Below are 72,089 nucleotides of genomic sequence, written 5' to 3'. Positions count from 1 at the left end.
CTGGGTATTTATACGTGAAGGCAGTCTGCTAGATATTCTGGTACCAAGTTGTTTTGGGCTTTGATTGTAAAGAATTTAAGATTGAACATGGGTTGGGAGCTGATAGGCAGCCAGTGGAGATAGAACATATAGATGGTACCAGACTGGGGAAGGCTGAACTGACCATATCTATTAATCCATGAATAGGTGCTCATAGTTAACACAACCTCAACAGTTCAATGTTCGGAATGGCACTGCCTCTGGAAAGTCCAGCAAATCTCATAAAGTCTTTGGAGACTGGAACATCTCACATAAGTACATGGGAAATGATGCATAAACATATTCAGCCTGATTTCATGCTAACAGCCTTGCACTCCTGGGCAAGCTTCTTGGATCTCCCAGCTAAAGTAAATTGTCTTCTTTCCACCCCACAAAACCACATTCTTGGGCCCTAGTCTGCATTGATAACCTATATTTAAGTCAGACTTTCCTGGCTTTAAACTGACTCACAGACTGTTTTCTTATATGGCTCGGTATTATTTTTCAGTTAACGCAGAGAACAATGGATAGCGATAAAAGTAAAGATCCCAATGGGAAGGTCTTGTCCTTAAGATGTGTATCATCAGCTATGCCACCAGGTGGCAGTATTTCCACATCTCACCATGGAGCTAACATTTCACATGGATTTGATTTCTAAATATTCCTTTTCATCCTAATCTTCTTCCCCCAGTTCAACAAAATACTTGCAATTACATCATACAATAGCACTTTCTGCTTATGTTGCATACCTAGATGATCCACAGCATCATTATACTTCTTTGAGAGAGAGCAGGGCTGGTGCCAAGAAGGACAGCTGCCAAGGTCCTGATGGCCTTGCTTCTCTTCTGTACATTACAACCAGATTGTTCACCTGCCTCTTGCTCTCATCCAGACAACGACCATGGTGAGAAGGAACAGTAATAGATGCCTCTTTGCTCACCAGCTCTCTGTGTGTCAAGCAAGCAAGTACAGCAAGGAGAAGAAAGGGCAGCTGGTGCAGATGGTGGTGAGAAGATTGGCTCACTGAGGGAAAGCACCAGGGAGGAAATCTTGCCAAATGTCCCACAAAACCAAGAGTCAGCGCCGAGAAATATTCAGAAACTGACATTGCATTTCCACCACCCACCCAACCTTCCACAGCAGTAATCACCTTTTCCTCACCCTGGCCAAATCACACCGTTCCACCAGCTCCATGATGCCCCTAACCTCTAACATCATGTACCATCTGGAGTTACCCAGCCTTTCTGTTTCCACACAACTTCCATTCCTGCTGATACTGGGCAGATCCTGTGAGGCTTCCTCTAGGGAGGAGACCATCATGCTCCTCCAACTCCGCAAATCAAGTGGATGACACATGTCACCCATCTAACTGCAGCTCTGTGAAGGGGAGGAGGCTGAGGTGCCCCCAGGTGGCACTGCTCTCCTCTCTTCCACTCACTGCCTGCTTGCTGGAACACCCACTAAGCACCTTCTCCGAGGACACTCTTACAACCTCAGAGAAGAAGCCAGCATGACTCTTTCTGTGTTGGCTGTTGGCTGATCCCCAGCTAAGGCTGACACCTATGGGCTAGAGCATTGCTCCAGAGTTTGATAGCAATGCAATGCAATATAGTTGCAACATAATAATAAATTGACTGATAGAATAATTTATGGGGATGCAAAGGATGTCTCTGAAGAACTGGCTGTTTTTATTGCCTGCACAGGAGAGACGTTTATATCTGTAAATAAAGCAAGCATTACGATGACATGAATTACCTCCAGTGTTCTGTTGTCATTTTTTATCACCATCACCAGTCCAAATAAATAATTTTGCTGCTTTGACTGTTCAGGGAAAGGGTGTGCATAGTATGATATGACTGGATTGTACTTGAACAGTCTGTGCTATGCCAGCAGGTGGCATAAAACATTCTCATTGCATTTCATATGTACACAGATGTGTCAGACACAGGAAAAATAATCTTTTGAACTTGAAAGCACCAGACAAATTATTTATAAGTAATGTTTCTCATAGTAATCTATCATTGGGTTATATATTAGTACAGTTACTTGTGATGTTGGGTTTTCTTTGTTTTTTGTTCTAGTTAAGGGAGTCTTTTATGATACGATAATAAAAGAGAATGTGCATCTGTCCACTATAGTGCTAAGTTCATGAGACCTAGCCACCTGAAACTTGGCATGCCAAGTTAAGGGGATGTGCCCCTCAAGGTACCCATCTCAGGGTTATTTTATTTTTAAAGACAGAGCTGTCAAAAGGCAAGCTGTGAAGGGAAACCAACAGGCAGGAGTGATCTTTGCTCAGAAAAAAAGGGGGTGGTGGTGTGTTTTATTCTCTATTTGCAGCAAGATCCTCCACTCTGGTTTGACCCCAGCAGCCCTCGTAGCTGCTGCGCATTCTGTGCTTTCTCCTGGGCCTCTGAGTGCTCAGCTCTGGCAGATGCAAAAGCGAACTTGCCCACTGTTCAAAGCCAGCTGTCAAAACTTTGGGGCCTTTTAAAGGGGCAAATAGGACAGGTCAGTAGGTGGTTATTCACTGGGCTATATGGCCATGGAAAAAGCCAGGAATGTCTCACGATCCTGGCAGGTGTGGGGGAAGTCAACTCAGTGTCCCCTGGGATACTGCCGGAGGACTGCAAGGGAGGGAAGGGGCCAGCAGCCCACGTGAGCCCAATCCCCTGGTCCATCCCACTATGATTTACTGGTGAGGTGGGTGCTTGCCCTGCGCAAATACATCCATCAGTTAACTGCACATTAAATGTGGCCATGTGGTTGTTGCAACTGGGGCAGATTTTCCCGGTCAATACGTAGTTTTACTGTGAAAAGATAGAGGCCGGTAGGCTGAGGGGAAGCTTTTTATGCCTGTCCCTCCTCTGGGCTGTTGGGCAGCCCCCTTCAGGGAAAAGGAGTGGGGTGTCCCATCCCCCAGGGGCTTATGACACCCCCCACAGAAGCAGCCAATCCTGAGGGTGCCTACAGGCACGGTGACCCTCAGCCAGGGCATTCTCAGCATGACCAACTCTGACAACTGGCCAAGTTTGCTTGCAGCTTTCCCTACATAAACAAGAGTTATTTACACCCAGGCGTAAAGGAAACTCCAAAGGAAAACTGGAATGCTACCCACACCTGCATGCATGATTTATTCAGAATGGCATCCAGTGGTGTTTACCAGGGCTTATTCCACAGTGATTGTACAGAATATTGCAGGCTTCTTGGGAACCGGAGCGCCATGGAATGAGGCTGCCTGGAATTTGAGGGTTTGGGGCATTGAGTGCATGGAGCAGGAACCACTGAGGCAACGGTTGCCTTTGTGTTAGTTCTGCGGTGCAAAACACTTAGGCTCCAGTTTTGGCTAAGTGTTGGGCCTTCAAAGGAGTGCAGAGGGCTGCCAGGTGGAGCCTGTATCCTCCCCTCCCACCTTGTTCCCACCCCCAGAAGCCCATCTCCAAGGTCCTTCTTGTCACCTCTGCCCCACAGCCATGTGCAAGGGTGGGGTGGGGTTGTTCTGAGTGTGGAGTCCAAGCCCTGATCTCAGAGCAAGTTTCTGAAAAATTGAATCATTCCCCAGTGTGTCTGGCAGCTGAAAGATGACACTGCTGGTCATTTTGAAGCAAGTGCAATTTTGCTTCTGAGATGCAAATGGGCTGAAAAAGCATTAAGGCAGCAAGCTCTTGAAACATAGGGTCCAGCTTGGATTAAGAAATAGGAGAAAGAAAGAAGGAGCCTGTCCTTTAGAGATATAGCTGCCAAAGGTCAGGGAGTAGTTTAGACAAAACATGTTTTTATACATCTTAATCCTCACATTCCAATTGAGGAACTTCACAAAATATTATTTCACACCCTTGCTTCAATTTTGCTTTGTTTTTGCTTGCAGCTGCGGTAGACCTTTGTTTATTTTGCTCCCCAGCATCACAACCCCCATCATCAAACCCTCCAAATGTTCTTCAGTTTTCAATATCATACAACACATTTATCAAAGAACTTGCACCTGTAAAACACTTTTTAATTTGGAATATCATACTCTTGCCTCCACACCCAGCAATTTCGGCAGACAGCACGTGTCTCCCCAAACAAACAACTCTAAGCTCTCCATCGGCATCAGACAAAATATAGCAAAACTCTTCGTTCGATCTCTGTTTCAATTTTGCTCAACATGAGAGGCAAAACCACCTCTTCCAAATCACACTCCAAACAAGGGGGGGCATGTGAAAGTGGGAGGACCTTTGCTGGCAGAATTGCCTCCGCCATTGCAGCGCTGGATTTGCAGCATTAGGTAGCATTTGCATGGTTTGCATTCCTCCCAGTGAACTTGCATCACCCTCCTTCTTGTCACCCCACCCTGCCAATTAGGCCAGGGATGATCAAGTCTTAGGTGTTTTTCTCAGGGCAAACAATGAACAGGTTGGAATTTTCGCTCTGAGCTTTAGGTGCTGATAAGAATGCCCGGGGCAGGAACGAAGGGGTCAGGGCACAGAGCTATTGCTTCCAGCCTCAGTGCATGTGAGCTTCTGAGGTCAGGGGCTTATCTATATCCTCTGTATCTATATCCTATGCACCAAAAATGTGTAGCCCTGCTCTCCACTGAGGTTGCACCTCACCTCTGATTTTCCTGTGGGTGGATGTTTTGACCATCCAGAGCAACCTTCCCCAGCCTTGTGCCTTCCAGACAAGTTTGAACTGCAACACCCAGAATTCCCAATAATGGCCCTGCTGGATGGGAATTCTGGGAACTGCGGTCCAAATGCCTCTGAAGGCCACCAGGTTGAGGACGGCTGATCTAGATGAAGCACTGAGGAAGTGGACGTAAGGAGGCCGGGACGTCCACAGGGATTGGCGAAAATCCTTGGCTGAGCTTCCTTTCCACCCTGCCCTGAGACTTACCCCCCTTTCTCCCCTCTGAGGCGCATTTGCAGCCTCAGGGAAGGCAGCTGGGGCACCCAGCTGTGAGGATCAGGGCAGGGGCTCATCCTCCAGAGTCCCAGCTCTGTGAGTGCAGGCGCTTGGCACTCCTGTGGCCCTCCCAAGCAGTGCCAATTGCACCTCATTCAGTGACGGATGGTTGGTTGGTTGGTTGGTTTAAAGCAGAATTGGCATGAAAATATCAGAATAGCGTATAAACGGAATGTTAAATACATGTTATGACCAACTAGGAAACAATGTCACAATGTAAATATAGAAACAAGAATAAATTGATCTAAGGGACAAGAAGGGGCAGTGGGAATATATAAAGGCAGCAGCAACTCACACATTAGTTCATCAGATAAACAGGAATTTATTTCCAATTGATATAAGAAAAGGAATTCATTCTTCTAATAGAAATACTTGATGATTTAAATGATTCAAGATGCTCAACTGTTATCTCCTTCAGTCTCCCAGAGGCACAGAATGTGCTCCAAAGGTCTAGCTTGATCAAATAAGACCAGTAGCCCAAGGCTCCTTCATTGCCACAATGCACTTGGACATCTGCAGTTTTTAATGAGCAAGATGACAGTCTCCCAGCCAGTTCTCTGCAAAAATAAGTTTGAGGAAAGTATTTCTCCTACTTTCTCCAGAGCGAGGAGGCAAAGCTGACCTTCCCACTCTGGTAGATCAAGGAAAGCTCACTGTTTCTTGGAGAATCAATGGCAGTGACTGACTTGCCACCACTGGCTTCATCTCCCACTGTCCCACTGCCTCCTCTGTGTTCTTAGCTATGGGTCGCTACGTGATGAAAACCATCCAGGAGAAAATTGATGCCTTTGAAACATGGTGCTGGAGGAAAGCTTTGAATATATCCTGGACCAACTGAACGATGAACAAGTGGCTCCTACAACAAATCAAGCCAGAACTCTCCCTGGAAGCAAAAGTGATGAAACTGAAGCTGTCATACTCTGGGAACATCATGAGAAGGCAAGACTCACTGGGGAAGACAATCTTACTAAGGCAAGTTGAGGGCAGAAGACAAAAGGGAAGACCAAATACAATATGATCAACTCCATAAAGAAGACAACGGCCTTAAGTATAAAAGGGCTGAGCAGGGCTGTCAAGGACAAGACATTTGGGGGGGGGGGGCTTCATTCATAGGGTCACCATAAACTGGCGACAACTTGATGGTATGTAATAACAGTCCCCAAACAGGCCTAGCTGGAGTGAGAGTCTAGCTCTGGGATCCTTACTAAGTGCAACCTTCTCACGGGTGCTCCCTATGCAATACCACAGCATGTTTTTCAGATATATCCGATAGTGAAGAAGATGTTTGCAAACTCAGCAGCAGCAACTGTTGTTGCTTAAGGAGGTTACTGTGACCTTTTGACAGAGCTGTAATTTGCCTTCATTTTTCTGAAAACCAGTTTCTCTAAAGGGAATTGGGCCCAGTTGCCATTTAAAAGAGCCAGTTGTTGTTGTTGTTAGTCGTGAAGTCGTGTCTGACCCATTGCGACCCCATGGACAACATTCCTCCAGGCCTTCCTGTCCTCCACCATCCCCCAGAGTCCACTCAAGCTCACACCAACTGCTTCAGTGACTCCATCTAGCCACCTCATTCTCTGCCGTCCCCTTCTTCTTTTGCCATCTATTGTTCCCAGCATTAGGCTCTTCTCCAGGGAGTCCTCCCTTCTCATTAGGTGGCCAAACTATTTGAGTTTCATCTTCACTATCTGGCCTTCTAAAGAGCAGTCAGGGTTGATCTCCTCTAGGACTGACCGGTTTGATCGCCTTGCGGTCCAAGGGACTCGCAGGAGTCTCCTCCAGCACCACAACTCAAAGGCCTCAATCCTTCGGCGCTCAGCCTTCCTTAAGGTCCAACTTTCACAGCCATACATTGCAACTGGGAAAACCATAGACTTGACTATATACACTTTTGTTGGCAGGGTGATGTCTCTGCTTTTTAGTATGCTGTCTAGATTTGCCATAGCTCTCCTCCCCAGGAGCAAGCGTCTTTTAATTTCTTGGCTGCAGTCCCCATCTGTGGTGATCTTGGAGCCCAGGAAAATAAAATCTGTCACTGCCTCGATTTCTTCCCCATCTATTTGCCAGGAAGTGAGAAGACTGGATGCCATGATCTTAGTTTTCTTAATGTTGTGTTTCAGGCCAACTTTTGCCCTTTCCTCCTTCACCCACATCAAGTGACTTTTTAGTTCCTCTTCACTTTCTGCCATGAGAGTGGTATCATCTGCATATCTGAGGTTGTTGATATTTCTCCCAGCAATCTTAATTCCAACTGGTGATTCATCTAGCTCCGCCTTTCTCATGATGTGCTCTGCATATAAGTTAAATAGGCAGGGCAACAGTATACAGCCTTGCTGAACTCCTTTCTCAATTTTGAACCAATCAGTGGTTCCGTGTCCAGTTCTCACTGTTGCTTCTTGACCCGCATATAGGTTTCTCAAGAGAGAAATAAGATGGTCTGGTACTCCCATCTCTTTAAGAATTTGCCACAATTTGTTGTGATCCACACAATCAAAGGCTTTAGTGTAGTCAATGAAGCAGAAGTTGATGTTTTTCTGGAACTCCCTAGCTTTCTCCATGATCCAGCATATGTTGGCAATTTGATCTCTAGTTCCTCTCCCTCTTCAAAATCCTGCCTGTACTTCTCGTAGTTCTCGGTCCACATATTGCTGGAACCTAGCTTGTAGGATTTTGAGCATCACTTTGCTAGCATGTGAAATGAGTGCAATGGTGCGGTAGTTTGAACATTCTTTGGCATTGCCCTTCTTTGGGATCAGAATGTAAAGTGACCTTTTCCAGTCCTGTGGCCACTGTTGAGTTTTCCAAATTTGCTGGCATATTGAGTGTAGCACTTTTACTGCATCATCTTTTAAGATTTTGAATAGCTCAGCTGGAATACTGTCGCCTCCACTAGCTTTGTTGTTGCTCAGACTTCCTAAGGCCCATTTGACTTCACATTCCAGGATGTCTGGCTCGAGGTCAGTGACCACCCCATCATGGTTATCAGGGACGTTAAGCTCTTTCTTGTATAGTTCTTCTGTGTAATCTGTGTAATCTTCTTCATCTCTTCTGCCTCTGTTAGGTCCCTGCCATTTTGGTCCTTTATCATGCCCATCTTTGCATGAAACGTTCCCTTCATATCTCCAATTTTCTTGAAGAGATCTCTGGTCCTCCCTATTGTTTTCTTCTATTTCTTTGCACTGTTCATTTAAGAAGGCATTCTTATCTCTTCTAGCTATTCTTTGGAATGCTGCATTCAATTGGGTGTATCTTTCTCTTTCTCCCTTGCCTTTTGCTTCCCTTCTTTCCTGAGCTATTTGTAAAGCTTCCTCAGTCAGCCATTTTGCTTTCTTGCATTTCTTTTTCTTTGGGATGGTTTTAGTTGCTACCTCTTGTGCAATGTTGCAAACCTCCATCCATAGTTCTTCCGGCACTCTGTCTATCAGATCTAATTCCTTAAATCTATTTGTCACCTCCACTGTATATTCATCAGGAATATGATTTAGGTCATACCTGAGTGGCCTAGTGCTTTTCCCTACTTTCTTCAATTTAAGCCTAAATTTTGCAATGAGAAGCTCATGATCAGAGTCACAGTCAGCTCCTGGTCTAGTTTTTACTGACTGTATAGAGCTTCTCCATCTTTGGTTGCAGAGCACATAGTCAGTCTGATTTCTGTGTTGACTGTCTGGTGATGTCCATGTGTAGAGTCATCCGGAGATGGCCAGCAGTACAGGTGAGCACCAGGGGACCTCTTCTCTCACCCTGCCTGGCTCTGAAGGAGGTCTACATCCAAGCCAGGTATTTGGGCATGGTGGGCTCTCTGAAGACAGAGGGGCAGGCCAGCCACACAGGCAGGGATGTGGGGACTCATGGTGGGTTAGAGAGGAGACAGGCACAGCAGGAAAACTCCTGCACTCCTGAAACATCTTTAAAAGTCATTTTAATATTTATTAGTGGTCACCTGACCCCCCACTTGTATTGTTTTGATTGTATTTTTATCCAGTTTTGTATTAATTTTTGCTATTGTTTTATAGAGTATTTTAATTATCTGTTGTGAACCGTCTAGAGATGCCATGGTGAAATGGGCAGCATATAAATGTTTAAATAAATACGTAAATAAATGAATCCCACTGGAGGGGTCCCGGTGCCTCATTGCCTTCAGTGCATCTCCCAGCCACACCTCTCCAGCCATAACTGCATTTCTGGAGCCCATGGAAAGGCGTTGTTGTCACAGGGCCCTTCCACAAAAGGGGAATCCCAGACCAAGCAGGATCTCCACCCCCCACCCCCCGTGGGGAGGAGCCGTGTGCGCGCCTGCTAGTAGGCGCATGCGTGTGATACCTGTGGAGGACAAATGATGGCGCATGACAGCTTCTTGCCTGGTGGGGTGTGTGGGTCCAGCAGTGCCATTCTGTGACCCTCTCATGTGTTCTTCACATGCAAGGGAGCTTGTCTGGAACCCCCCCCCCCATGAAAACAAGACAAGCATAGGATACAAATGAGCTTCAGATGCCAATGTTCCAAACAATGAACCAGAAGAACAACCTCCACCCAGTGCCTGCGTTATAGAAGGAGGGGAAATCCAGGGTCTCATCTTGCCTGACAGCCCTCTTAACTATTCAGGAAGCAACGAGTGGTCTGGAATTGTCAGTGGGAGAAAATGGCTTTCTCCAGGGGGATCCACCTTTCACCCCCATGACCTGAGAACTGGCCCATCTACCTCATGGATTCCCCATGCAAGCATCCTTCCCTTCCATCTTTGTGCATGACCTATCTGCTTTTATCTCCTAAATGCAGAGTCAATAGAGTCTATCAAGCCTTAATTAGGAACCACTCTTGTTTGTAAGCTGTTCTCACTATTTCCAAGGAAATATTACCTCTCTCAGGCTTTGAATGACGAGAGAGAGAGAGAGAGAGAGAGAGAGAGAGAGAGAGAGAGAGAGAGATATCTCCCAAGATAGTTATCAAAATGACCTGGTGATCATCTCCCTTTTCTTTCATTGGTTGTATGGAAGTATTTAGGACACAACTGCTGGGAGAGGCTTGTTTGAGGGGAAGATTTGAATGGAATGAAAACAGCTGTTTTAGGGAGTTCCGTGCATCAAAGCCTAGAAGCCAGAGCATGAGAAGAGTGGGTGGCAGCAGCCAAGAAGGACAGGATTTCAGAAACAACGAAGGTATAAAGGGAGTGAGAAGAAGGGGAGGAAGAAATGTGACAATCAGGCAAGGAAGCAAAGACAAAGTTGCTTCTTGCCACACTTCTCATGCAAATCCCCGACTCTTGTGGAGCATTAGCACTGCGGTGGCGTTTCAAATCCCTGGTTCTAATTTAGGAGATTAGCTGTACTGTACACATTTCATGGGCAAGGTGCAGTCCTGCCTCTTACTTCATGGTCTTTGCAGCTGGCAACAGGCATTCTGGGAAGGGCGAAAGCCACCAAGTCTGGGTAGCGTGCATCTGGAGCTGACAGTGGAGGCAGGGTCAGTCTTTGAAGCACTGTTTCAAAGACTTGTGCGATCTTTTAATTCTTGAATAAATTAAAATGTGTTGCATTTGTTCTTTTACCTTGACCCTTCTCAAAGGAGCTCAGGGTGGTGTGTATAGTGCATCTTCCCCTTCATTTTATCCTCACAACAACCCTGTGAGGTAGAGCAGATGGAAAGCTAATGGACAGCCAGTACGGGAGGCATGTTGTACTTTCTAAAGGCTTCACTAAGCAGCAAGTGATCTACTTGAAACTGGGGAAGGATGCATTCCCTGGCTGGGTCCCTTTTGCATGTGTTCCTGTGTGAGCCTGTCCCATCTCATCCCTACATGAATTGGAATTGGCACAAATATTTACACCGAAATGTATATTTTTAAATCATTGCCACCAATATTGCAAAGGTATTATCTCTATTTAGCTCCCTGCAGAAATCACCTGCCATCCAGGAACAGCATCACAAAATATGGGGCTGTGCTTTCAAATAGCATGCACACACCCAAGCCTCAGCATCTTTTTCAGTTTGTTTGTTTAGTTGCCAAGTTGTGCCCGACCCATCATAACCCCATGGACAACATTCCTCCAGGCCTTCCTGTCCTCCACCATCCCTCGGAGTCCACTTAAGCTCACACCAACTGCTTCAGTGACTCCATCCAGCCACCTCATTCTCTGCCGTCCCCTTCTTCTTTTGCCGTCAATTGTTCCCAGCATTAGACTCTTCTCCAAGGAGTCCTTCCTTCTCATTAGGTGGCCAAAGTATTTGAGTTTCATCTTCAGTATCTGGCCTTCTAAAGAGCAGTCAGGGTTGATCTCCTCTAGGACTGACCAGTTTGATCTCCTTGCATCAGCATCTTTACTCAGCAGCAAGCATGGATTGCATTCAAACATCAAAAAGTCAAAATACTACCTACCACCTCCAAATCAAACAGATTCACAGAATTTGTTCTTTAAGGGTAGAACCCTATACATGTACAGACAAAAGTCCCAGCATGCCCCAGCCAGCATGGCATGCTGGGAGTGACAGGCCTTTTTCCTGTCTAACCCTGCATAGAACTGTGCCTTAATTGATATAGGGGGCAATTCTACGCCTGTTTAAACAGAAATGGACCAGCACAAAACAGCATGAAACCCAAGAAACTACCAACCATTTGGTGGTCTGGGGAAAGGGCATTGGGCTAGGAGCAGCACGTATATCTGGGAAATCCTGGACACCTGCATGGGATCCCAGGTAGACTGGATCCCATCCCGGGATCCCTGGTCCTACTCCTGCTTCCTACACTCAGTCACTCATACTCTGCTTGCATGCAATTATCCTCCAGGTTACCTACCGCTTCCGTTGTCTTTTAACCTCTTTCTCTATATATGATATTAAGCACACATAGGTCTGCCTACCAGCGCCTTTAAGTATGTATGGAAAAACAAGGGTGTTCTTGCTTGATCTTGCAGATCTATTTTTGTCTGCAAATTGCTGTGAGCTCCTGAGACAAAAAGGGTTTATACAGAAGAGTGTACAGACATGTCTGGTTTTATAGGTCATGGCTAATTACACTATGTAATTCATTTCAAACTGAATTATGAATTGAGTGTTTGGATTCATTAATAAAGATGGGGGGCATAAATCAAACAAAGGTGCTGCCTATAAATTTAAGTAATTTACTTGGAAGCCACCTGAAACATTTTGGGTAGGGCGGAGTGCAAAGCTAAGCACCTTTATATGGCAGAGCATTGCCAAGTAAGTGGAAGCAGACATAGCTTGACCTGCATTCCTATGTCGTGCAACGAGCTCTCAGATTTTATTTGCTTCCTGTTGAATGGCCAGGTTTGGATGCACTTACGGAGACATGTTTATTGTACGTTCAGTTCATATGTCAGATACTGAGATGCATGTTCGGCATGTGGCATGTGGATGGTTCAGGTCCTACTACTTTCAGTTAAAAGAAGAAGAAGAAAAAACATTGTTGTGAACTGCCCAGAAGGCATCAGTTATTCAGCAGTAAAGAAATGAAAATAATCATTATCGTCTTGAGTTGGATGGCTGGGAAATTGCCCCGGTGAGTTGAAGCTTGTCCTTCATTTGAGGCTGTACTGGGCTTCACGGAGCAGTGGAGGCATCACCTGATCCCACTTAGTTCATGGTGTTATTTTGACCTAGAAAAGTCCTAATCAGACAGGGACCAGACTCCAGGATATGTCAGAGACTGCTTACTCCCACGTCCTGTGCAAATGAGGCCTGAACAAATTAGCCTCCAGACACCCTCCTTCCATAATTTGTGAGCCAAGAACCATCCCATGAAACTGAACAGTGGGTGATCCAGGACAGGCAAGAGGAAGACCTTCTTCACACAGCACATAGTTAATCTGTGGGATTGGCTTAGTGGGATTTAAAACCCTAAAACAGAATTAGAGAAAAATATTGGGGTTAGCCCCTTCATGGATCACTGCCTTGCCATGGCAAAGGGGCTTGTGTAGTGCAATGAAACTATGAGCTATGCTGTGCAGGGCCACCCAAGACGGACAGGTCATAGCAGAGAGCTCTGACAAAAGGTGATCCACTGGAGAAGGAAATGGCAACCCACTCCAGTATCCTTGCCATGAAAACCCCATGGACAGTACCAAAAGGCAAAAAGATATGAGGACAGGAGAACCTGGAGGAATGTTGTCCATGGGGTCATGATGGGTTGGGCATGACTTTCGACTAACAACAATTGGGGTTAGACTAGACTAATAGGAATGGAAGGGGGATCACATTGCAGTGATGCAGCTGAACATCACAGGAGTGGGTGAAGCTTTTGTTTTAGGGGGCAGTGTAGGAACGTGTTCTTTGCACCACCTCTCTTCTAGCACTGTGGGTTCTGCTGGGGAGCAGGGAGTGCAAAACAGGCCTGTCCTGCTTCTGAGAAGAACTGGGGTTCAAGACCCATGGGGATGCCTCTCTTCATGCACTCTGTATTGTAGAAGCGGGGAGGAAATGGTATGTGTGGGGGCGAGAGTGCCAGGACGTCCACAGCAGGCCACTCAGGCAGCCTCCAAGGGCTGCATGTGGCCCACAGACATGTGTTCCTCACCCACAGTTTAATCTCTCAGATCAGTTCCGTGCTTCCACAAATGCAAAAGCCATGCATTTCCTGTTCCGGAGACATTTCTTGCAGGAAATGCTGGCCTTGTAATGTTTCACTTGGGGAGCTGTGTAACACTGTGCTGCAATGATATAGCAAATATTTCTTTATCTGAGTTTTGTGAAACTGTGCAGAGGTCTAGCAGGCAAAATCCCCACCATCGATGGCATTGCTAAAGGTTTCTTGAAGACGTTTACCAACAGCATAACTAAGCTTTAAAATATTTTTAAATGATATCATGTAAGGAAGTGTACAGTGGTTGAGGGATTTTTGAGCTGTCACTTATGTGTGTAGATCTATCATGTGTTCATAAGCACATGCATGCATGCGTTATGCACACACACATTTTGATGCAACCCGTAAGGGAGTATTAAGAACTGATTGATAGGAGTAAAAAGGAGATGGAAAGGATAAAGAAAGCAGATTGCCTCCTTGCTTAGTATGATCAGTAAGAGTAAAAGGAGCCATCCCCACATTTGGGGACGTAGATAAGATAGTATAGGATGCAATTCTTAACAAATGTAGGATCAGTAGTCAATAACAGTGTAATGGGATCTTCCACTGTGAAGGGGTAGATTCTTAGATTCTTCCATAGAGGCTAGGGTCCACAACACGTTTTGAATGTTCTGTTCTTTGCTTCTGCCTCTGTCTCCAGTGAAAAGCTTGCTCCAAAGTTTGTCCTCTGGCTGAAGGCATTGGAGAAAGGTCCAATGATCTGGAAAACATTCCAGCCATTCTCTTGTTAAAGGCTCTTTGTGATCCACAATGAAAAAGGTGGCCAAACATACACACACTGTGGCCAGGTTTGCACAATCACCACAGCCTGCCTCAGCTTAAATAAACCATGGTGGTTTGTGACATATGCCAGCAACCATTTCAAATATTTAAGGTATGACATCTAGTTGCTGTGTCTTCTTGTGACATCTGGATCCAGCAAGGGTGGGCTGTTGTAAAGAGACCATGCACAACTCTAGAAACAGTTCATGGATTGTGGCTAGTTTATTAACCATGCCAACAACCATGGTTGTTGAATCCAGATGTCATGACAAGCCATGGGACCCAGCTACTGCAACTTGAATATTCAAAATGTCTGCATGATGGCAAAAGTAGATGTTATGTTCCTCATATGATTAACATGAAACTTTAAGCTTAAGCCTTTCCCCACATGCCTACACACCAATGAGCCTGACTTCATTTTATATTCTATGACATGGTTGGAGGAGGAATGGCATAAATTTGAAGCAAGCCATGGAAAGAGATGATATGGGTGAAGTCTACATCCATCTGTGACCACACACATAATCACAGAAGCCAATGCCTGAGCACAGCCCAAGCCCCCTGCTCCCCTTGCGATAGCTATCGCCACCACAGCCATCCCAATGATGAAAGAGGAGTTACTGGCACTCCAGAGGTGACTACCGAGAAGCAAAAAAGCACAGGGAAAGGGGCCAGATTCCTTGGCGTTCCCTGTAGGAGATACTCATGAAACTCTTGGGAATATGAAGGGGTCACCAAGTTCCTTTGAAGTCACCGTGCCCTCTTTCCCACAGCAGCTGCTCTGGATCAAAGTTGCAGCATATGATGTGGGATGGCTTCCACCCACCCAAATCAATCGCAGAAGTGAGTGGCTGGCTTTTCTTCCAGCAATCAGCAAGCCATGTGGGAGACGTGCCAAACTCAGCATGGGTGTGAAGTCTTCGCAGTGGAAGAACAGTGGAGGAGCTCTGCAAAACAAGGTTTCTTTGTGTCTCCTGTTTGTTTCGCTCTGCTATCATCAAGTATCCAGTAAGGCTGGATGAACTATCCCAAAATCAAGCACGGCATAGCTGGTAGCCGTCATCTTTGTGTCTTGTTTGTATTCAGTGCTTCTGTGGCAATGTCTTTTGCATCCATGACCCATCAGTGTGCATGCACAGACTCCCACTGTGCAAAGCACTCCCTATTTGCCTTTTGCAGGGAGTCGCATTTGTCTGTTGCAGCAAAACCCGGAAAGAGTCTGATAGAACCTAGAAAACTAGCACATTGATGATGACATAAGCTTTCACAGACTAGAGTCCACTTCATTAAATGCATGGAGTATTATTCTAAATGGGCAACTCTGAGCACGCAAATGTTCTCATTGAAATGGTTGGACTAATCCTCTTCAAGTCCAAAGAATTCAAACTCCTGGCAGAAAAAAAACTTATGACAGGTAGTGAGCAATTCAGGGCTGTCGTTTATTTCTATGTGTCCACATACCAGCTGTTGGCCAAGGAAAGCTGGGGCCAGCCATGGATTCTGCACTCCAGGGCAGTGGCGCTCCACTTCTGGCTGCTGCCGTTGATTCACAGTGCATCATTTGCCCTGGCAGGGAAGGTCATTTGCCCTTGAACCTCCAAGCCCCTCCTTGGTCACCAGTCAAGGGAATGGTGGTGGTGAGCGCTGCTCCACTGCTGAGCACAAAGAGGCAGAAAAAGCCCAGGCATATCTGAATGACCAACCCCGGAGCTCATGCTTCCTCTGCAGGGCTGTCCCTACATTACACAGACTGAGGGGCGTACCTCAGGTGGCAGGTGCAGGTGCTGCAGAGAAGGCAGCAGGCCCAGATCATCCCCCCCCCCGTTGGAAGACAGCACTCTTTGCTGCAGGCAGGTTGTACTACAACCCTTGAGTTGTCCGGCTGTAAGGTGGAGAACTCCGTTTCATTACCAATACTGAGGCAAGCTTTAGTCCAGTTGGATTCTGCAGACGGAAGGAGAGGTGCCACCTTGTTCTTTACTCAACAAAAAGTCTCCAGGTCCATCCTGCTGTTCTGCATTGAGTCCTGATACCCTCAACAGAGGAAGCTCTTTCCGCGCTTCCAGAAAAGGTAGTGATGGTCATCAGTGCAGACGGCATCAAAAGGGGACTGGGAAAATTCATGGAGGAGAAGGCTATGAGTGCCTACTGGTCCTAATACTTCTGTTACCTCTAGCAAGGGGCACATGGGGAGCTTGACTTGGAGGTTTCTGTGGTCCCCATGTCCTACATGTGGGTTTCTGTGGGCAGCTACCTGGCTGCTGTGTGAACAGAATGCTGGGCTCAATGGAGTATGGTCTGATCCAGTATGACGCGTCTTATGTTCTTCTACTGGGTGTACCCATACATCCACCTAGTTTGATATAACCTTCTGCATTTGGTAGCATCTTTCCAGGTCGTAGGCCAAGGTCTTTCTCATACACTCATCTCATGCTTTGTGTTATGAAGTTATGAAGGGCTGAGACTTGGATCTTTTGGATGCCAAATCTGTGCTCTAGTCCCAAGCTCTAGTCCCATCCCCCATGAGAAAATTGGGCCCTGCACTTATGTTCTGTGCTAGATTATATAAATGGTCATCTTGCCTGCAGGGCTTACAAACTCTGAACATCTTGCAGACTCCCAACCTGCCACCATTAAGTTGTATGTATTTATGAATATCTATACAATGCATTATCTAGTAAAAGCCATCAAAGCAGTGTAGAACAATATAAAACAATAAAAATAATGGTAAAAGGAATGCAGATGTTAAAAAGATGCATCTGTAAAGGCTGCATCGAAGGCCAAGCGAGCGGGGGCTATCTGTCATTCTGGAGGGAATCTTTTCCACAGTTTGTGGCCAACCAGACCCTTTCATGAGTGCCCCACAAATGAGACTTCGTGGGCAATGGTGTCCTCTCATGCCCAAAAGAGCATCTAAAATGTTTTATGGAATTCTTATACTCAGGCAGGGCATGACTGCTCCCACAAAGCCAAAGGAAAATCACACATTTGTGTTTCTATAGGGTAGTCCATTGCACCACTACAGACTATTTTGCTAGGCCATGACACATCTTGGGCCTTCATAAGCAGCACTGGGTGTGTGCTGTTCCCATTCTCTATGAATTGAGATGACTCAATCCAGGTATCTAGGCAATATTTCATAAAACAACATCGTACCCAACAGGAAAAGAGACTTGAGAAGGTGTTGATTGATACCCAGAAGCCTGTCTGGCCTAGGTAAGGCATAATGCTAAATTAGGTGCTTGCGAAAGTCTCAGCAGAGGATATGGGTATTTAAGAAATGCTTATCTTAAATACTCATTCTCTCAAAATCCGCATTTCTACATTCATTTTATCAAAATATGCATTTTAAAACTTGAATATTTAGATATGCATTTTCTTTATTGTCTGTCTGTCTGTCTGTTTTAGCTGAAAACCGTGTTATGACCAAACTGATGAAAATGGAATCAAATGTTTCCAGCCCCTTCCAGCCATACCAAAGGAGGAGAGGGGTCATTGTCTAATTTTCCAAAGTCAAGTTTGTTCCATCACACTTCATCATTTCCCATTTCATAAAAGTCCATACAAACAATTGTATATATTCACCCGCACATTTTTCAATAGGCATGCATTTGTATGCATTTGGTAGGAATTTTTGTTTGCTTTTCAAATTTATATGCATTTTTTGCAGTGATTAGGAAAAACAGGTTCTTTCCCTTAGGGGAATATAATCTAACATTCAGCAGGGTAAGCAACAGAGGAAGAGCGGGAAGTGGAGGCGGGGCCAGACAGAGAAAGAACATGCAATTATCTGAGTCGTTAATATTTGAGATTGATTACAGCCTTAGTTCAGAAGAGTATGAAATTAGGGGATGGTGGATTATGTCACCAGAATCCTATTCCTTTGCAGATGTGCCTCACAGATAAGAACATGTCCCTGGACAGAACAGCAAGTTAAAGCAAGAGCTGGTAGGCATGCTGGGCAAACACACAGGGCCCACCCTCAGCAAGGGCCACCGAATAGAGCCTCCTGGAGGCACTCCTGATCCTCACCACTGGAATCTGCCTGCTCACCTTGGCCCAGACAACAGTGGAGGTGGTGGTGGTGGTGAGGAGGAGGAGGAGGAGGAGATGCCCTGCCTCTGGGTCCACCAGCTCTCTGCCTAGTGAGCAAGCAAGCTACAGCCATTATGAGAAGGAGGACCAAGAGCAGCTGCTGACAAAGGTATTGAGAAGGAAGATTCAGGAAGGAAGTGTGGCTCATTGAGGCTGTCATGCCCAAAGACCCTCAGAGACCTCACAAAAGCAGTGGCAGGCATACCCAAAACCAGGCCTGGGCCCTCTCCAGTGGTGGGAGCCAGAATTTAGCACAGACGAGTCTGTGGGGCAACAGGTAAAGATTCCATGTTGACCAGCCAAGAGCCGGAGAGCCCAGTCCTGTTCTCAACATGAAGCCTAAGTCAATCCAGAAGCATCCTATTGTGCACACCAATCACAGGATCAGAATTTGCTCAAGCAGATCCTCTCCACACCTTTGGGAAACCTCTGAGGCCTGAGCATCTCACTCCAGCAAGTAGTACACCAGTCTAGCCCAAGGCTTTTGTGGTCCCAAACCTGGATCAAGCCTTGAATCCCCCACATGGAGGCACCCTCAGGATCCTCGCTCTGGAAGACCCCAGCTTGTCCTTGCAGCCGCTGAGGCTGCAAAGCTTCCTGTCAACTCATGAGAAAGACTAATTATACTGAGCTTCTTATTTGCTTCATTAAGAAACACAGGATCTAAATGGTTGTCTCATGTGCCAGGGCAAAGGAGATGCAAGACACAGGTGTGTGTAGGAGGTTTCGGTCTTATTAAGGCCTGGGAAACCACTTGGCTCCATCTGTTATTCCTTTTAAAGCACGCTGGAGTCACGTGGGAATAGCAAAGAACAGAGTGTAGTATAGAAAAAAGCTCCTGCCCAGGAAGTCCTTTGCTGGGCTCTACATTTTGGGTTCACTGGCTGCCTGTGTCCGGCCCTCTCTTTCTTTCATAGGAAAATCTCAGCAGGTAATCATTTCAAATTCTAGTGAAAGGGAGGAAGATTTTTAGTAGGATTTCAAGTAGATCCGCTCTTGTAAATGATAACTGGCAAAGGCCAAGTGACCAAAGAGCTATGCCAGTGAAAATCTATTGTTTTGGTTCATTTTGAATATCTAATCTTAGGGTCTCCAGCTTTGTTTGGGCCTATGTGTACATTTGGATTTTTGGAAATGTGTTATGGACACACTGGGGCAAAATAATGTGGAATGTGGACTCAAAACAGACTACCTCTCTCTCCCTCTCATCTGAATTTCCTAACCTGCTGCTCCCATTTCTCTTCAATCCCTCAGCCTGTCTCTTCCCAGACACATGCAATTTATACGCATCATAAAGGGTGCAATTTTATTGCTCATTATTTGTACTGTCATGTTTTTATTGTTATGGTTATTTATAAGATGCAATGTGGCATAGTAGTTAGGCTGAGTCCTAGTCTCATCATGTTGGAATCAGTCTCTGGAAATCTGGTTTCTAGTCCCACTTGCCGTGACGCTCACTCCACGACTTTGGGCCAGTCACAGATTCTCAGCCTGCTTCACAGGGTTGTTGTAAGGAAAAACAACATCAAAAAGTCACCCTGGGTTCCTTGCAAGAGAAAGAGGAAAGGATATATATGTTTAACAGTAGCAGTAATTCGATGCTATTTATCATGTGTTTACAACTGTCCTACTTTTGTGGAAGTGTAGTTTTCTGCAGGGAATGTGGCACACAAGACGTAAAGAGCTCCCCAAAGGCAAAAACTTTGAAAACAGCCTCTCTCTAAAGTAATTGCTGTGTTGTTGCTCTTGTTGTTAAACAGATTTGAAAATCAGCTTTCAGGAGAGGTCATCCTCTTGCGGTCATTTAGAATAGTCCATAAGGCAATATGATATGATCATGCAACAACAGAACTGAGTATTAAATAACATCAAAACATTAGCGCATATTAAGATCACACTGAAAACCACAATGACAGCACATAAATGAACGGATGAGATAAAACTCCGTGTGGTAAAGATGATTGCTATGCATACACACATCCCAGGTGTGCCTACATGGATGGTTAAAGGCACCTGTCTGTCCTGCACATATTTTAATGAACTACTAATGATTTCATTAAAACATTTAAATCTCCCTTAGCTACATATGTTCCCAAGGCAGCTCACATTTAAAACTAGACATATTAAGAATAATAACAAGGATCCCAGGGCTGGGCTGGGCTGGGAAAGTTATAAATCTCCTAGTCCAGTTTCCTGCTTGACGCAGAAGGCTGTCTAGCCTCCACTTGAGAAACTGCAGAAAGAGAAAAGCACCACCTCCTCAAGTGCTGGGTTCCATTCATTTTGAATGGATTTGGCATTAAAACATTTCTGCTCATGTTTGTCTGATATCCAGTCAATTGCATTTAGTCATGCACTTGGCGTCAGAAATGAACTTTGCCCTCTCCTATATATGTATGTATGTTTGTTAGGTACCTAAAGAGCCTTTATCATAACTTCCACTTCTTATCTTCTTATGTCTTCTTATCTTTATGCTAATGTACCCAGTTCCTCAGCCTTTCTTCATAGGACCTGTTTTCCATAGCCCTGGCTGTCTTTGTTACTCTAATCTGAACCCATCCCAAGTTGTCCATATCCTTGAAGGATGGTGCCTAGAACTGGCACAGTAGCCCTAGTATAGTCTTCTTCAGTTCAATGGGCATGCTCTACATAAAAGTAGATGTAGCAAACATCTTCCAAAGGAGCTGCCTTCAATGCTGAGATCCAGAATATCGTTCAGAAATGCAGGTGCCCCTGAGAAGTGTGTGTGTGTGCATGGGAGACACAGAGGGAGAGGGGGGGAGAGAGAGAGGGAGAGAGTTCTGTTCAGTTCTGTTCTAGGCTTGCTCCAATGAGCAGCCATCGGTATGGGTGTGTACGGAGGACCTACCAGGAGTGCTCCATGAAGTTCAAAGCCCTGCCCAGCTCCTGCCAGCCAGGTGGAAGGAGCCATGTCTGCTGCTCTGCTTCCATTCTTTGTTTTAATCATTCTCTTTTCCTTGCAGACAGCAGGAAGGGAATCCATTAGACCAACTCTAGGGTGGGTGTACATGTTTTTCCTGGCTGCAAACATGGCTGCAGGGTGCAAGAGTTTGGGATCACTGGAATCCAGAGTCTCCCTTGCTCTGACCACACCAAAATCCTGCTCCTTCAGCTTTTCCTCCTGCTTGATATCAGTGCTCCAACAGGAGTTTTTAGCAGAAGGAAGGCCTTTTTAGGGGCAGGGGGATTCCCTGCATTGAGACTGGAGCTCTGTCTCCAACTGGAGGGGGAATTTTGATCTAACCAAAGGACTAAGGATCCCTGTCCCAAGTACCATAGGACTGTCTTGTGAAAGGATTTTTCATGCCATGCCTTCCACAAAATGGACATTAACATTATATATTCTGTTCCATTGCAGTAAAGTCAATGGTGAGACAGAGAAAGAGAAAAAGTCCCGAAATATGTATGTTTGGCACAGATTCTTAATCCAGAGCCCAATCCAACCACTTGTGGCCATGGTTCTTGTAAGCCTCTGAACTCAGAAGCTCGTGATCATCCCATGGAGAGGGAGAGGAGTGGTGGGGCAGCTAGGTGGACAACTCAGCCAACGATCTGCTGTGCTTTGGAGGAGGAGCAAAGGAGGCTCGAGTTCTGTCCAGGTAACTCACCTGTCTCCGAGGCTGATTTTCACCCATTTTTGCAGTGATGGAGTTGGAGCTCTGGTTCCAGCCTTGGATCTGGGAATTTGAAATATCCTAAGCCCCCCTATTCTCCAGGGCTCACAGGATGGCTAGTGGATCCCAATATTCAGAATGGGTGGTGTGGAGAGAAGACCTATTCCATGCATTATCCTATAAGCTCAGGAGCTGGTAGACACACAGGAAAACTTCCCAGTCCTCCCAATTATGAATGGCAAAATGTTGTATACTGTAAAAGGAAAGAGAGCTTTCAGGTGAAGTATATTTGTCTGCATGCTGGCATGCAAGTATTTGAATTAGCAAAACCATCTCCGTGTGTCCCAGCAAGGGAAAAGCTCTCTGGCAGACTGCACATCACTCACACCTCCGACAGCTTTTGAAGGATGGAAAAAGGCAACACAGTAGGAGGGTTTCACTGCAATCTGAAGGCATATCTAACAACTTTAGAAGAATGTAATGATGTCAGAAGTAATCAGGTCCCTTCGCAGGGTGCACAACCATAATCTTTAATGGCATACCTAATCGTAAAGTGTCTCCTTTGTGCTAAAGTGCATTTCAACATGGCAAACATTTATGAGATGAGATTGAGCACTAAGGAGAAAAAGATGAACAAGAAACACAATGAAGAACTATTAAAAACCGGTCTGCCAGGATTTTGTTCACTTTTTCATTATTTGCAGGCTCACAAAATGCCATTTTCATCCTAAGCTTATGGCAAATATCTGAACCTGAAGCTCCTCTCATACCAGGCAGGTTGGTTAGTCCAACAACAATAATTTTGTGTTTGGTGGCTGTGATCAGGAATTCTAGTTCAGAAGTAGGGCATTTGCTTATAATTCCACTATGGCTTTGAAGCTACTAAAGTTTCAGCTGGGAATGGTATTTGAGAAGTTGGGGCAATTATCATGAAAAAAACCAGGTTCCATTCTGTTGGGAGGTGTGTAACAAGCAGATGTTCAGGGGTGATCAGCATCACATATTCATGCACATATGTACTCCATTTATTTATTTATTGTGTTACTGAGGCCCGTTATCAAATCAGTTCTCTAGGCACTACACAATTTTAAAATAGAATAATATTAAAAGCTTTAAAAACACACAAAGTAAAACCAATGCAATAAAATACAAAAACATATAAAGTCAACATGATGCACAATGAAACTTAACTCTGCCATAAAAAGGAGGAGATAAAACCAGCAAAGACTTAAATAGGCATCAAAATCACCAACATATACTGGGGGGAAATTATGCTTTTTGAATGTCTGAAATTAGTTAGTTAAAAATTGCATGTGCCATCAAATCATTACAGAATCTCAAGATGGTTTACACAAAATAACCTTTTGTTCTGATCTCACTGAGGCCTTACACACTGTGGGAGGAACTAAACCTTGAATTTCCCTCCTGATGCTAATCCAAGGGCAGGGCATTCTCCTCCCACCCACACATTTCTGCTGTCTCTGCAGCATGGAATCATAGAATTATAGGATATGGAGTTGGAAGGGGGCAATAAGGCCATTGAGTCTGACCCACAGCTCAGTGCTGGACTCCAAGCAACCCTGATGTTTGTCCAACTCCCTCTTGAATGCCTCCATGCCTCTGAGCCCATGTAGTAGAATAGACTAGCAACTTCTTCCTCTTCCTCTCTGGCCAGTAGTTCTTTAAATCAGCAAGGCATTTTAATCCTGAAAATAACCCAGAGACCACTGAATAGCTTGAGCACATGACACTTCACTGAGCTATCAATAGATTTGCAGGTTTGTCCACCAGGAAACACAGCTTCTGCAAACTGAAACTTAGTGCAAATTGATGTTTCAGAGACTGGTGCCTCCCTCTTTCATCAGAGCTTTGAGGAGATGTTGAGGGATTGGTGGGATGGCATATGATTGGATACCCTCCGCACATGCGAGCACCCTTGGCCCCTGCCGAGGTTTGGCACTCTTAAGGAAGGGGATTGTTCATGAAACAGAATTCTCTTTCCAAGGTTCCCGCAGTGGGGAATTGTGGCCCAGAGCTACCTGGCATAGCATTCCAGTATTCTCCTTCAACAATTTCATTTTCAATATTCCTTCACTGAGTTCTTCCTGCTGTTAAAGCCAATGGCTCTGTTGTTTAAATTATGCTGAGCATCCCACAGGCTTCTAAAACCTAAACCAGTTTGCAGGAATACAAGATTTCCACTTGCAAAGCATACTTTAAAGACCCCCACACACAAGTCATTCTGCTGGCGCAAGATGTTAAACCATCTAACCTATCAGTATTATCACCAAAATCCTTCAGTGTATTTCTCTGTTTTGCCTCCCCACCACTTGTATGTCTTTATTTACAGCATTTCTCTATCACTCACCATCCAAACAAATTCCAGAGAGGTGAACAGGATGAAGTTTAAACATATCAGGCATTTCTCATTCCACATAGGGCAAAATTCTTTGTTACAACACTGTGAGCATCACTTTGCTTTCATGGGAAATTGGTGTAATGGCCCTTTAATGGGCACTAAAACCCAGCCAGTGTTGGTGCCTGCCTTGACAGGGAGCCTCTCTTTGCATTGTCAACATTTTCAGGGAACTCAGAGCACCCAAAACAGAACATAGGAAGATCCCTGCTGGACTTGACCAAAAGCCTCTCCAGTCTAGCATCCCATTTTCCCACAGTAGCCAACCAGTTATCACTGGGAGGTCTGCAAGCAGCCCATGAAGTTCCACAGCAACTGGCAATAGGCAGTGAGCTGCCTTTGATCCTGGACAAAGGGCACAGAATACAGCAATGAAAACCAGTCACCATCGATAGCCTAACCATACAGCTAATGCCACATCTTGTGTTCATGAATTCTGTATTTTAAATATGCACCATTTAAGGAAGTGTCCTCTTTTATCTCTCCTGAATCTCCCTCCATTCAGTTTTGTGGAATGACCCCAATTTCTTGTATTTCAAGAGAGGGAGAACAACATCTTTCTATCTGCTTTCTCCAGACCATACATACTTTTCTACACCTTTATCAAATTCTCTTCTCTTCCTCAACTTGTTTTGTAAACTATCGCCCTCCCACATGGAGTAACCTTTCCTCATAGGGCAGCTGCTCCATCCTGTGATCATTCCAGTTGTCCTTTCCTGTAGCTTTTCCAGCTCTGCAACTGTCACATGGAACAAAACCCCCAGAGAAGAGAATCATGCTTGGGAAAGTCAAAGGCTGAGGAAGAAGAGGGAGAACAAATAAGAGATGAATTGACACCATAAAGGAAGTCATTTGCATGAGCTGAGCAGGGCTGTCATGGATACGACATTTTGGAGGTCTTTCACTCTAAGGGTCACCATAAGTAGGAGATAATTTGGCAGCATATTACAACAAAGTTCTATCCCTCCCTCTTTCCCTGTTCAGCAGACTCAGTTGAGACTTTAAAAGCACAGCACTTTTATTAAACTTAACTGGCTGCAGAAAAGCACAAATCCAAGTAGCATTTGTCTTGCGATATGGCAGAAGCATCAGCAAAGAGTGGACTCAAGCTGGAACTTCTTCCCCTTCCCTCTCCTTCAGAAAAGCTTCTGATTCTTCCGGGTGGCTCCTGCTACTTGAGGGGAAGACGGTAGGAATGCCAGACACTTCTTAATGGGTCTGCTTGCTTCACCTGCCATCTCGTGACTGGTTCAAGGCACTCTCTCTGCATACTCTAGCTCTGAAAAGTCGCCCTCCTTTTCCAAGGTGGACCAGTTCTCATGATCTGCCTTAGAATCTTCAAGAGGTATCTTTGAAACTCCTGCCAAGTCAACTGCCCACCTCTGCCTCCTCTCCCCAGCACTGGACACGTCTAACTGAGCAGACTGTAACATGTAAGAGCTGGGTCACATTCCTACAACGATGTTGCTTCTGTGATGTAGCAACTAGAATAGTGCACTGTATTCCAAGTGTGGTTGCACCACTGATTTATATAAAGGCTTTGCAATATTGGCAGTTGATTGTTCATCCCTTCTCTAAAGACTTAACGAATATGGAATTCACCTTTTCCCACAGCTGCTGCATCCTGGGTTGATATATTTATTAAACAAACCAGCATGTTACCGAGATCCATTTATTGTCAACTTAGTCCTGGTCAGTTGCTGCCAGCTCCGTGTGTGTATCAATGTAAGATGTTTTGCTGTGCTGTCCCACCGTGTTGACTCAATTGCATATTGATAGCATCGTGGTCACTCTTTCCCATTAACATCTCATGGCTCTCATCATGTTGTGAGTGGCAGGTTGAAAAGCTGGCAGGCCTTCCAAAACTTACACCTTCTTCTCTTTGGCCATAATTTATTTATTTATTTACATATATTTATAGGCTGCCTATAATTGCTGAGGCCTTCCTAGGTGGCTTACAATGTAAAACATACCAACAGAGTAAGAACACATTAAAAACCAATTAAAACATAATAAACAGTTAAAAAGAGCCACAGAATACAGGCTAAATGTTAAAAAAATTCCTAAAAGGTTATGTCTTCACCTGGCACCAAAAGGAAAATAGAGATGGCGTCAGGCAAATTTCCCTAGGGAGGGAGTTCCAGAGATGGGGAGCAGCAGCAGAAAAGGCCCTTCACCTCGTTGCCACCCTTCTCATTTCCTTGAGGGGTGGGTTCTTGTAGAAGGGCCTCTCGAACTGAACTAAGGGGGCAGGTAGGTATATATGGGTGCAGACGGTCCTTTAGATAGCCAGGGCCCAAGCCATTTAGGGCTTTATATGTCAAGACAAGCACCTTGAATTGGGCCCAGACCACAACTGGTAGCCAGTGAAGTTCTTTCAGCACTGGTGTTATATGGACCGCTCTGGCAGTACCAGTTACCAACTGAGCAACAGTTGCAATTGCCAGACCGTCTTCAAGGGCAGCCCCACATAGAGCACATTACAATAATCTCTTTTGGAAGTTACCAGAGCATGGATAACTATCTTCAGGTAGTATCTTCATAAGACTCCATCTTCTTCCCAGGCCTTTTCAGATACAGGGGAACAATAGTATAATCATGACATGGAAAGGAGAGTAGGATTGTGGTGGTTGTCCTTGCTCCAGATCTTTACATATTGATTTCATAGAAGAGTAAGCACAACTTACTTTATTCAGACCTTTGGATGACTATAAGGAGGTAAAAGAGTAAACATGATTGCATTCTTCCACATACACTGATTCAGCACATGTACTGGATACTGAACTAAAGCTCCCATTTTAAATTATTAAGAAATGACAAAGGAAGGAAGACAGACAGCCCTACAACCCAGACTTTGTTCCTTACAGGTTGAATGGAATATGCACTGAAAATATTGCTCCAGATCAGGAGCAATGGAGACGATTCTCAGTGTCCTGATTTCCAAACAGGGAATATGCCAAATATTACCTCGAAAGCCAAATGCAACCAAAACTAAGACCACATTCATTCCCCATGGTAGAAATGAAGAAGAGTGACATTAATATGTGACACACAATCCCAAAGCTCAAGGATCAATCTCAGTATGGCACTTTGCTTTCCCTTCACCCATTCTTTGGCCCTGATACTAAAGAGCAGAACCAAAGACACTGCCATGTAGAGAAAGCTTTATAATGACCCTGCTTATAATCCAGTAGTTAGCATCTACTTAAATGCATACTTGTACATCAATTAATCATATATGCAAGTAGTTTTGCAAATACAGGAAACTTTTCGTGCTCATGAATTATCGTTGTACCTAACAATACTATCCATTTTTAAACTTGGCATTCAGAAGTAACTTTCCCTTTTCGAAACAGGGTTACTAGGACTACCAGGTATGCAAGGGTGGAACTAGATACTATTAAAAACATGAGCATGCCATTACCAAAGCTGGAGGTTAATTGTCTTTTTTATGCTTCCTTTTGTTTATAATGACTTGGAAAGTTACGACAATTGAGGTGTGGATTGATTATTTATTTGCACATTTACAAAGGATTTGGTTTGATGAAAATCAGTTCCAAACATCAAGGTGACAGTCCTGTGTCATAAAACAAACAAAATCACGTGTACATTCAGCATAATTAAAAAGTCCAGTAAAACTAGTTCTCTTTCTGGTTATGAGTCAGTACCATTAGAGAAACAAGCCAGTACCAAAAGATGCTCTACTCTTTCCATTGTTGAAAGGGATCAAAGAAGGTCCACTGCAGACAAAGAGAAGAGCTGAAAACTACTGATTGTACAGTAAGTGAATTATCTTGGCATATTGGGATGTGGGTTAATTTTAATCCTTTAGCAAGTTGCTGGATGACTAAGAACCCATAAAATTATCAGAAATGTAGGCTTGTTTTTACATTTTAGACAGCTTTTATAAGCCTGAGTGAGAAAACAAGCTTATCCTAAGAACCTTTCATATAAACTCTATCCTTACTTGTTTAGGGGAGCTAAACAATCTGAGACATCTATTATGTGCTCCTTTTTAAATGTGATGAAATTATGCAGTACAAATAGAAACAGTAAGGGTAGCAAAATGTCAAAATACCGAAAGGTAGAGTGAAAGAAAGAGAAAATGAGAAAAGAATCTTAATGCTTCAGAAAAGACTTGTTTTGTCTTGAGACTTCCTATGGGCTTCTGACATTGTCTGGGACCACAGGATTTGTCCGAGTCAGCCCCACACCCTGGTTTGTAACTGGGCCCCAGAGGGCGACAAAAGGGGTGTGTTGCAAGAGAAGAAGGCTGGGACCATAGAGGTGAACTTATTCCAGTTGGTGTTCCAGCTTTGTTCTCTCCCCCGACTGGCCTTAAATCCATTGTTGTTGATGATGTTATGTGCCAAAAAGTCATCTCTGACTGAAGGTGACCCTCTAAAATGTCTTGTCCTGGACAGCCTTGCTCAGCTCTTGTAAACTCAAGGCTGTGGCTTCCTTTATGGAATTGATCCATCTCTTTCCCTTCTTGCCTCCAACTTTCCCTAGCCTTATTGTCTTTTCCAGGGAGGCCTGCCTTCTCATGATGTGCCTGAAACACAACAGTTCCACTTTTGCTTCTAGGTGAAGTTCTGGCTTGATTTGATCCAGGACCTACATGCTTGTCTTTCTATCAGTCCAGGTATTCGCAAAGCTCTCATCCCGCACCATGTTTCAAATGCATCATTTTCTTCCTGTCTGCTTTCTTCACTGTCCAGCTTTCATACTCATACAAAGTAATCAGGAATAAAATAGTGTGGATGGCCCTGGTCTTGGTCTCCAGTGAAACATCCTTACACTTGATTATCTTTCTTAGTCCGTTCATGGCTGCTCTTCCAAGTCTCTTACAGTCTTCTCGTTTCTTGGCTGTGGTTTTCCTTCAAACTGATGATTGAGCAAAGGTATGCATACTGTTTGCAATTTCAATTTCTTCACTGTTGACAGTAAAGTTCTCTGAATTTTCTGAAGTCTTGATTTTTATTTTCTTACTGTTCAGTTGCATCCCAGCTCTCATATTTTCTTCTTTCACTTTCAGCTGTAATATTTCATTTCATGGCCACTTTCTGCCAGTAATGTGGCCTCATCTGCATATCTTACATTACTGATGTTCCTTCCACCAATTGTCACTCCTCTTTCCTCTATTCCTAACCCAGCTCTCCTTATGAGATGTTCTGCATATAAATGGAACAGCTAAGAAGATAAAATGCACTCTTTTCTGATGCCTATTTCTGCTTCTTTACATTTGGGCAGAACAGTAGCTTCTTGTCCCTAATACAGGTTACATATCAGGACCATCAAGGGCTGAGACACATCCATTTCTTTCAGAGCCACCCAAAGCTTCTCAGGATCCACACAGTCAAAGGCTTTGTTGCAGTCTATGAAGTGTAGCTTGATCTTCTGATGCACTCCAGTAGCTAATGTATATTTGTTATATGATCGTTAGTGCCTCTTCCTTTTTTTGGAATTCAGCTTGAACCACAGGCATTTCTCTCTCCATATAGGGTGAAAATCTTTGTTGCAACGCCTTCAACATCACTGTCCTTTCATTAGAAATTAGTGTAATCGTCCTATAGTTACTGGATGCCTTAGCATCTCCTTTCTTGGGAAATTGAATATTTGCTGATTTTTCCAGTCTGTGGGTCATTGTTTTGTTTTTGATATTAGTTGGCATATTCTTGTTATGATTTGGACTGATTCAGTCTCTGCAGCTTGGAATAGTTATATTGGTTCCCTGTGTACTTTGGGTCTGTATTACTTAGCAGTGCATTCAGAGCAGCTTTCAATTTGCTTTCTAATAAAGCAGACTCTTCCTCATTGGAATCTTAAAGGAGCCTGTCATTCTTATATCTCTTTTGTATATTTCTTCCATATATTGTTTCCACCATCCCTTTATTGCCTTGCTGGGACAGTATGTTCCCCATTTGTCTTTCTGCATTCCTAATCTAGGCCTGAATGTTGTTGTTGCAGTTGTGTATCTTCTGCTGTAACTAGTCTGAAGAGTCTCTAAGCAGATTACAACAATTTGACATAAAATAACATCAAATTTTTAAACACATAAAAGCAGCATACAAACAATAAAACAGAGAATATGCAGATGAGTGCTCAAATAACAATAAATTAAAATATTTTAAGACTAAGCAGTATAAATAACATCATAATTTAAAATCAGTTGTTAAAATATCTGCAGAAGAGGGTTGTTTTCATCTTGTACTGAGAAGATTGTAAAGATGGCTCCAGGCAAACTACTTTTGGAAGGGCAATCCATAATTTTCCTTTGATTTTTTCAATTTTCTGGAAGAGGCCTCTTGTTTTTCCTCTTTTGTTGCTCTCTTCATTTATTTATTTATTTATTTATTTATTAGGGGAACTTCTATGCCACCCCATTCACCGAAGCCTCGGGGTGGCTCACAACCATAAATAAATAGAATCCTATAAAACAATATAAATTAAGTCACCCTGGCCAAAGAATAAAATAAATAAATAATATTAACAATTAAAATAACGTTTGAATAAAAAAGTCTTCGCCTGGCACCGATAACGAATAACGACGCACTGGCCTTTGGCCTTTTCTTTGCACTGGCCTTTGGAATAGTTCCTTTTGTCTTTATGTGAAAAGTTGTATTCATAATTCTGACCCATTTTCTGTCACCTTTTGCTTTTCACTTGTACTTAGCAATTGCGTTTCTTCTATCCTGCTTCCAGGCTCTTTCTTTCTTTTGCTACAGGAATTTGATTTTGGTATCTTCCTCTAATAATGTCTCTAGTTACAGCCCACAGTGCTTCAGATTCACAGTCAGCTGAGTTCAGTAATACAGATCTATTCTTTATGTGGACTTTACATTCCTCAGGAATGTTACTGAAGCTGTACATTCACACTATGCTTCTGTTAGCGATCTTTTCCAGCTTTATTTATTTATTGGACTTTTATCCCACCCCATTAGCCATGAGATTCCCTGGGCAGGTTACAAATTAACTCTTTACTTTAACTGTTGCTATTAATAGCTCTTTACCACAATCTGCTTCTGGTCTTGTTTTGGTATCAAGAATGCAGCTTCTCCAATTACAGAGTCTATTTGATTTCTGTAACGGCCATCTGATTATGTCTATGTATATAGTAATCTGAATGATTGCTTGGAGTATTTATTTGAGATAACCAAATAATTGACTTCACAGAATTCTATGAGTCATTCTCCTGCTTCATTTCTTACCCCTAGGCCAAAATGCCCTACAACATTCAATTTTGCTTCATTTCCTTCTTTTGCACCTGAGTCATCTTATATTAGAAACATGTCTTGTTTTGGTGTGTTATCAGTATCCTCTTGGGAGCTTGCATTAAAAAAAAAACCAATTTCTTATTCAGCATCTGTTCTTGGAGCATAGATTTGAATGATAGTTGTGTTGATAATTGAATACCACACCACGTGTGTGGTATTCAACCATTCCGTTTCTTGCTTTACAATTTCCATTTTGCCTTGATTCATGCTTCTCATATTCCATACCTTTCCATGTTTCAACTGCATGTTGCACAGCATCTGACTTCCTTTTCGCTTTTCATATCAGCCACTAGACTTCCTTCTGGCTTTAATCTAGTGATTCATACTTGTCCTTTGCTCTTTCCAAGTAGCTGGTTGAGTGCCCAATGACTGGGGAATCTCATATTTTGGCATTACCTCTTGTTTTATTTAATTTTGTTTCATCATAGGGTTTTCAAGGTAAAAAAAATATTCAGAAGCGGTTTACCATTGTCTTCTTCTGTGCAGGACTAATCAGAGTTAGCTTGAGGGTCACTGCTGTCATCTATGAAAGATCTTCTGCCTGCGTTGCCTTCAGCTACCAATGCTGCTTGGTAGCTGCTCTTCAGGAGTTTCTCTGCCCCATTACCTTTATTGATAACCACGCTCTTCTTCCAAGGTGACTGCAACTCCTTAAGAGCATGGATGCAACTTAGCCTGGTGCTTCAGCTTTAACTATTGTCTCTCAGATAACTCTACTAGGAGAAGAGACTAGTGACGGACTCTAGATTCCTGGCATGCATTGCTCTTGTCTTCTCTGACACTCTCAAACCTCTCGCCATTTTAAAGTATGACTCCAAGATGGGTGCCCTAAGTTTAGGCAGCTGAAAATGTTTGTCTAGATGAAGAGCTGGGCATGAGAAGTGGCTGCAGGATAGATCACCGGCACTGTGCCTTACAATGCATGCTTCCAAGGCTTATGAGCATCTGCCATGAGGGTGATAGGACTGCACCCTGAGAGAACAAGGGAAGCTGGTTGCCTCACCTGTGAAAGGGCCACATAATGGGAAGGCGGGGAATGCCCCTTCTCTGCCCTGCCATTGCCAGGCAACCCTTGCCCCAAGGCTAAATGCAGCCCCATGGCTCAGGCACCAGAGGTAGCGCCATGACTACCCTAACATCAAATCAGATTAAAGAGATTTTATTAAAGCATTAAGAAGGGGAGAGGGGAGTGGGGTACAGAAAGAAAGGGGAAAGGTGGATAGCAGGAAAATTGTTCAGAATTACTAGAGAACAATTTCTTATCACATGCACACACAAACTTATTGTTGTACCACAGAGAAAAAATAATGAAGGTAGCCCTAAGCTACTCTTTACCTACAAGAAATTCCCCTGCTATGAAGACTTCAGTGCTTGATCAGGGATTTCATAGCATGTCAAAACCCAACATGTTTTCTCCAGCCAGGAGTTTTTGAAGCCCTTGTGCTGGCAGGTGGGATGATGCCAATCCTGCCAATCCAAGAAGCTACAACTTTCTCAGCTGTTAGCAATTCACACCAGTGCTGTCCAAAGCCAATGATACTCAGTCAAGTGTCCTTGGGCCCATCTTCAGTGATAATCTCAGATAACCAGTGATAATTCCCTTGTCTTTGGCAGTTAAAATTAGGTATCACTTGGAATTTAATTTAACCCTTCCTGGGCCTTTTTTCAGGCAGCAGCAGTTAAACAACAAATAGCATATGGAGAGATACTGCAATATACTGTAAATGGAAAAGGATCTGTTTTGGTCAAAATTACCAATTGTTAAAGGAATGTTTGAAGGAGTTAAGATGGATTTTAGAGAAAAGAAGATTAAAGAGGGTACAGATATAGGTTTCTGATATTTAAAAGATAGCCCAAGAAGGGGGAAGACAATTGCCCACTTAATCCACTGATGATAGGACAAGAAGCAATGGGTTTAGAGCTACCATCCAAAATCTGCATTCTAGGGTACATGTAGGACTCTCCTGAGTTAACAAGTGAAGAATTCCTCCATGAGCCAAGGAGAGGTGAATTAAAGGATATACATTAGCACCCCAATGAGTTTTTGCTTAGGCAATTTGGATTTAATGGCACAGCAGCATCTTAAGCAGCATTTTGCAAACTACATTTATAAGAGAAATCAGAGGACATCATTTTTAGTATTGTGAGAGTTCCAAGTGTCTCCAATGCTGTGGAATAGAAATATTGATCAAACCATCTCAGTCTTGCGAATAATAAGTATATCATTGAGAGTAATGGGAATGTACCATGCTTTGTTGGCTCCACATGGTCACTTTTGACAAATGTTCCCAAGAAATCCTAAAAGTCTGACTCATTGATGGAAGCAATAGAACAGGTTTTCTGCTGTGGTTGTTTCTATGTCTGATGGAGTCCTAGGAATCAAGTTTTATGTGAGACTTTGGTGGAGTACGCTGTCTCTAACTCATCAACAATTAATCAGTCAGTCAAATCAACTTCAATGTCACTGGGACAGTGTATCCATTCTGGGTTTTAGCCTGGACTTTAAAGGAGGTAACTGTGGTGTTGAAACATGTCCCATGTCACTCCTTAAAAAATCAGACTAGAGCCTGAAGCGTATGCAGAGGCTCACTGACATGGCAGCTGACAGCATCCACTGCAGATAAACTCACAGTCCTTGGATTTAATTGATGGCTTCTTTTGTTTATAACAAGTTGGGAGATTGCAACACATGAAAAGGTGTGGATGGTTTATTAGTTTTACTGGTATAATTTTTGCATTAAGTGCATACCTTCTTCAAGCTCCTTGGAAAGTCCTTGCAAATGTGCAATTTGAACTAGACTGTGCAACACAAAGGAGCAAAGGTTCACTATTTAAACCTGGAACTGCTGGGAGGATGATTGGGTGTGGTAAGATTGCAGGTGTGAGTGATTTGCAGTCTTCTTCATACCTGCAGATTACCTCTCTACATATATTGATTAAGTTTCTCTGTTCTGTGTTTATAATATCAATGCCGATGCAAAGCCAGAACAGTGTTTTAAAATTAACAAGTGGGGAAATATCCAGAAAAACAAAGTACTGCAAGAGAGGGAGGGAGGGAGAGACTGACTTTCACCTGAAAAATTTTGGAATTCGGATAATAGAAACTTCCCCCAAATTAATTAAAATCAGTTATATCTCCTTGATTAGCATAATGAAAAAGGAGCAAGATCATTGGAGCAAGATCAAAATATCATGGTTGGAAATGTTAGAGGCAATTAAACTATCAATACTATTAAACTATCAACAGTATTTAAATCTTTCTCTAAAGTGATCCCCCAACTGCAAACTGGGCTGTGATACTGGAGAAAATCAGGGTGAGTGTTGATGGATAAGCTGCTGACTGGGAAGAATCAATATCTGTCACTCACACCTCCCTGTTTTTTATCTGTGAACTGAGTACCATCCCAGCGTTCTCGTGGCTGAGCCAGATCCAGGTTTAAACAAAGAGGACTGAAGCTGCCAGCCTGGCAACCATGAAATACTTTAATGTATGACCTTGCTGATGGCTGGTCTTGTTAACAGACCAATTTGAGAAAGTAGTGGGAGGGTAGGAGGTTAAGGCTGTAAGGGCCACCCGTCCAGAGAGACTTGCTGGCAATTCCCTTTGGTGCAGCAGCTGCTCCATACCTTCTTCCATGTCTGGTAGAAATCTAAATTAAACCAAAAAGTGCCACCTGGTGACTCCTAATTTTATTATTGTCTTGAATCAAAGGTGTTTTCCTTGGATGGAGGAAGCTCTTTCCATGGAAGGAAGCAACACATTGTGTCCAACTCAATATTCTTAGCAGCACATCTAAAATAATACTCCCAAACCCAGGGTTGAGCAACTCATGACCCTTCAGATGTTTCGGCCTACAACTCCCATCATACCTAGCTAGTATAGCCAAAGCAAAGGATCATGAAAGCCGTAAACTTTTACTGTACCCCATCTTCATGTCTTCTGCTGGAGATCCAGGTTGAAATAATGAACCTGTCACCATATTGAGTTGGGCCCACACTGTCAAGAATGAGGCCCAGTCTTCCTGGAATTCCTATGGATTTCAATGGAATTTCCACAAGAGAAGATTCTTTACATCATAAATTGGGAGTCAATCATTGCAAAAATAAGTCCAGATTAGGTGAAATGGGGTCACAAGGAACCCACTTTTGTCCTATGCTCTGAAAAAGCACAATTATATGTATAATGGTAGTATACACTCACGTTTCTGCTGCTTTATTTATCCTAAATAAATAAAATGCCCTTGTGTGATTGGAGGCAGGGGTAGCGTGTGCATGTGCTCCTTTTTCATTGTGTCACAATTTCTCTGAAAGCCATGAAAAAGGTATCCTGGGACGTTTTCTCCCTGGCAGGGACAGACTGCTTGCGCACGAGGGAGTTTTCTCTCATGCGTGAGCCACGGGGGCACCAAGCTGGGAGGAGCTGTCCCAGCTGGAAGCACTGCCACCCTACTGATTTCCCCCCGGGTGTGTGAGAGGCATTCCTCTCAGGGAGACATGAGGGAAGCAAGCCGTTGGGCGCTGCCGCCCCGTTGGGTCAGCTACACTGTGCTGATGGCCCAGCCCCTGACCCAAAAGAGTTCTCTGGGGCAGGGAGCAAGAGGAGCTGGGCCTCTTGGGACAGCCGCACCAAACTGGGCAGCCATAGCGGGGTGGCTTAACAGGGAGCCCTGCACGGAGCAGCGGCTTGGGCCCAAAGGCTCTCTGGCCCCTTGCAACACTACTGGAACACGCTGCCCGGGGAGGCTCGCCTGGCGCCGTTGCTCAGTTCTTTTCAGTGTCAGGCAAAGACCTTTCTATTTTCCCAGTATTTTAACAATTAATTGGTTTTATCCTTGTTTTTATCAGTATTTTTAGATGCAGTGTGCTGCGTGGTGTTGTTGTTATGGTTTCTGTTCTTTGGTTTTTGTTTTTTTTGGTTTTTTGTAAGCCACCCAGAGACTTTTTTTAGTAATGGGATGGCATAGAAAACTAAATAAATAAAAACTTTAAATAAAACAAATAAATACTATTCCATGATTCTATTATTCTCTGGCTAGCCACTTGGCAAGGGTGGCAACCATCACTCTTGCCAAGCAGATCTCTTGTTTGGGGCTTTCTGTCATGATGAGATGAATTGCGGTAAGCAGAAACCAGTAGAACAAACCATTGTTTCTCCTTGTACCTTCTAAGGGCAAAACTTGCCACACTGAAATATCACATGAAATACCGTGTGACTGGGTTCGGAAGATACAACAAGATCAATTATAAAGCATTGTAGCTTTTGTGCAAACCAGTCACTGTTTTAGTCTCACAGGAAGATTTATGTGGGGAGATACTGACATCTACTGGTGTGAGCCCATAATAACATGGTGGCTAAGAGTTTGGCTGTTGGAAATCCACATTTCTCACATACATTCAGCATACATTCTTCCAGTCTCACCTCCTCCCTCATCTCTATTATGGGAATAATGATGTCAACCTACATTTAGGTCTTGTAAAAACTATACAAATAATGCATGTAAAGTAGGGGTGAGTAACAGCCCATGCATAGAATCCAGACTTATTGCATAGCATCATAGAAATGTAGAGTAGGAAGGGGCCATGAAGGCCATCAGGTCCAACCCCCGGCTGTTGCAGGACACCACCTTACAGCATCCCACTCACGTGGCTGTCCAGTTTCTTTGTGAATGTCTCTAGTGTGGGAGAGCCCACCACCTCTCTAGACAGCGTACTTCAAGATCTTTTTTCTTTTTTCAGTTCTGTTGGAACGCAACCAAAATTCTTGAAGTGTTCTCATATAGAAGGTCCACTGAGTTGGAACCCAACCAACAGGCTCAGATTATGAGAAAAATATTCTCAACTATATTATAGGGAGAATTATTGAACATATGAGCTGTTCAACATAGAACATGCTACTTCAAGTAACTGACTCTCATTGGCTAGAGAGCTGCAGAACCTCCTAGAAAGCTTTGGTTTTGGGGTGATATAGAAATTATATTCATGATAATGATATTTTTCCAGCAGAGGGTGGGTGGCCATCTACCCACCAGTAGTGGATGTTCTGCACTAGCATGCTGAACTAGATCACCTCTCTTGTCTTTTCCGATTCTATTAGTCTATGAGCAGATTTTCCCATACCACACCAGTATGGTTTCATCTGTTTACCATTCTCTGAAGGCCATTGCTCCTCTTTTTAGATTTAAATAAAGGGATTTATATAATTAAGTCCAAAATCAGAGTATGCCCCATGTGGTTAGTAACTAACTATGAAATCTGATGAGGATAACTTTGTAATTATCTTGATAAAAGGAGTGTTAGACACTAAGGTTAACAGCAAAGGTCACCTAAGTCATGGTGAGTAATTGGCTTCAGGGAGTCAAAAGTTCTGCCTCAAAATAGAGGAATCTTTCAAAGCAGCCATAAATCTATCTATCTATCTATCTATCTATCTATCTATCTATCTATCTATCTATCCTTTATAGCTCACCCTTTTCCCTCTTGCAGGAATACCCAAGGCAACTTCCTCCTCCTCATTTAGTCCTCAGAAGAACCCTGTAAGGTAGGTTAGACTGAAAGTCAGTGTCTGGTCCAAATTCACCAAAGAACTTCATGGCTGACTTGGACTGGAGCACAGATCTCCCAGATCCCATTCCCAATACTCTGTTCCAATAGTCCAATACTCTGTTATACCACACTGGTTTTCCAGTTACAATCTAAACCGGAACTCCCCACCCATCCCTGCTCCATTCCCTCCTGCCCTCATCACCACCCACAAAATGTACTAGCTCTTGCCTCTTAGTAGTAATGCAAGAAGTAGCAGCTGAGAAAGGAAGGGGGTTTTACCTCCCTCTGTTCTCATACTGGGTGAGGGAGCCCTATTGCTCATGGAGATTTACACAAATACAACAGCCTTTGAAAGAGCTAAATGTTCCATGAGCCACCAGGCTCTGCTGCATGACAATGTCATTGTCAGTTTGGCTTGGAAAATTGTCATTTTTGAAAATTGTCAAAAATGTTTCCTGAGTTTTTATAAGAAAATTTGAACAATTATGAGCCAATCCAATCAATGAGTTTTGGGCTGAACACTTCAGAAGCATAAGTCATTGCCTGAATTTGGTAATTTTGCTGAAGCTAAGCAGATCTGATGAAAAGAATGTGCCGATGGAACTAACTGATTTTCTTCCCCTCTTTTGTTCTTTCTGAAGGAGGAAAATGAAGACCATCTTCCTCAACTTCTTTTTGATTGCTGGAATCCTTGCTAACAATCCTTATCCACATAATGCTGGCTATCCCAACAGTAATAACTGTGACAACTACCTGTGTGAACCATATACTCGGGATATGAATCGTCAAAACCAACCCAATCCCAGTCACCACACACCAAGAGAAATCGTAGTCAACAGTAATTCTGACTTTGCATTCAAGTTCTTCAGGGTAGTTTCTTCTAATGGAGCCCAACGGCATCATACAGGCAAGCAGAACATCGTTTTTTCTCCCATGTGCATTTCCTCTTCATTTGCAATGTTGTCCTTGGGTGCCCGGGCCACCACCTTAGATCAGATCCTTAGAGGTCTCAACTTTAGCCCATCAGAGATCCAGGAGAAGATGATACATGAAGGTTTCCATGACCTCATCTATACCTTAAACAATGGAGGGTCTGGCCTCCAGGTGGACATGGGCAGTTGCCTGTTTGTACAAAACAAGCTGCATCCACAACCACAGTTCTTAAGTGGACTTAGAAACATCTATGGAGGAGATATCTACATGGAAAATTTTAAGAACACAATAGAAACTGAACAGCATATCAATAAGTATGTCGAAAGGAAAACCCATGGGAAGATTTCCAAGCTTGTTGATGAAGTCGACCCAATTACTGAAATATTATTGGTTAGTTATATTTACATGAAAGGTAAGACAAGCTAACAGGCTTCTTTCATTTGCTCACACAGCATCCCAATCTGAGAATTTTAGAACATTCCCTGGAGTTTTAAATGGAACTCAGTTCCGCTTAAGTACATGAACCTTCTACTTTTTGCAAAGAAAGCATTGTGTGATCAGATAACCAGTCGCTGCACCACTGTGACCTTACTGGCTGTCTCAAGAAGTATAGTGCTGAATATGCATCGCCTATCATTTCAGAGGAGATGTAAAAGAAACATATATTCTAGGTTTAGGGATACCATTACTCATCTTTAGCAACTGGCATTTAGAGATGTTTAAGGATACTATGTATGCAATGCTTCAGTCCTTGACCAGTATATCTCCAAGACATCAATGTGTGTCTACCTCTCTTTTTTCCTTTATATTGTCTCATGGCAGATGTTCTTCAGATTAATTGTGGTCAGGCTTACATTAATTGAAATATCACTGAGTTCATTAAGAATAAGGAAAAAGCTGAGATTTTGATTTAACTAATCAGCTGAGGTTTGTTGGTGGTTTCAAAATGGCTTGAACCTTCAAAGAAAGAGGGACAGATGGACAGACATGTTTATGTTGTCTGTGATCAGTTGTAATGCAAACTTTTCTTTGGCAGTGTGGGGTAGGCCTCAGTGGACCTCTAAAAAATAACCTGGTGCCCTGACCTTCCTCAGTATGTTTCAGAGAGAGCAGGTCCATGGGAGAGCACCCCAGGGAACATAAGTTGTTTGGATTTTCCCTTCAGGGATTGTAGTCTCTCTTAGGACCTTGTAGGGGTGGGACTTTAAGTTATAATCCCTGCCCTTCACAACCATTTTGGAAAGAACCATGCTGGCTGCTTCTGAAGGTCACAGATGGAATCTCAGCAGGAGGGAAATGGAGCATTCCAGTGGACAGAGAGGGCAGGGAAGGGTAGAGGGCAGAATTGGAGAATCTTCTGGTTTCTCTAATGGCCCAGCCCCCAGTGGGACATCATCTCTAGATCTGTTTAGAGGAACATGTGCTAATAGGAAGACAGAGGGATGAAGACGGCTGCTCTCACTCCTTCCTCTCTCCCTGGATACTAAGAAATCAAGCAGCTCAACACAATGCAAAGCAAGATAGGCCGTGCCCTTCTGCGGGCTAGTTGGATCTGCTGACTTCATGCCATTTCCATCACTAGGAATGCTCAAAGGACTCAGATCATCTCCATGCTTTTCTTATGGGGTGAACCCAGCAAGTGGAAATGCCAGTTTGTGGTACTGCCTTTCCTTCTTCACAGGGCAATTGGAGCCTGTGACTTCTGGGGAGCAAGGGGTTCAGCCCAGAGTTTAACTAAGTTCAACCCCCCTTTTATAACTAAGATTTAACCTTTTTAAAAAATTAATGCTATTAACCCTCTGTTCGACTTGCAGCTAGTTGACAGCCATTTGAATTTACTAGTAGCTCATGTCAGAAGCAGAGAAATATTATTGAGAGTAAGCAACATCTCACCTTTTCTATAAATGTTGGGGAACTGCTTGAATTATCATTGGCCCAGAATTAGGAGTCCTCAGTAAATCAGCTTGGCTATATATACTTTTATCCTCACACCAGCCCTGTGCAGTAAATTAGGCTGAGACTGTGTCACTTTTGAACTCCTCTTTCTTTCAAAGACTTTCACCAAACCTTCTGAACATTTCCATGTATGTATATAAGCCAACACTTCCTTCTGGTACCTGTAAATTTTGGGAAGATTGGTCAAAACCTTTCAATTCTGCAAAGGTCTGAACACTGCTAACATCTCTTACCAGGGCAGAACACTCATTTTACTGACTAGCTCGACCATACACACCAGATTCCGTGCTGCACTTTACTCCCTGCTCAAGGAGTCCTCCCAGCTTCTATCAAGTATTGTTCATTGGGTTGTTTGGTAGACTGGTAGTCCTGGGCTGAATCTTCTGCTTATGAGGAGACTCATGCATGGTGGTGGTCCCCCTTACTTCACCTTTCTCTGGAGATTCAGCCCCCCACTAACCTGCCACTAACAGCATCAGCTTCTGTTTCTCCCTCTCAGCCACTGCTAATACAAAATTATTCTACATCCTCTGTGATGGGGGAAGGAGGAAGCGTATTACTGAACATATGCCTTCTCTGAACACTTTCGAAGAACTAATCATTTTCGGCTTTTGACTCTGGTGCCAAGCAATTTAGATGAAGGCCAATTATGCAATGATTTTTTAAGCTTTGATCAGATGCAGGCCTGAAGACGAGTTCTTGCCTAGCAAATCTTTTGCCATTGACTTTCTTTCTTTCACAACAGTTCACACCATGTAAAAAGCTTATTTGAAAAACTAAATGAAACAGAATTTAGAAAAAGGGGAGTTTCCCACTAACTGCAAAACAAGGAGAATACAAACCCTTTCTGTAGAAATGTCTCCTCAGGATGTGTGAATGGTCACCAATGAATAGTGTTATTTTTTCCTCTTTTGCCTTTAAGTGGTTTTTCTCCTTGAAAGTTTTACCAGTCATCTTGAAATATTCAGGATATAACTGTAAGCTAAGTTTATGGATGGGTATTGCCATTGCCATCACTGCTGTGACAATAGTAATTCTAAATTCATAAACTCTGGCACATAAAAGATCATTGCAGGAACAGATCTGTCTTCAGTAACAAGAGCACCAGCAGCAGCAGCAGCAGCAGCCAGGCCTTCTTCTTAAAAGCCCACTAATGCATTCTTCTTTTTGCAAAGCCAAATGGGAAAAGCCTTTTAATCCAGAATACACGGAGCTGCGTGACTTTTATGTGGATCCGTACACTGTTGTGAAAGTTCCAATGATGATCCAGACGGGTATGTTTGAACACGGCTACGATAAAGAAAGGTCTTGTACTGTTCTGAAACTGCCGTACAAAGGACACGCCTCTGCATATTTTATCCTGCCTGACCAAGGGAAAATGGAGAAGGTGTCCAGGAGTTTGTCATGCGAAGCTTTGCAGACCTGGAAAAGGATACTTTCAAAAGGGTAATAGCTTTCAACTAGCCAAGTTATCGTTTTTCAGACAATTGTGGGGTGATCTTTGTAACGTCATCAGATACAAGCCTGAAAAAAGGCCTTTGCCAAGAAAATGATAAGGTCGCAATTCTATACATGTTTGGACAGAAAAAGGTCCTTTAACTCCAAGCATCCTGCAGCCAAAATGGAATTAAAGGAATTTCACTGGAAATTTTAGGGCTCTTTTCTGTCTAAACATACATGAAATTGTGTCATAAATGTGTTAGTCTTTAAGGTAGCACAAGACAATTTGTTTTGTTTTTATTATAGCAGACAAACTCACCTCTGAAATTTGACTCTGAAAATCCTATTTTCCTGGGAATTAGCACCATTAACCATAACGAGGCAAACATCATAACATGCGAAGGATTATACACATAGGCTGCCTTATAGTACACTTCTGAGTAAACACGTTTAGGATTGTGTTGCTCAGCTTTCAGGCTCAGATTTTGCAAAAGGCTATGGAGTTTGAATGCAAAGGAGCTCACAATTTCAAAGACAAAATTGTGTGGGGGGATAGTTTCCTTTGAAAATTGTAATGAAACAACAAAATAATTTAGAATGATTAAAAACTGGATCTAGACTTGCTTATGAAAATAACAACACAGGGTGGCTATTGAGAATGGGGAAAAAAACAAAACCAACCCCAAATCAAGAAGGATAGTTGACCTAAGACCATTCCCATTGAATCAAACCGACAGCTCATTAGTTCAGCATTCTGTTTCCAGCAGTTTCACGCTGGAAGGTAAAAAGAGTCCTGCTGAATCAGACCCAGGGACCATCTAGCACAGCATTCTGTTCGCCCAGGAAACCCAGAAGCAGGACATGAACACAGCAGCGCCTCCCTACCCATCTTCCACACCAGTTGATATACACCAACTGAATGCCTCTGTTAACAGCCCTCCCTTATGATCGGTGTCCAGCACCTGGTACTCAAAGATATCAGCCTCTGTACATGGAAATAGCATAATGCCAAGTCAGGCCACTGGTCCATCCATCAGAGATGAGGAATTTGTGACCCTCCAGACATCAGAGATGAGGAATTTGTGACCCACTAGAGTTTCCAGTGCCTCTGAGCATTGGCCATGCTGATAGGGGCTGAATGTTGCTGGAGTCCAACAACTTCTGGAGGACCAGTGGTCTGCAACCTTGACCCAAACTGATTGGAAGCACTTGCCATGAGCACAGTCTTACCCCTGCCTTATCTGGAGGTGAGAGAAAAGGAATCTTTTCCCTTTTGAATACAGACATGTGGCTGACCACTTAGCTACAGTCTTTCCCCTTATGCCAAGCCAGCCCACAAGTCCATCATCCATAGATTTCCATTTGCTCTACACAGTTTGGCAGGAGATCTCTAGCATTTCAGATAGGTGCCCTCTTCAGTCATACTGGAGTTGAAAAGCAGTAGACGTGGAATTTCTGCATGTAAAAGATGTGCTCTTCCACTGAATTTTAGTCCTTTTCTCTAGCTATCATGACCACCACTGCTGATAACCTGTCCATCCATCACCACTGAAGTCCACCGCTAGACATGAACCGACAGTGGTCCCATGCATTCCTCCCATAATGGAAGAGTTCCCAGAGTCCCCATTGGGCCTAAGTGTAGTAGACACCTTATCCAACTGGTTTTTGCTGAAAGAGACAATTCAGCAAGTCTTCTTGCTGGGAAGGAGGGGGTGAAATAGCCCAGCCCTCTCCCCCACACACATACACACAGCTGGAAGCTGATTCTTTGGAATGCATAAAGCATCTGGTAGTTGTGGCAGACATTTTGGTTGGAAAGACAGAGGTCAGACTTCCTGCAGAAATGGATCCTCTGGCTGGTTGCTGGAGCCATAGTTAATCATTGCCTTACTACTGGTGGAGCCTTAGAATAAGGCATCTTGTAAACGGAATTTATTTGGGAATTCTCGCTATTTTTTCCCATTGGGATTTTAATTTGTCATGCAAACAGTGAATAAAATCTGACCTCCCTCTCCTGGAGGATTTGAAGAATTCTGAAATCTTTCAGGGAGAAGCAAAGATGTGACGTTGCACTAAGGGCCAGCTGCAAGGACGGGCATGCTGAAGCCCTTGCTCAGGAGTCCACAGACAAGAGTCCTGCTAAAACTGGCCTCTCCTTTTCACCGTTGCAACCTCCTTGTTCACTGGCCTCTTATCTGGCCCAGTGGTGGTGCTCTCCCCTTTCTAATTCTCCTTGCCACAAACAGAACACCAAGCCAGCAGAGAGAATGGTTCTAGCTCAGCTCATGACCAGCTGAGCAATTTTTCTCTTTGCAGGGTGTTCTCAATGAAGGGTAGCCTTCCAAAATGTGATCACCCCCTCTCTGAAGGAAGGGAAGTGCATAGAAACATAGAAACAGAGCGAGTCAGAAGGGGTCTCCCGGGCCATCTAGTCTGACCCCCGGCTCCAGCCAGCTCCGCTCACGACATGCCCACCATGCGTATGTCCAGCCTATCCTTGAACACCCACACCGATGGGGCCTCAACCACCTCTCATGGAAGCCCATTCCACACCCTTGGGGTCCTAACTGTCAGGAAATGCTTCCTGGCATCCAACTGGAACCTTGGCTCCCTGAGCTTTGCTCCGTTGGAGCGCGTCCTGCCTTCCTCTGCAGGGGAGGTCTCTACCCACTTCCACATGACACCCCCTCACATACCTGTATGTTGCCAACAGACCCTTCAGAGTCTCCTCCAGGCTGAAAAGACCCAGTTCCCTCAGTCTCACCGAATATGGCTTTCCCTGCAATTTGGCCACATATCCAACATTTCATGAGAGGGAAGGAAATAAAATCATTCTTGCCCTCTGGCATGTCAATTACTTTAGGCACAATGTTGGAGCCCCAGCATTGCCTGTGGGGCTCTAGGATTATTCAGAGAACCAGCTCTGTGGCTCTTTGACCTTGGATCTGGGACTCCACATGGAGCCACATGTGGCTCCACATGAACAGATCTCTATTTATTTTTATTTATTTATTTATTTATTAAAACATTTTTATGCCGCCCCATTCGCCGAAGCCTCGGGGCGGCTTACAACAATACTACCCATCTCCATGTGACATCCCCTCACATGCATCCCACTCCCTCATTCCCCTGCACGTCTAGGACTTGCTGTGGTTTTTTTCCTTTCATTTGATTGACTAATCCTGCTCTTTCTCTTCTGTTTTCATTCACAAACAGTCCTGTAAATGTGTCGCTTCCCAGATGCGTAGCCAGTGGAGAACTTGAGCTGAAAGACATCATGTACACCATGGGCGTGATTGATGTCTTCACTGACAGAGCAGATCTCTCTGGAATCACAGGGCAGCCTCAACACAGGCTCTCGGGCGTAAGTTAGGAGTTTTTTTTTTTTCCTCTGGGGAAAGGAAAACTCACATGCATTACAAGAAGCCGCCCTGAGGCTTCGGCGAATGGGGCGGCATAGATGCCCCCTACATACATACATACATACATAAAGACGCTCATGGTGATCCTCTCCTTGAAAGCTTGCACAGGTGCATAGCTGCATTGGCAGCTTATGTCAGTTTAAGCATCATTTCTTCCTCCAAATAATCCAGGAAGTTGCAATTTGAGGACAGTGATCAGTGTTCTTGGTTAGCTAATGCTCTTCCTGCTCTTCTGAATGCTTGACTAGTGAACAGATTGAACTAAATCAGAAAACAAAGTTGAAGTATTTATTTATTCTGTAGAAGTTATCTTCAGAAGCTTGGATCAAAGAGTTAGTAGTTGAAGACATCAGGGTAAAAGGTTCTACTTATAGGTTTATCCATGAAGTATTGAGAAATGCAAGAGTTCTTGCACCACACAGCTTAAGATTTAGATTTTTTTAAAAAAGGAGAACTGCTGATAACTTATTTTGGGCCAGTCTTTGATGAAAGTGATAAAAAATAATGGCTTCTTCTGAGGGGATGAAGTTTGGTGGGTTTCAAAAGCACAAGACAAACACATTTTCAGAATGTGCACATACAAACCTTAGTTCGTAGGTGCATATATAAAAAATGTGAATGCTTAAAAATAAACATGCAATACATACAGAATCCACACATTGAGGAAAAAAATGTGTATGGATTGCTGTGTGTGCGCAAACTTGTCTGGAAATGGAACATAACAAGTTTGACCAGAAACAGGAGACTGATTGATCGATCCACTTATCTCTGACTTAGAGTATCTAGAAAAGTTACTTTGGAGGCTTGACTGGGACATGCATTTGCTCAGTCTGTGTGAGAATATTTTAAGCCACTTGTTATTATGGGACTTTCTCCTAAGAAGACAGGACATATTAATGTGGAGCTGGAGACTCTCCCCTCCTACTGTGTCCAAAGAAATATGCAATATTGGTTCCTCTCTTTGAGAGACAACCAAATCCAGAGACAAACTATGTTGAAGCTGAGGGAATTGTTTTTGCACAGCTTTAAAGATCATGACCAGAGTGTCTGTATGTGACACTGCAGGCTGTATAGGAACTGGGCATATAATGCAACTAATTTGCAAGGCATTCCTTGAGATCTAAAACATATATTCAGATCATGCGTGGCCATAGGCAGAATAACATGACTTTTTCCCTCCTGTAGGCTCTTCATAAAGCTATGATGGTGATTGATGAGAGAGGAACAGAAGCTGCAGCAGCCTCTTCTATGGACCTGGTGCCAATGTCTATGCCCACTGTCATTATGTTTAACACTCCTTACTTAGTGTTAATTATGGATGAGAATCACAGTATCCTCTTCATGGCAAAGATCTTAAATCCTGCTGAGAAATAGACAGGAACCTGTCTATTGAACCTGTCTGTTAACTGGAATATGGTCAATAAACATGTTGGTCTGATCAACACTGAAATGACTTTTCTATTGTCTCACCAATTAATCTTGGAACCGTATGGGACTACTGGAGGAACTGAGAAAGGACAGAAGGTTGACCCATGTAAAATCAGCACAGCTTGTCATGTTAGGAACTTCTCACAGTACCTTACCATATGGGGGATTCTGTCCCATTCTGCCATCCCATCAATGTCTCCAGGAAGGTTTGTCCCCAGTGCATGGCTTGTTTCCAAGCAGTGGCCAGTTATTAACTTTTCAATGGCATGAAGAGAAACTATACAGTGGTTATTCAACTTGTGGCAAAGCAGGCCCATGAAAAACATCTTGAACATGGAGCAGCTGTTTGGTGGAGACAGCCAAATTTTCATGTGCCAGAGTATTATGAGAAACAGTCCTGCATTTAAGTCCTGAAAAGGAAACATTGAGATTAGAAACAATGATCAACAACCATGAGCATAGAATGCCACCCTCCCACGATGTACGCAGCAATTAATATTGCATATGGCTATGTGATTGGGGGAGCAGGGCTTTTAATCAGGTTGCAGATCCTCTCCCGGACGGGAATACACAGGCCCCTAAGAGGCCAGAAATGGTAAGATTCACAGTTCAGGCTTATGCACCAAAATTTGGCCTGACTGACCCTTGGAGGAGAATGTATCCAGACAAGAGAGACTACAAATTATTGCTCAGCTTCTCATAAACATTTTAAAGGTGCAACAGATCACTTTAAATGGCAAGTTTAAAACTTCGCTCATGACATGCCTACCATGTGCATGTCCAGCCTATCCTTGAACACCCGCACCGATGGGGCCTCAACCACCTCCCGTGGAAGCCCATTCCACACCCTCAGGGTCCTGACTCTCAGGAAGTGCTTCCTGGCATCCAAATGGAACCTTGGCTCCCTGAGCTTTGCTCCATTGGAGCGTGTCCTGCCTTCCTCTGCAGGGGAGGTCTCTACCCACTTCCACATGACACCCCCTCACATACCTGTATGTTGCCAACAGACCCTTCGGAGTCTCCTCCAGGCTGAAGAGACCCAGTTCCTTCAGTCTCACCGAATATGGCTTTCCCTGCAATTTGGCCACATGATCCAACATTTCATGAGAGGGAAGGAAATAAAATCATTCTTGCCCTCTGGCATGTCAATTACTTTAGGCACAATGTTGGAGCCCCAGCATTGCCTGTGGGGCTCTAGGATTATTCAAAGAACCAGCTCTGTGGCTCTTTGGCCTTGGATCTGGGACTCCACATGGAGCCAACTGCTTGTCCTCCTCACAACTGTTGCAGGAAGAACAACCCCTGGGAGGAGGAAAAGGAGCATGGCAAGAAGGTAGAGGGGAAGAGGCTGGGGCTCATAGTTTACTCTACATTTAACTCTGAAGAACTGAAACTGGCAGATTCAGCCACCCCTAAACTTATCAGAAATGGCCTCTTTAAAACCTCATCAAAGCTGCAGGTTTCATGGGACTCCATCAATTAATGTCCTAGAATCATAGAAATGTGGGAGTTCAGCATCAGCTTGCCATCGCTTTGCTGCTTTTTCAGTGCAGCTTCATTATTATTATTTTCATTTCTATGCCATCCCACAGCCATGGGAGGTTTAGTTTCAGCTGACTTCTGCTACTGTAGCACATTTGCTCTTACTCACCACCAGAGGAACTGCACCTAGGGAAGAGTGGATCAGGGCAGAATCCTGTTCTCTTGTGCCCAGCGGACGTCTTCCCCATGCTTCCCCCAGCCAGGATGTGAGCCAAGCTGAGATCAACCCCACGAACACTTGGGAATCCTAGTGGATTCTTTGTGCAAACAAAGCACCCAAAGGCTGCAAGTCACACGTGTGGAAGCAGAACTCATCTGGAACTCATTTCCTGCTGGATGCCCAGGCAGAGTGAGGTGGACTTCCAGAAGAGAGAACGTGGGCTGGGGTCTGGGAGCAAAGCTGAGGAAAGATGACGGATCACAACCCACTCCCACCTTGCCTCTTGGTTTGGCGAGCTAAACCAAGCTTGCCCTGTTTGCTTGCCCTGCTTCTGCAGTGGCCTCCTTCATCCTCTCCCACAACCTCCCAATTTGCCTACTTCTCTCTGCCCCCCAGCCATGCAGATCCCTTTCTGCTGATACCGTTTTAGTCATTATTCTCTGCCACCATCACTTTCCATTCCTTCTATATGAGCCTATTCCTGATATAGCTGCTAATTGTCTAGCATAGCTATTTTCCATCACTGCCTCTATGGCGTGGAAGCTGCAGCCCCGCCCCACCCCCACGTCTGGCACTTTTAAGGCTCTGTCCTGGGACCAAAGCTTAAGTTCCTAATCGCTGCTCACAGAGAGAGTGAGAAGAATATCTGGTCTCGGTGCAGAGTCTGGAGAGGTGGGAATGCTTTTGCTTTCACGCATTAGTGGCAGTGATAGAAATCAGCAATATCAGACTTTAGAGGCAGGTACACCCTGGCTCAGTGGGACTACTTTCCATGAAAACGTTAATAACCTTTACTTGTTCATAGCCTTCGTTTTCCTGTTTCTCTAGCTATACCTGTTTTGTTCCTACGTTGCTCCATATCCCCCAAGGCCCCTTCCTACTTCCTCTTTTCCTCTATTCTAGAACGTCCTCTTCTTTCCTTGTTTAACTGTCTACAGAAGACTAATTCTGATGACACAGGAACCTGTGGAACCTGCCCCCTATTTTTTTATTTTATTTTATTTTATTTTATTTTATTTTATTTTATTTTGGAGACTTCTATGCCGCCCCATTCGCCGAAGCCTCGGGGCGGCTCGCAACCATAAATAAACTTCAAAATAGAATAATATAAATTAACTATATAAATTAACAATATAAATTAAGTCGCCCTGGCCAAAGAATAAAATGAATAAATAATATTAACAATTAAAATAACGTTTGAATAAAAAGGTCTTCGCCTGGCACCAAAAAACAAATAACGACGGCGCCAGGCGGACCTCTCTGGGGAGCACATTCCATAGATTGGGCGCCACCGCAGAGAAAGCCCTCCTCCGAGTACTCACCCTCCTAATTTCCTTCACGGAGGGTTCCCGTAGAAGGGCCTCTCCCACTGATCTCAAGGGGATCTTGAGATTTCACAAGGATCCGCTGCTGGACATCAATGAAGATGCCGTGCACTTCCTGGCATGCTCCCTAGTCAGGGCTTCAGCCTAAGGCTGCAGTCCCATTCACATTTCCTGGGGGAGAAAGCCCCATGGAAGGCAGCAAGAAGCCAGAGGTGGGAGGGAGCAGGGAGCAGCTGCTGAGAGCGTGGCTGGAGCTGAGGCATCAGGTGCTGGGCAGGCCTGCATAGTGGATGATGCAGACTGAGGTGTCTTCTTCAGCAGCTGCCTCTTCCTCTAGTCCCTATGGTGGCAGTATGGAACCCATGCCTCTGGGTTCACACCATCAAACAAGCCATGCGGAAGCAAGGAAAGCATAGAACAGACTGTAGTTTCTCTCTGTGGTGCAACAGAAACCAAAGATACCAGGCAGTAAACCTCTGATTGGTTCAAACAAGACTAAGTACGTGCACAGGATAGCAGGCATTCGTTAAGATGCCCTCAGGTGCATAAGCTCATCTAGTCTGACAGTTAATTTCTATATCATCCATAGCTATGGCATTTCTGGGCCTAAAAATGGACAAACAGTTTTTCATCTGAGATTTAACTGTGGATGTGGATGGAGAAACAGCTATGCAAGTCCTCAGGAGCAAATGTGTTGATGTGTCAGGTAAAACATGAAATAGGGAATCCAGCTGTGAAGTGAAGTATCTGTATAAGAGCTCTAACTTCTAAAGCATTGGCAAGACTTGCTTTACTCCTATAATATGAGTCTTTAAAATATTTCAGGCTGCCTTTCAAAGGGAATTTGTAAATTTGTAATCCTTTGGGTATGGGGTGGTATAGAAGTGCAAGCAAGCAAGCAATAAATAAAGCAAAAGCCTGAAGTCCTGAACAACCCAAGAACCCCTGGAAATGAATTTCAGCAAACCTTTGATCTGTTATAACTGTCATTTCCAATTTCTTGCTCTCAGAAGACATTTTTTGGAGAAAATATAAGAGATGCTTCTTTCCTTCGTGCTCGCAGAGACTGCTGTCTTAGTATTTTGCACCCCCCATGCCATCGCCTGGAATCATGTCAGTCTGGGGGAGGGGAACTTGTAAAGTATGCAAATTAAGCAAAACCAAGCGTATCTCTATATAAAATGAATGAATTTAGTATAAAGACATATGGGGGCAATAACCATCAAGCTGCACACTCAGCCAATCCATGGAACTTGCACTGGTTTGAAGGCTTACTGGTCGCTAGGAAGGATGCATAAGGAATTGGCTTCGTTGGATTCCCTGGGCCCCACTCCCCGGACTCTGGTCCGCTTTGTCACAACTGTAAGTCTGAGTTCCTGGCAAGAGCACTCAGTGTTCACATGGCACTCACAAGGAATCCAAGCCCACACGACCGCTGCACAAGCACCCTCCCTCTTCTGCACACATGAATTGGAGCCTTTGTTTGCACAATGTGCAATTGTTGCTGGTCGCACAGCTGGAGAGCCAGTGTGGTGTAGTGGTTAAGAGCATGGGACTGGGACTCAGGCGACATGGGTTCGAGTCCCCGCTCAGCCATGGAGCCAACTGGGTGACTTTGGGCCAGTCACAGACTCTCAGCCCAACCTACCTCACAGGGTTGTTGTTGTGGGGATAAGATGGAGGAGGAGATGTAAGCTGCCTTGAGCCCTTTGTAGGAAAAAGGCAGGATATAAATTGAACAATAAATAAATAAAAATAAATTCCCTAAGCATCCATGGACTTCCTCTCACCTCAGCTCACTTTCTAAGCCAAGACCAACATGAGAGGAAGTCCATGAGCACTAGAGCAATGGATTTTGTGTAGTTTCATTGCAATACCAGTTGCCAGACAGCAAACAGAAAATGATTTTGCATACTTTAATGTGCTTGGCCATGTTGTTGTTCAGTTGCAAAGTCGTGCCCAGCTCCTTGCAACCTCATGGACAACATTCCTCCAGGCTCTTCTGTCCTCCACCATCCCCTGGAGTCCACCCAAGCCCACACCCACCTCCCCAGTGACCCCATCCAGCCACCTCAGCCTCTGCCATCCCCTTCTCCTTTTGCCTTCAGTCATTCCCAGCATCAGGGTCTTTTCCAAGGCCATGTCATAGCACTAAAAGCACACTCAGTGTTATGGTCCAGTTCACACAACTGGTGCAAGTAGAGTGCCACTTTGAATTAATAATCTGTGGTGTCCCTATTCATTGGCCTTTGGAGAGACATCAGAACCCAGGGTTATTTAGAGGTTAAACAAGCCAGAGTTAACCCAGCTACAAATCACAATGTAATTGTGGATTGTTTGCAACCCAAAATGTCTGCATTTGGATGTCAATTTAGCAATGTAGGCTGCTGACTAGGAGCAAAAGTGAGAAGAGTTTTAAAGGCAACCTGCTCACTTGCACTCACTTCTACCCAACAACCCATTGTTTAAACAATCTATGGACTGTTGTTACATGCAAACTAGATTTTTCCCCTGTCTGAATTCATATCAGTTTGTTAGCATAAGATCTCCCCTCTTCAGTGCACCATGGAAGTGGCTGCAAACACTTGGGCAGTTTCATCCATCACCTTCTATTCTTTTCTTCCCTTTGTCTTGGCTAGGAAGAGGACTTGGCTAGGAAGAGGACTTGAAACCAAGAGAACTTGGTTTAGCAATCAGGAGAAAGTGTTGCATTTCATTTTCAAAGGTGAACTTCCCCCCCAAGTCGATGTCATGTGTCTGCCTCACACCCAGCCTTTCCTGCTGTGTACCTGGAAAAAAATGTAGATGCGGGCCGTAACCGTTCTAGCAGACAGCTTCAGGAGCATTCATCCTGGCAGGCAGAACCTGCCTAGCTGGGTAAGTTACATTCTTCCTCCACCAACATTACATGGCCTGTCTTGCAGTGGCCCAGCTCCATGGAACCATCCAGGAAAGTGCATATTAAAAAAAATAGGCTCCTGACATCAGGTTGCTTGGATGTCATCACCAGCCAAGGATGTCTACATTCAGCCACAGGCATCAGATTATTGTCAACTTGTAGGTGACAGGTAAAAGTAAGAATGGGTGATGGCACCAGAGTTTGTGAATTTCTTTATATTTGTGCTGGAAAAAACTTGGGATTAAAAACAAAACAAAAACCCTAGATTGTGGAAACCCCCAAACTGACAGATTCATCCATCCATTTGTAAATCAAGGGTTCTCCTAGATCCATCTTTGATGTTGAAGGGGCCTTGTGGCACAGAATGCCTTCTACCAGCTTTGGATGGGGGCCCAGCTGCACCTGTATTGACAGGTTTGGCCTGGTTTCAGTAATTCATGCTTCGATTATCTCCGAGAAGCTGCTAGAGGACTCTAGCATAGTCCATGCTGGGCTGCTGTTGAAGACTGTTCAGAAGCTGCAGCTAGTGCAAGATGCATCAACCAGGCTGATGACTGGGACCAGAAGAAAGTACATGAGATCAGTTCTGCTTGCTTGCATTTCAAAGCCTGCATGCTTTGAAACCTAACGTATTAAGCCTTATATGGCTTGAGACCATAATGTATAGTTCAGGGTCTATCCCCACTGGCATTGACCTGGAAACTATGATCAACATCTGAACCTTCTTCAAAGTGCCTCCAAGAAAGGCTCAGGGAGTGGCAACCATGGATATGGCCTTCTCAGTGGTGGCCCACCAACTGTGAAATGTTTCCCCCATTGAGTTTCACCTGACACACATGCCATCATCAGTTTCTCCAAGGCATTCAGTAGAATGTAATGGCAGGAAATTATGCAATGGGCATAGTGAATGATGTACTGGACAGGGATGCCCCCTCTCTCCAATATTGTTTGCTTTAATTATAGAACTGCTAGCAAACAGTATTAGAAATGATAATTTAATAAGAGGCATTGGTTTGAGAATAAAATTAAGATTAGTTTATTTGCTGATGACACTTTATTCACAATAAAAGATCCGGTTAATGTTATAGATCAGATTAAAACACATTTAGTGGAATTTGGAGAGGCAACAGGTTTACAAGTGAATTGGGACAAATTGGAAATTATGTTGTTTAATTGTAATAAAGTAGAAAAGGATAATATTAGGAGCAAGTTAGAAGTCAAGATATGTAAACCATCAAGTATTTAGGTATAAATATTATCAAAAATGCAAAGTTTAAAGAAAAATAATTGTGATAAATTAAAATATTAAGTGAAAGAGAAAATGAATGAATTTAGGAAGATGGGTTTATTGTAGTTTTGGTAGAATAGCTGGATTTAAAATGAAGATTTTACCTAGATAAATTTCCTGTTTATGACGTTACCAATTAACCAATAGAGAGACATTAAAATATGATTAATACATTTTGTAATGGAGATACAAAGTGAGAATTAACAAAAAAAAAAAAGATGGTATACATCCTAGAAAACAGGAAGTTTAGGCATTCCTAATGTAAAGCTTTATTATATATGATTTGGCATATACCAGCTGTTATACTACAGCCCAGTAAGATTATATGGGGCAAACTAGAATTTCAATATGTTGGGAGATCCCTATTAAATATTTTTCTTCAATGGGATAATAAATATATTATTAAAAAGATAGAAAATCCCCCTTCTATGAACGTGATCTAAATTTAGAATAAATATAGAAAGATATTTGTGCCATCAGTTTCACTGTTAGATACAAATACAGAATTGAAATGATTTCCAGAGAATTGAAGTGTAGTTTATGAAAAATATTGAGAATGCTTGAGTATTATTAAGTTGAAATAATTGAGAATTATTAAGTTGAAAGACTGGTTAGAGAAAATGAAGAGTAAAGAAACAATACAAGCTATGTTAGAAGAGCGAAATTTAACTTGGTGTAATATACTTCAGTTTGATCAATGGACTAAAGATTGGTTGAAGAAAAATGGTAAATGTAGAGAATATACTAAATTTGAAGATATGAAAGAAAGAAAAAGGAAGATGATCTGTGGATGAAAGGAACGACAAGTAAAATTTCTAACACTGTAGTGGAAGGGGAAGACCAATGCAACCCTCTTAAAGAATATTGGGATATAGATTTAAGGAGAAATATTAGTAATGAAGAATGGAAGAATATATGGGATAAGAGAATTTTAAAATGTATGTCAATAAAAATTAAAGAAAACTCTTCCAAATTGGTTTGTAAATGGTATTGAATTCCAGTAAAATTGAATTACACGAATAATAAATATTCCCATTTATGTTGGAGATGTAACTGGGAAGTGGGTATATATTTCCATATGGGTTGGGAGTATGAATATGGAAAATGGTTTTCAAAGAAGTTTGTAAAATATTGAATCTGAATATTGAAGTAGATCCTAGACTAGCATTATTATCATTATTTAGACAACAAGTGGGGGGAAATATTATTTATTTATTTTTAAAAAACTTGTATATGCCGCCCCTTATGCATAGCATCTCAGGACGGCTTACAATCCTTAAAATCAAAATACAATAAAACAATCCATATCTATAAATAAATAACATATTACCAGTAAAAAATTTAAATCAAAAGCGACTATTAAAATACTAATTTCTAAAATAATGATTAAATAAAAAGGTTTTGACCTGGTGCCAAAAAGAATATAAACTTGGTGCCACATGAACCTCTCCAGGGATTGCATTCCACAATCTATTAAAAATAGATTTTAATAAATTTATTAATTTATTTTAAATAAAATATTAATTATTTTAAATATTAAATGTTGATTCTTTAAACATCTTAAAAATATTAAAGAACTGATGACAAATTTAGTAACAACACTAAGATTAATAATAGCAAGAAACTGGAAAGTAAAAGGTGACTGTCAAATAAATGATTGGTATAAAGAAATCTAGAATATAGCTATTTACAATAAATTAACTTGCAAAAAAGGCTTGATAAGTAAAAATAATTTTGAAGATATTTGGAGGCCTTTTATTGAATATATTTTAATAAAGGGAAGGTGGGTCTAACACCGCAAGATTCAATGCATTTTTGGAAGGGAAGTGGGAATGATTTTATACTTAGTGATGTTGGACCTGGTGGAAGGTAGCAGTGTTCGTATTGCATTATTTAGCCATTACTGTTGCAATTAATTTTATTATTTGCATTGTTTTATCCTTGTGTAACGATCAGTTTTGTTTTTATTGTTCATGAACTGCTCTGTTGATGCTGTTCTGGTAGAAGCATCACTCCACTCTGCGAAGTTATGTCTACTTAAGAGGAGCATATGGCTACAGACGCGACATCACCAGCAGGGTACACATCCCGAAAAGCCCCCGTCCCCCAGTCTGCCCCCCACCCTCTACTCTGCTCCCATCATGTCCCTGGCATTTCTCAGGGCTGTCAACAAGCCCCCCACTGTTGCCTTCCCCTCTGAATCCACCCACACCCGCTGCTGCCAAGCACAAGGTGCAGGAGATCCAGTCATGACTTCCCACAGATCTGGGAGGACCACCTGAAGAAGGTTTACTGGTAGATGCTCCATCCTGGCACGGACGCCAGCCTACTTCCCGGGAGTGGACACGTCAGCGTGCCCACTTGGCTCCCTGCCCACCGGTTTGGGTGGTGAACGGGGCCATGGCCTGGAGGCTCCCCCCTGCAGTGCCAGAAGCAATCCTCGTGCCTTGCCGCAAGGTGGCCACGCACGGAGGTGAATAGGAAGAGGTCCGTGCAGCTGGGGAGAGGCAGTGCCAGGCACAGTGAATGGTGGGACTGGGGACCTGCGTCCAGCATCGGCTTGGGTCCTGGTTACCTGAAGGAGCGCTTACATCCATATATGCCCGACCGCCCCTTGAGATCTGCGGGATAGGCCCTTCTCCAGGAACCCTCCGTGAAAGAAATTAGGAGGGTGGGTACTCGGAGGAGGGCTTTCTCTGCGGTGGCGCCCAATCTATGGAATGCACTCCCCAGAGAGGTCCCCCTGGTGCTGTCGTTATTTGTTTTTGGCGCCAGGCAAAGACCTTTTTATTTAAGCGTCATTTTAATTGTTAACAATATTTGCTTATTTATCTGGCCAGGGCGACTTCTTTTATATTGTTTATTTATTTTATATTGTTAATTTTAATTTGTATATTGTTATTTTTGTATTTTATTGTATTTTATTGTGTTGTAAGCCATCCTGAGGCTTCGGCAAGGGGCGGCATAAAAATGTTTTAATAAATAAAATAAATAAATAAATCTGTCAGCAGGGACAGGGTGCTGTGGGGGTCAGGAATAACATGTGTGCATGGCGTTCGGGCAGCAGAGCCCACACGCCAGCAGAAGAGCCCTCGAGCTGCACTCCCCCTCGAGCTGCCTGGGTTGCTCCCTGCCGCAGCCACCCCTTCCCTGCACCCGGGCCCTCCATGACGCTGAAGAAACAAAGCCTTGCTCTGCAGCAGCAAGTGCTTCTTTGAGGAGGCCTAGCCATGGGGCTGGGTGGAGGGGGATGAGGGGCAGCACCGGATGCATTGCTCACAGTGCAGCCCGGCAAGGGAAGGGGCGGGGGCAGGCGACCCTCCTCCACGTGGTGGATGGGGGGTAGGGTTGGGAGTGTGGGCGTGGGGCACTGAACCAGTCTGGATGTGGCCGTGGGTTCGGATGGGGCGCAGGAGGAGGGCACCTGCCCTTCCAGGTCCCTAACGCAGGGGGGAGGCAGCCCCTCCCAGCAGGTGCAAGGCCTGCGCACAGAGGAGCACGGACAGATCCGCAGCAGGGGAGGGGAGAGGTGGAACGGGGAGTGGGAATGAAGCACTGGCACGGAGCATGTCGGCAAAGGGGAGTGCTACTCGAGGGCAACTGTGCTTCTCCAGTTAGTAAATTGTAGCCTTGACTGCCCAGGGCCAAAGGAAGCAGCTGGCTGGAGACACCCCCAGGGAGCATGTGGACCAATGAGGGAGAAGCGGGCAAAGTGGGCAGAAAGAGTGAATTTCAGCTGCGGGGGATGATGGGATGCCTGTCGCTGTTAGGAAGACTCACCGAGGACTGTGGAAACCATGCAAGCATGGCAGCAACCCCGTTGTCTGAGCCCAGCAACCAGGTAAGAAACCACACCGCAGGGTAACTGCACAGCAACCATGTGGCATGGGTTAGTGTTACGTGTGAATGCAGCCACTATGCTCACTTGCTCTCTGAGTGCTTACTTGCTTGTAGTCCCTAGGCTCGCGCTCTCTCTCCCTCTGGTTGTGTAGCCCCTAGACCTGCCAGCAATGCTTCATCTCATCTGCTCCACTCCACTAGGAGTAATGAAACAGAATCTATTCGTTCATGAAATATCCTTTCTAGCAATTGGGTGTGTGATTTCTGGTCATTCATTGCAGCTTGGAGGGGCATGTCATGCACATTGCATTATGCACGTTTCTTGAAATTAGAGAGGGAAATGCAGTTAGACTGGCTGATCGTGGTAACACACTCATCTTAGAGCATTGCAGGAGCTTCCAGTAGATAAAAAGATCTTGAGGATCTTAGCTATGCAAAGCACACGCTCTGTCAATGAGTGATGTCCCTTCCACTGTTGCAATCCCAAGAAAGCTGGAGGGATGGAAAAATGAGCTAGACTGGTTGGTCATGCTAGCTGCCTTTTCTCAGAGATCTCTCCTATGGCGTTGCTGTAGAGAAAATCTTCCAGGAATATGTAGCAATCAGGTTATCTCAAGTGTACATACGCCCATGCTTATATCAAAAAACAATTTTTGCAAGGGTTGCTTGCACAATGCTGCAAAGTATAGCCCAATTGTGCAGAATATGATTGGCTGTTTGGAAACTTGCTGAGGGTGGGATTTGATGACGATTGCACTGGACCATAGTGAAGACTTCTGCATATAGGAGTCCCTTAGCCAAGGTTCAGAGAGTAGGACGCAGGCAGGAGCCGTGTGAACAAACCATCTCAGAAATACCATATGAACTAGGTGAGCAAATATTCATGCCATGTTTTGAAAACTGTGTTTTTCGATGTATGTTACTTGTTGCTAGTGTGTTTTCCTACTACCCTTGAAGGTGAGAAATGAGGATTTCTTGTCCAGTTGAAGAATTTGCAAATTGGGTAAGTTTTCTGATCAAAGAGGAAGTGAATGAGCCTCTGCTGTGAATTACAACAGGGACAGGCAGTGCAGAGTAGAGAGGTCCCTCAAAGCCTAGGTGGATGGAGCTGCCAGCTTTGCTTTCTTATCCCACTGCATTTTTAAATCTTGCAAATTTTGAAACCTTGCAAATCTGGTCCATTCTCATCAAAAAAAAAAAAAAACTGAACAAAATTCTCATCCATCCTCAGTATGTGGCCATTGCCTCTTCCGTGGGCCACAACACTTCCTTAGCCTATGCTCCAGGCAAACATTTTGAATTGACTGGACAAGGTGCTAACTCTCTGCTTGCTTGCCCATCCAAATAATGCAGATAGAGGTATATCAGAAATGGGTTGAGCAACAGTTCCTACTGAAGCCAAATGGGAAAGGATACGGAGACAGATGTGCTGTGGTTACTTTACCCCACCACAGTTTAACACATCAGTGCTTTTCATGTTTCAGCAAGACCTCATTGCTCCCATTCCTGGCGTCAAGAGAATAGCAAGGGTTTGTACCAAACAGTCTGAAAACCTCAGCAAGTTTGATCGTGCAAGTTGTAGCCCTAAATAGAATACTTCCCGTCTTTGCCTTGCAGTGGTACACCTGCAAGGCAAACACTTCAAGACCCCCCTTCTCAACGGGTGGCAGGCAAACATGTCATTAAATCACTGCATTTTGTCCATTTTCTTGCATTCCTTGTGCTGCTGAGTAGAGGATGACGTTGCAGGACACACTGCAGTGTGTGTGTGTTTGGAAGCCTGTTGAGGGAGGTCTATGCCAATAATTCAGGCTGCACTTTAGTCTCCTGGCATCCATGACTCTCGATTCAGAGAGTTAGGAAGGGGAAAATCTCTGTGTGTTGAGGGGTAACACCTACCAAGTATAGGTACTATATTAGGAGTGACGGATGATCTAAGTGACCCAATATGAGAGCCACTATGGATGCTACATTCCAAAAACAGTGTTTTTGTGCGTGTTTCTTGTTGCTCGTGTCTTTTGTTGGTACTCTTCAGAGAAAATGCAATTTTGCTTGGTTGCATTTCACATGAACTGCATTTGCTAAGTTTTTAGAAAATAGAATGCAAGGGAAATTAAACTCACCCCAGTGTGCCCCGTCCAAGTGCAACATGCAGCCGGAGAAGGGAGGAGGCAGTGGCACAAGGGTTCTTCAGGTGAGTCCGTGAAGCGCATCCTGTGGGGACATGCCGGTTCTGGTCCTCCACTGGATGACTCGCATATCCAGGAGTGGCGCATGTAATCAACACCTTGGGGCAGCCCAGCAAGAGCTGGCAGACCTGGGGAGCACAACCTTCCCCACAAGTGGACAGAAGAGCCCCGTGCTGGCTGGCAGTTATACAACCTGTTTGATCTAATCATGTTGAAATTTATGGCGTAAGTCACTGAACTTTTGTAATGCACATGCTGCCGTTTCTTTACAGGTTGCATCCAGAGAAGCACAATGTTTCATTTCAAAGCATGTTTGCTTTTTGCCGGGCTCTTTGTTGTCGCCAGTCCTTCCAGTCATCATGGCACTTTGCCCCAACTGAAGATCACGGAAGGCAATCTTGACTTTGCCTTTAACTTCTACCACAAGATCATTGCAGGGTCTACTGATAGCAACGTTTTCTTTTCTCCTCTGAGTATTTCATTTGCCTTTGCGCTGTTGTTACTGGGGGCCAGATCTACTACGAGGAGTCAGCTTTTGTCAGGGCTTAGCTTGAACCAGATCAGTGAGCAGGAAATACATAGAGATTTTCATCGTCTTCTCATATTTCTAAACCACCCTGATAGTGAAATTGAGCTGAGCATTGGGAATGCTGTTTTCACACTTAAAGAAAAGAAGCTCCTAGATAAATTCTTGAAGGATGTCAAGAAATTTTATGAGGCAGAAATTTTACCTACTGACTTCAAGAACCCTGCGGAAGCCGAGAAGCAGATCAATAGCTACATAGAGGAGAAAACCCACGGAAAATTAGTTAATGTTGTCAAGGATCTAAGCACAGATCTTGTAATGGTTATCGTAAACTATATTTTCTTTAGAGGTAAGGGACTCTTTTCTTTAAAGGTAATAGACTCCATTTTTATTACTACTACTGCAACAGTGTTGTCAAATACCAATTGTATAGCCATAGTTTAAGCTGTGGTTCCAGACACACTCTGTTTTGGCAGATCTGGTGCTCCATTCATCTGGTGCTATTAATGTAATGCCGTAAGTCACTGGAACTGACAGTTCTCAGTCCTTGTCACAGTGAAGTTTCCAGCATCACAAACAAAACTGCCCTTCTACAACATCTTTCCCCAACTTTATCAAGATACTACAGATAACATCCTTTACCATAAGTTCAGTGAAGAAACAGGGCTGCAGAGACTGGTTTTCAGCACTGCATACTAGAACCCAGGGTTATCCCATGAAACTGATGGGTGGAAAGATCAGACAGAGAAAAGGAAGTATTTCTCCACGCAGTACATAGTTAAACTATGGAACTCATTGCCGCAGGGAGTGGTGATAGCCACCAATCTGGATGGCTTTAAAAGAAGATTGGACAGTTTCATGGAGGAGGAAGGGGCTGTGAAAGGCTACCAGCCTTGCTGGCTATGTGCTACCTCTGATTTCAGAGGTATTGGCAGTAAATCTCTTATACCCATCCAGCTTCAGGGAGCCTGTGGGCAGCTGGATTGCCACCATGTGAATGGAGTGCTGTACTACCTTGGTCTGATCTGGCATGGCTTTTCTTATGTTCTTACGAACCTATGTCCTTCCAAAGCAGGAGCTTTTGTCATTGACCCAAAATATGACAAATATACTCTACTGCTGCAGGAAATACAGTTAAGCAGGCTGTGGTCCCACTGAATGAGCAGAAACCAGAAATGTTATAGCAAAGTATCACAGCCCACCAGTACTTGTATATCACACCCAAAAAGACATCCAAAAAGGGAAGGGAGTAACATTGGCTTGCCAAAATGGGGGACCTTTGGAATTCCATATTTCATGCAGCAGAGAAAGAGGTTATCTCCCCAGATAACACCTTGCCCATGGGAGCTCTGATAACAGGGGTACAACTGCTCCTTGTCTACACCTTTATGCTGCCCACTTTTTATCTTCCTCAGGAGCAGCAGTGCTGAAGAGGCCAAGCCTATTTTCAGGTCCAAAAATGCAATGCTCAATTAGAACCCCAAGGTCTACCTGGAGGCACAAACATTCCACTCTCCCCTTTCTTCCAGTTCAAGTGTAGAGTCTGATGAATCCACCTGGGGAAACCGTATTTTGGGAGAAGCAGATCCACTTTCTGCAGCAATGCGAGTTTCATTTGTGTGTGTGACATGAATCATCTAAAATTGTCCCCATGCCACCAGTTCCTTCATAACCCCATAAATGCTCTTTTTGTCATAAAGAACATAAAGATGCACTTTTGAGCAGTTTCTCCCTATAAAAAGCCTTTGTTTGAATGTGTCCCCTAAGAGTTACAATCAGCATAAGAATGGATTTCAGCCTGTAGCCCGAAAAGGTAATTTGAGACTTAACCCTTCCTGTCTCAAAGCACAATCTGGGTACCACCAGTTTGGCCTATTCGTTCCTAACAGCATAAGAAAAAGTCTCAGCCAATTAACTTCATCTGCCAGTGCCACCTTCAGCATAACTGTTTCTCACAACAGATATTTATGTATTTCAAATTAGTCCTTTGCTTCTCTTTCTGGCAGTCAAAGGAGTCTAAAATGATCTGTTGCTCACCTCCATTAGTGCTCCAAAGTATCCGGAGGACAAAAGTACTCCCGCAAGATAATTTATGCTGATTTGGGGGCATAAAATGTCCCGGGCATGTTTGCTCCTTTATACAGTTGTGCTGAAATCTATTGAGTCAATTGAAGGCTAAGATATTGAAAAGTTGTCCTCTTCATGTCATAAGATATTTTCCATCTGGTGTGAACTTCAAAAGGGAAAGCTGAAACTATCCACAATTCTGAAAGGGTGTATTCAAGTCCTGGTAGGCAATTGAATTTGGAAATTGCATGACATTTCTTTTTGCTTCTCACATGAACAAGGCTTATGCAAGTAATAACTTACACTCACATGCCTTTCTCTTCATCAGGTTATTGGAAAAACCCTTTCAATTATGAAAGTACTAGAGATGGAGAATTCTATGTGGATGAGCAAACAACAGTGACAGTTCCTATGATGAACAAAGATGGCGGGTTTCCAAGTTTCTATGATGGGCAATTGGCCTGCCAGGTGGTGCAGCTCCCTTACAAGGGCAATGCTTCGGCCCTGTTCATTCTGCCTGACAAAGGAAAACTGAAGCAGGTGGAAGATGCTCTGGGGAAGCAGGTTTTGCTGAAATGGCTGAAATCTCTGAAAATACAGTAAGGCTGCAGTCCAATGGGAATGCCCATAAGCCTCCACACTGGCAGGCTTATGGGCACCTTACGCAGGGCGGGGGAAGTAGCAGAAGTGACCTTTGCCTCCATGTTTCTCCTACCTTGGGCAGTTTTGGCCATCTTGCTGTGTCACTCTGGACAAGGAGGGAAGGAGCCCGAATGCTGTCATGATATATCAAAACATTTCCAATTCCAGTTCCTGAAAGAACTGTTTTCCTAAACCATTTATACTTCTGCAAGTTTCACTATTCATGACTCCATTCTAAAGAAATACATTCATGGAAGATATATTATGTCTGGGAGAGGCTGGTCTCCTATGCTTCCCTCCCTGCCCCTGGCCTATCCTTTCTCTGAGATGGCTTGCACGCTTGCATTCTTTCTCTCTTTCTATATATAGAAAGATTCTGTGTATATATAGAAAGAGAGAAAGAGTTTCTCTCTTACTGTATATACTGTAAGTCTAACTCATCCTCTTCCTTCTTTCACCCAGAAACCACACAAACCATCCTTCCCCAACCTGTATCCCTCATCAGAGCCAAACAGGTGGAGTGGTCAAGCGCATCATTCTTCAGAATAATATGTGCTGGCAAGAGATTCAGTCTCAGTCCATGTAATTTGCCTTTACCTATGCAATTAAGACGATGTGAGGTAAGGCAGGTAGCAGTGAGCAGAAGCATCACTGGAGGAAGGAGAACTGCTGGGCACACTGGCACAGTGTACCGCTTGCTTTTGGGTACAGAGGCTTGTCACTACCTTAGGAGGTAGAACACCAGCGAGTGAAACCCTGGGGAACCATTGCTCATTGTCGCAGTGCATGTCTTGCCTAGAGGAAGTCCCAGGTTTATTTGGACCAATGCCTGGTCTAAGGCAGGACCTACCAAGTGCTCCTTCTCCTCCCTAAGAGCAGATACTTCCTATGAGTCCATTTTTGGCCATTGAGCTAAAGTGCTTTGGAGAGGAAGGGCGGGAGGTGCCATCCTGTCAGGATAACCTATACGCTGGTGACCCCAGTCTCAGACTTTCCTTTCACCTCTGTGCAGGTCAGCCACTAAACTTCCTTTTGGCTTTGGTCTAGATGTGTCATTCATGACAGCACTATTCGTGCTTGTCCTTGCTCTTGCCCAGTAGCTTGTTGAGCACCTTCCAACCGGAGAGTCTCATCTTCTCTCTCTTGTTTCATTTTGGGTTGTTTCATCATCAGGTCTTCATAATAAGATGCAGAAGTGGTTTAGCACTGTGCCCTTCTAGACAGTACTAACCAGAGTTCCTTTGGACATCATTGCCTTTGTCTGTGAAATATCCTCTGCCAGTGCCACTTCCAGCTACCACTGTTGCCCAGTAGCTGCCCTTCAGTAGGTTCTCCACCCCCGTCTCCATTAGGGATGTCCGTTCTCTTCTGCTGATGTGGCTGTTACTCCTGAAGAGGGCAGATGCACCCTCAGCTCTGACCATTCCACCTTGGGTGACCCTGCTACAAGATCAGCTCAGTCTGGCCTCCTGGTGGCATCGCTCTCTGCTTCTCTGGCACTCTCAAAACCCCTCACTTCCCCTCAAGGAGAGGACTATATGGTATAGTCTTACACTATATAAAGCAGATGATTGGCTCCAATTTTGGAGCACACAGTTGCCATTAGTGCAAAATGAAAGTTGGTAAGCATGTTTTGATCCAAAGTTATTAACAGGAAATGAACTGTGTGACAATTGGACAGCATATCTAAATTGTCAGTGTTACTTTTAAAATTTAGATTCCAACCCTTCTCACACTGATTGAATTGTGAATTACCAGATAGTATGTCTTCTTAGAATGGTATCTCATCAGCCTCTGGTTCTTCTTTCCACAGGAGAAGGGATATCTTCCTTCCAAGGTTTACCCTCACTACTAGTTATGATGTAAAAGAAGTGCTAGAAAAATTGGGAGTTACTGAGTTATTCTCAAACCAAGCAGATCTATCGGGAATTACTGGAAGTCCTGAGCTGAAGGTTTCCAAGGTAAGCTTCTTTAAATGCTTTAAACTACAAGAACTGAATCTTTGTGTGAAGCAGGGTTAGCCAGCTTAGGCAATCATGTTAGGGAACCAAGCCTGGCCTCACAGAAGGAGTTCCTTCTTGGGGCTCTTTTTCAAAAAACACCCAAGGCTCTTTTCCCAAGGCTGTACTGATTCTGCGCAGAAAGGGGTAATTTCTCAGTGGCATCAAGGAGTAACACTCTACACCCTGGTCCTCAACCTGTCTCTTATCCTCTCTCTACCTCTTCCACCTTCCTCAAAGGTGGTGCACCAGGCTTATATGCTCTTTGGAGTCAGAGTTTGGGCATTGTCAACATCTGCTGAAATAAACCCTAGCAAAGGGGTGGTTTTTGTTGTCGTTGTTGAATACATTTACTTCTCATCTTTCAGTGACATTTCTGTGGTTACCTCAGCTGCATTGACAGGTATGATAGGGTAATAATTAAGGAGATCAAAGGAGAACTGGAGTAATCTATGCCTATCAATGCCATTTACAAGTCTTCTCTTTGAATGCTTCAAGATCTTCAAGTGCTTCTGGGTAAAGAAAAAGCAAAAAGGCGACTTAGACAAGTTAACACTTTAAGAGCCTTTAAGAATGAACAAAAGTTCAAGAATAGACTTTTAAAACTTTCTAATAGAAGGTAAGTTTGAGAGAGGAAAATGAGTTCAAGCTAGGTTAATTCATGAGAAATGAATTAGGGTCATGGAAACACATTGTTTGCAATAGTTTTCATTCTCAGCTGCAACGAAGTCTCCTTTTTAAATTATATTTATAAGCCACCTTTTTCCTTTCAAGGAACTCAAGGTCATTGACATAATTCTTCTCCTCTCAGTCTTATCTAACCACAACCTGGAGAAGTACATTAGGCAGAAGGCCAGTGACCAGCCCAAAATCACCCAATGAGCCTTGTAACTGAGCGGAGACTAGAACCTGGATCTCCTGAATCCCAGTCCAACACCAGCTTTTCCATAGACCCACAGAAGCAGGTTCATTCATTCAGAAATCACCCTAGTGTCTCTGAAAAGAATATTATGCTTGTCATACGGTTGTCAGAATAAACATGCACCAAGGCCTATGCTAGATCTTCTTGCCTTTTGCATAGCTGCTGTTGTCAGGAGCAGAGTCATCATCAGGTAATTGTGAAAACAGCCCCTGCAGATCAGGTCTCCATTTGATCTATTCTCATCATGTCCTGTGACTGGACTCTTCTGAAGAAACAGAGAAGATACCAGTTCTCACCTCATGCAGAGGTCAAGGGATCTTTGCAGCATGAAGTTGGGTGGGTGGGCTTTGGGCATTAGGCTGCCCAAGCCGGGGGGTGACATTAAGGATCAATATACATTCAGGGTCAAGCTCAAAAAAGCAATGTTTTGACTAGCAAAAAGGTAGTTTTAACATTTATTAAATGAAAATATTGTGATATGTGCATTTTAAATTCACAATCATGTTGAGTCTTTCAACCAGCTTAGGACCATTATGAAAATGTCCAGAATTCTGAAAGATTTTTTTATCCCCAAATTCTACTGCCATGATTTTTTTTTTTTTTTTTGGCTATACCTAACCCCATTTTTACTAGTTAACATTAAAAGTAGCTGACTGAAAAATTTGACTAGTTAAGTATCAGCCATTTCTTTAATGTTTTAACTAGTTAATTAATGAGGTAGTTGCCATGACGGTCCTCAAGGTAACCTTGAGCATTCTGAAAGGGGCCTTAAAGAGGCAAAATGGTTTGCAAGCCCAGGTGGAAAGGGAAAGGAGGCACAAGTCAGTAAGGACCACTTTGGAAATGGGTCATCCTGACAAAACTCCCCAAGTTCCAAGCTCCCCAAGTTGGTGCAAAAATGTTATGTGCACAACCCACAAGGTCTGAATTGGAGGGTGTGATTAGTCAATCCAACATGGGAGCAAGAAAGAGCCAGATGGCAACATGGATTCTCTTCTTTGAAGGGCCAGGTTTTGCACTCTCCCATTAATTCCTGTTTCCTTGCTTTGCAGGCAATTCACAAAGCTTACCTGAACGTCCGTGAGAATGGCACTGAAGCAGCTGCCGTCACTGTCATTGACATTGTTCCAACTTCCCTTCCTCCCGTGACTAAATTCAACAGACCCTTCTTCATGATACTCTTCGAAGATATCAGCAGATCCATCTTATTTTTAGGAAAAGTTGGAAATCCTAAAACAGAGTAATGTTCTTTTTGCAATCCTTAACTGTTAAGTGATGCTTGAATAGAAAGAACAGCATGCATAACATTCTGTGTCAGAGTTTTATTTTCTAGGAGTGTCACTGTCAAACTAAAAAGCAATGTGAGGATGAAAATCCATAAGAGTCTTTGTATTCTTGCTCTAGGATCATCCTGCAATTCCAGAAATGTGGAATCATGATGGCAATTAAGTAGCGAAGGACACTACTGTCGTGAGATTGTAACTCACGCATCTAATTAACTCACACAGCAGTAGGCAATAAAACTAAAGTCTTTTATTACTACTTACTACAAGGTTTACGATACAACAGATAAGTACTAATGATGGTCTTAATGGGTCAATTGCCTTCCCCTTTGTGAAGACCTTGGGGAGCCCACGTGGTATTAGCTTTTCCTGTCACATCTTTCCGCTCTTGGGCAGGACAAACCTCTGTCTTGTGTAACCTTTTGTTCCAATCATCTTAGGCTACATCTAAGATTAGCATCAACTAAAGGAGGCACGCCCCCTGTATCTCCTGGACCCTGTCCAGGAGTCATAGCATCAGGAGATGGGGGGGGGGCATCTTGCTTGTGCTCTTGAGAGCCAGAATGAGGAGAAACCTCCCGTTCAGAAGCCTCATGATCAGGCCGTGACGGGCTGTTTGTTCAGAGGGTAAAGGGTCAGGATGTGGGGGAGCTATTTGTTCAGCCGTTCCAGAGTCTGGTTGTGGGGGTGGGGGGGCTTTGGCTACTGGGCCCCAAGTATAAGTCATCTTGCTCTAATGTCTGATTCTCATTTCGAACGTTTGACTCTTTCTCGCGAGGTGACGCCTCTGTCGAGCTGTCGGGCATGACAACTACAGAGAGCCCTTCCCTCATTGTTGGAATAAGCTGGCATAGGGGGGTCCTCTCAGCCGCACCCTTCCCTTCCCCTGCTCAGATGAATCATAGAATCATAGAATAGAAGAGTTGGAAGGGGCCATGAATGCCATCGAGTCCAACCCCCTGCTGTTACAGGACACCAGGTCACACCATCCCACTCAGATGGCTGTCCAGTTTCTTCTTGAATGTCTCTAGTGTGGTAGAGCCCACTACCTCTCTGGACAGCTGGTTCCAATGTCGTATTGCTCTGACAGTGAGGAAGCTTTTTCTGATGTCCAGCCTGACTGGGTTGCCACAACTTGAATTGATTATTCCATGTCCTACATTCTGGCATTAATATGATCTTGACCTTCCTGTTTGTGACAGCCTTTGAAGTACTTATAGAGGGATATCATGTCCCTCCCTCAGTCTTCTCTTCTCAAGGCTGAACATGCCCTGTTCCCTCAGTGTCTCCTCATATGGCATTGTTTCCAAAACCTGGATCATTTTGGTTGCTCTCCACTGGATCATTTCTAATTGACCTGCATCATTCTTAAATCTTGGTGCCCAGAACATGAGTTTGTTCTCTTTATCTTACAATAATTCATGCCAGCTGTAATGCTGAAAAAAATTTCCATTCAAAGGAGGATGTAAAAACAAAAAAACAAAGAAAGAACAAATCCTGCATTATGCCAAACACACCTGAGTCAGATGAGGTTTGCCAGTGGTGGAACTGAAGTGACTAAAGCCACAATCACAGGTTGAATATCACAGGCAAATATTGCATATTTCTTGCCTTACCTTAAATACAATAGGCGTAAAGCAAAGCACAATTTATTTATTTATTTATTTATTTATTTATTTATTTATTTATTGAAACATTTCTATGCCGCCCCTTGCCGAAGCCTCGGGGCGGCTCACAACATCAGGGCGATTGCAATTAAAATCAGTGCAGAGGTATAGCAGCAGTACAGAATAAAGTAAAATTAAAACATTTACTGTGAAAATACTGTGAAAATTAAAGCGTTTTCACCTGGTGCTAAAATGAATCGAGGATAAGCAAAAGATGCACCTCTTTGGGGAGCTCATTCCATAACTGGGGTACCATCACTGAAAAGCCCCTTCTCCTGGTAGCCACCCTCTTTTACTTCCTTTGGAGAGGGTTCCCAGAGAAGAATGCCAGAAGATAAGGGATGAAGCATCCCTTCATATAACCTGTCTCCAAGATGTTTGGGGCTTTAAATGTTAATACTAGCACTATGAATTGGGTCCAGACTTCAACTGGGAGCCAGTGCAGCTGAAAGAGGACTGGAGTGAAGTGTTCTCATGAGCTGGTCCCCCTGAACAAACCTGCAGCCCTGTTTTGGATCAGATGAAGTCTCCAGACCATTTTCAAAGGTAGTCCCATGTACAGCACATTGCAGTAGTCCGAGAGCTTACCAAATGAGAGCTTACCAAAACACGGATTGCTGTAGCTGGACTCCGTCAGTCCAGATAGGGTCACAGTTGATGCATCAACCTAAGCTGATACAAGGTGCTCCATGCCACCGAGTCAACTAGTTCTGGGTCCAGGAACACCCCCAAACCATGAACCTTGCCCATCCAGCACCACCCAGAACAGGCTGAATATCACCCAGCTAGACAGATGACTCACCCAGGAGCAGCAACTCCACCTTGTCTGAACTGAGTCTGTGTATTGGCCCTCATCCAGTCCATTAACAAACCCAGACACTGATTCAGAGCAACCACTGCTTCACCTGGGTTTGAGGGAAAGGAGAAGCAGAGCTCAGTGTCATCTGCATATTGATGACTGTCATGAGTTCTCTCCTATAATTTGTTTGGAAATGGAGTGTCTTTGACTTTCTTGATATCTTCCCCTCTTTCTCTGGGTATGTAACACTGCCACTAGGGATTTAATTCCAATCTTATTCATTAACTTCTCGCACAGTATTGTGCCCAAGCTATAACGCTCCTTTGGCAGACTATGTGGTCCTGACGATGAGAAACAGCCTTTGCCTCTGTTTAACAATAAACAAAATAAAACTTTATTTGTACAAGAAGCGTATTGATTTCAAGATGTTCTGTAACTTATTTCCTTAATAAACAAAACAGTGTGTATTAATAACTCCTGACTGGGGTATCACACTCTTTCCCTTCAGAAACATTTCTCATTCTCAGACTCCTTTTAATTCGTTGGCCAGTATTTTTTTTATCTCAGTTTAATCCTTCCCTTCTGAACAATATTAGGTTTTTACTCTCCCCAGTTACAAAGATGTACTCTATACTAATCCCTTCCCTTCCCTTTAGAATTTTAAATGCTTCTAACAGTACTATCTGGGATTCTAATGAAAAGGCTGCCTCTGTAGTCTGCTGACTGACCACAACGACTTCAATTGCTGACTGACAGAAGAGTACTTATTTCTCTCTCTTCACACACTTCCACGTCCTTCCCACCCACTCTCAGTCACCAGCCTGTCGCCCTCTTTTTACCCTCCTTGCTCTTCTGAAACTTAGCAATATTTAACAGGGGTCCTCAAACTTTTTCAACAGGGGTCCAGTCGACAGGTGCCAGCGGTGTGTGCAGGCCACCAAGGTAGTGCCAGTGGGGGGGGGAGCAGTGTGGGGGAGGGGCGTGCGCACGCGAGGTGAGGCGGGACGGGGCGCGCAAGGGACGAGGCTCTGGCTAGCTCTCGAGGAGATGGTTTTCTCCGAGCGAGTCCAAAACGTCCTCCTTGTGAGCAAGCTGCCACCAGGCACGCACATGGCAAGGCGCCAGCTTGCTCATGAGGAGATCGTTTCCTCTGAGTGAGTCCAAAATGACCTCCTCGTGAGCAAGCCATGCACCCGTGCGTGCACTTGGCGAGTGCAAAACCTGTGGGGTGGGCCAGTTACATGGACATGGTGGGCCTTAGTTTGAGGACCCATGATCTGAAGGAAAGTACTCGTAACACTTTAAAACATTGCAATACCAGCTCAGCCCGTAGCTCTGGATAACCATTCCCAGCAGTGTCATGTAGACGTTAAAAAGCGTGGAAGATAAAATAGAGCCCTACAGTACCCCAGGGCAGAACTGCCATAGCACACAGCAATAATCCCCCAGCACTATCTCCTAGAATTGGTTGGTCAAGTAGG

At 43.8% G+C, this 72,089-nt stretch overlaps 1 protein-coding gene across 1 annotated transcript; it reads left to right on the top strand.

The window, feature by feature from the left end:
• Window positions 1–37,982: 37,982 nt before the first annotated feature.
• On the top strand, window positions 37,983–68,103 carry LOC123026340 (alpha-1-antitrypsin-like). The gene is made up of 8 exons (XM_044435846.1): window positions 37,983–38,070; window positions 38,221–38,275; window positions 38,922–39,625; window positions 42,345–42,615; window positions 61,048–61,577; window positions 63,624–63,894; window positions 65,751–65,898; window positions 67,912–68,103. Exons 1-8 carry the CDS (start codon window positions 37,983–37,985, stop codon window positions 68,101–68,103), a joined length of 2,259 nt encoding a protein of 752 aa, XP_044291781.1.
• Window positions 68,104–72,089: the final 3,986 nt, after the last annotated feature.

The sequence above is a fragment of the Varanus komodoensis genome, unplaced genomic scaffold, assembly GCF_004798865.1.
Source record: "Varanus komodoensis strain SLA01 unplaced genomic scaffold, ASM479886v1 scaffold3, whole genome shotgun sequence".
Lineage (NCBI taxonomy): Eukaryota > Metazoa > Chordata > Lepidosauria > Squamata > Varanidae > Varanus > Varanus komodoensis.
This window is presented reverse-complemented; position numbering and strand designations above follow the sequence as displayed.

What these genes read in the sequence shown, in the direction of transcription:
- LOC123026340 (XM_044435846.1), top strand. Translation starts at nt 37,983, where the DNA reads ATGAAATCTGATGAGGATAACTTTGTAATTATCTTGATAAAAGGAGTG. An exon ending in CTGAAATCTCTGAAAATACA is followed by an intron (nt 63,895 to 65,750) that starts GTAAGGCTGCAG and finishes TTCTTTCCACAG; the next exon opens with GAGAAGGGATATCTTCCTTC. An exon ending in CTGAGCTGAAGGTTTCCAAG is followed by an intron (nt 65,899 to 67,911) that starts GTAAGCTTCTTT and finishes CTTGCTTTGCAG; the next exon opens with GCAATTCACAAAGCTTACCT.